Consider the following 72,089-nt stretch of genomic DNA (forward strand, 5'->3'; position numbering starts at 1 on the left):
ATCCGCACTTATAAACCCAGGGTCTTTACAGTATATTTTGCGCTGACATAGCAGGTTTTTACATTTTCATATAGAACGTCACCAAAACGATTATGATTTTTCTTAATAAAAAATATAACGATTTTCAATCATCTCTGATAACTTTATTGGCAATATAAATGTATTTCAATTGTGTTTTTCGAAAAGAAAGTGGAGCAATTGCGTGCTGAATCCAGTAGATGGCGAAAATAGTCCATGAATAGTTGCCATTTTATTATTAATTCCTGTGATGAGATCATAGTCTGTAAATGTATTATAAGGTCAGAAAGAAAAAAATGATAGAATTTTTTTTTATAAACAAAGACTATGAACATTTTTAGATTGATCGATTAGATTGATTGATCGCAAAACTAAAAACGTGGACCTAAGTGCAAGTAGGCTACAAGTCTCAGCGTAGACCTTCTACATGCATTCACAGCCACATCGCAAAAAGTGTGTGTTGTTAGACCATAGTCTAAGATACACAATGAATGTTTAAGAACTGACTTGATACGTCTTAGAATTATGCGAAATTTTGATTGTGTGAACAATTGTATTTTATTCACCCAATCATGCCAAATTCCCTCTTTGCTTTGGCTAAATGTTACATTATGAAAACAAATTCGCGTAATTGTAAATGTGTGGTCACGTATTCAAGCAGACCCATGCCCACCCATAGACTTTAAGGGGCAGTTTCCCGAACACAGAAGCCTAGCCCTGGAATAAAAGGCACTTTTAATGGAGATTGAGAATGATTTGTTGTCTTTTTCTGGGCAAACCTACCCTAAATGTAATGCCCGTCGTCTAAATCTAGGTGATATGATATTATTACAATATACTTCAAATGTGGCCCAAGGCCTAACATTTCAACAGTAACAAAAACATATCAGAGATGTATATACAATTTAAACATACAAATATATGATTTAACATAAACAATAGACAGTGACTCAACCGATCAATTAGCAGGTATTACAACACATTAATATAAATATTTACCAAAATAACTAATAGCTGAGACAATAATGATAATTTACTCGACGATTTTGAAACCTTATTGTTGACTTGTCTCTCAGAAAGGTTGGTGGAAGAAGCGATCCGTAGTTTTTTCTCTTTGGTAATAAACTCTCGTAGTTCCTTGAGCTGTAGTTTCGTGAAGGGCACCCGTTATTTCTCCAACGTCTGTATCAAGTGCTGACATCTGACTGGTTCATAATGTTTTCCTCTACACAAGTATGGAACGAGAAGAACGTACATGTTTCGAGAAGAGGAAAATCATTTTGACATGATATTACCACAAACGTAAATGGCAGTTAGTAGTGTGGTCTTGAGTGTTTTCAGGCTAAAAGACTGTGTTTATTCATTCTTCTGGAACCCTCGGGTAGGCTAACTACTTTTAAAAAATAAAGTACTAAAGCCATTGTAAGTGGGTGAAATAATAGGTCAAAATAGGTCAAAGAAGATATAACCGACCTGTGTGTGAGAGATGACTTGCGAGCCCTTGGTCTATTCTCTGGTATAATGGAGTGGACTGCACCATGAGCCCAGATCCATTGATGATAGTCCTCGATAGGTAAATCCCGCTCGTGCCTCGGATCTCCAGGACCAGCCCTGGTTACAACAGATACATCATGATATCCAGCGATTCTTGGGTAGCCTTGGGAAAACATCACCAACATCTTTCAATCTGGACTGCATTTTTACTGCAGTGTAGGAACTTTTTTTTTTAAACACACCAACAAAAAAAACAAGGAATAAATGCATTGGTTTATCTGTGGAGTATCCAGACAGAGGATGGAGACTCCGGGGACGTTGATTTCATTACACCCTGTTGTAATATATTACTGTCAGGGAATTTGCATCCAAAGTAACTACTCCCGAAATGACAGCCAAAAGTGAGTGATGGATTTGCAGTTGCTGTAGACAGAGTTGCATATGGTCGAAGAGATTCTGAGCCAAGAGAGTTCGGTTTGACTTAAATTGTGTATACCCTTACTCCTGAAGCAGACCTGCTTGGGTGAGAGCCACGAGCAGATTAAGACAAACTACGATTAACAGAGGAGATGTTATCTCCCAAGACCTTCATTTCAGTTTTGAAGAACAGCCACCGCCATTTCTCTCCATGGAAAACCTCACATAGTCCTCTCAGATCCACTAGGTACTGCATTGCAGCGCGTGAAACCAGACCAAGGATGAAGACAAATAAGCCATTATATATGTTTCGCCTGACTAATGACAAAACACTGACAACTAAATGTGGTTGGTCGGTTGCTTTCACGTGACATGCTATTGTGGTTTTGTTTTTTGGAAAGAATAATAGTAAAATAAGGAAAATGTGAATTATATAGTACTCAGGTTTCCAAAACTATAAAAACGTAAAACTGCAAGACATTTGAATATTAAATAGGCCTATGCTTAGGCATATATAAAATCATAAAGTGACTTCATAAGTGACTTCATAACAATGGTTTTGTATTGTCAACAAATGTATCAAAAGCCTATTTTATTCATCAATGACAGCTTTTATTAAACCGGATATATACAGGTTAACTTAGGCTATAACGTTTTCGTTGCCAACTTCGCCAAGACTTTCTCACGGCTGAACCTATCGGAACTGCAATCAACTACTGAAACAGCCTATTCATTTGCAAGGGTAAAAATACATCCCGAACTGAACAAACAAACAAAAAATCAGAACAGAAAAAAAGAAGGTTATTGTCTGAAAATGGGAGAAAAAAAACATGAACACTTGTTAAACATGGGAAGCAGCTAATAGCCCATTTTAAAAAATGTGCATGCTTTGTGTCGACTTCATTAGTTATTCTTAAAATATTTATATCAAACTAGTTATGCAATTGTAATGAGAAAAGTCACAATGGTATATACAAAATAATTCCATGATATAACAATACAGGAATCAACATATTTTTATCTTCGTGTTAAAAACAATGAATGCATCACATTCACATATACACATTTTTTTACCGAAAATAATATTTTTCAAGCGGCTGTTGGGATCGTTTTTTTTCGTTGGGGAATACACAAACCACTGTGCTAGCTATGGTTGGAATAGGAGTCTACCACTATTCAAATATTTTAGTCCTTGAAAAAAACATTTTAAACTATTATTCAAGCCTTATACGTCCATTGGCATAGATGTCACTATAGAATCAATAACTCCAAACATTGTTCAAAGTCTTAGAATTGAATTTAGGCAATATGCAATTTCAGTAGGATCTCTTGTGAGGGTTTGCTCTGCTCAAGGTTACGCCATATACTAATCAGTCAACTCCAATAAAAACAGACAACTGAGGTTGCTTTGCGTGATGTATTGCTACCTTCTTGCCCTTTGTGCTGTTTGTTGTCCGTGCCATGTTTTGTGCTGTTACCATGTTGTGTTGCTATCATGTTGTTGTCATGTTGTGTTGCTACCATGCTGTGTTGTCATGTGTTGCTGCCTTGCTATGTTGGTGTCTTAGGTCGCTCTTTATGTAGTGTTGTGTTGTCTCTCTTGTCATGATGTGTGTTTTGTCCTATATTTATATATTTTATTTTGTATTTTTAATCCCAGCCCCCATCCCCGCAGGAAGCCTTTTGTCTCTTGGTAGGCCGTAATTGTAAAACAATATTTATTTCTTAAAAACTTCTTATGGCTGCAGGGGCAGTATTGAGTAGCATGGATGAAAGGTGCCCAGAGGTGCCCATAGTAAACGGCCTACTCCTCAGTGCCAGTTGCTAATATATGCATATTATTATTATTATTGGATAGAAAACACTATTAAGTTTCTAAAGCTGTTTTAATGATGCCTGTGAGTATAACAGAACTCATATGGCAGGCAAAAACCTGAGAAGAAATCCAAACAGGAAGTGGGAAATCTGAGGTTGGTCGATTTTCAACCCAGCCCCTATTGAATACACAGTGGGATATTGGTTATGTTGCACTTCATATGGCTTCCACTAGATGTCAACGTTCTTTAGAAACTTGTTTGAGGATTCTACTGTGAAGTGGGGGATCAAAAGGGCTGTTTGAGCCAGCGGTCTGGCAGAGTGCCACAGGCTCTGAGGCGCGGTCACGAGAGAGTTAGCTCTCGTTCCATTGCTTTTCTACAGATACAGGAATTCTCCGGTTGGAATATTATTGAAGTTTTATGTTAAAAATATCCTAAAGATTGATTCCATACATCGTTTGACATGTTGCTACGGACAGTAACGGAACTTTTTGACATTTCGTCTGCAACTAGGGAACGCGCTTCATGACTTTGGATTTGTTTACCAAATGTGCTAACAAAAGAAGCCCTTTGGACATAAATGGTGGACATTATCGAACTAAATCAAACATTTAATGTGGAACTGGGATTCCTGGGAGTGCATTCTGATGAAGATCATCAAAGGTAAGTGAATATTTATAATGCTATTCATGACTAATGTTGACGACCCAATATGGCGGATATCTTTTTGGCTGCTTTGTTGTCTGAAAGCTGTACTCAGATTATTGCATGGTTTGCTTTTTTTTCCTTTAAAAAAAATCTGACACAGCAGTTGCATTGAAGGAGAAGTGTATCTATATTTCCATGTCTAACAATTGTATTTTCATAGAAATGTATAATGAGTATTTCTGTAAAATGATGTGGCTCTCTGCAATATCACCGGATGTTTTTGGAACTAGTGAACATAATGCGCAAATGTATGCTGAGATTTTTTTTATATAAATATGCACATTATCGAACAAAACATATATGTATTGTGTAACATGAAGTCCTATGAGTGTCATCTGATGAAGATCATCAAAGGTTAGTGATTAATTTTATCTCTATTTGTGCTTTTGTGACTCCTCTCTTTGGCTGGAAAAATAGCATAAAATAGCATAATCATTTGTGGTGCTTTCGCTGTAAAGCCTCTTTGAAATCTGACACTTTGGTGGGATTAACAACAAGATTACCTTTAAAATGGTATATGTTTGTGGAATTTTAATTACGAAATTTCTGTTGTTTGAATTTGGTGCTCTGCACTTTCACTGGCTGTTGTCATATCGATCCCGTTAACGGGATTGCAGCCCTACGAAGTTTTAACTGACTTAGATAAATAAAGGTTAAAATTCAAAGTAGCACGAAATGGAAACACTATCACACTTGAACATCACACCTAAACTTGCTGTCTGTACTTAACGATATAATAGACCCCCCCCCCCCCCCCCCAAATAAAGGCATGTTGTCAATAGCAAGTTGTGTTCTTCAAATCAAATCAAATAAAGATCGAAAACAGGGAGCATACAACACAACGCGTAGCTGCACATCAAATCTGATGAAAGCTACAGTGTATTCAGAAAGTATTCAGACCCCTTGACTTTTTACACATTTTGTAACATTACAGCCTTAATCTAAAATTGATTCAATTGTGCCACCCCCCAATCAAGCTACATACATTACCCCATAATCACGAAGCAAAAACTGGTGTTCAGAAATGTTTGCAAATTTATAAAATAAAAAAAATGGAAATATCACATTTACATAAGTATTCAGACCCTTTACTCTGTACTTTGTTGAAGCACCTTTAGCAGCGATTACAGCCTCGAGTCTTCTTGGGTATTATGCCACAAGCTTAGCACACCTATATTTGGGCAGTGTCTCCCATTCTTCTCTGCAGATCCTCTCAAGCTCTGTCAGGTTGGATGGGGAGCGTTGCTGCACAGCTATTTTCAGGTCTCTCCAGAGATGTTTGATCGGATTCAATTCCGGGCTCTGGCCACTCTAGGAGATTCAGGGACTTGTCCCGAAGCCACTCCTGTGTTGTCTTGGCTGTGTTCTTAGGGTCATTGTCCTGTTGGAAGGTGAACCTTCTCATCAGTCTGAGGTCCTGAGCGCTCTGGAGCAGGTTTTTCATCGAGGATCTCTCTGTACTTTGCTCCGTTCATCTTTCCCTTGATCCTGACTAGTCTCCCAGTTCCTGCCACTGAAGAACATCCCCACAGCATGATGCCGCCACCACCATGCTTCACCATAGGGATGGGGACAGGTTTCCTCCAGACGTGACACTTGGCATTCAGGCCAAAGAGTTGAATCTTGGTTTCGCCAGACCAGGGAATCTTGTTTCTCATGGTCTGAGTCTTTAGGTGCCTTTTGGCAAACTCCAAGTAGCCTGTCATGTGCCTTTTATTGAGGAGTGGCTTCCGTTATTGACTGTATGCTTGTTTATTCCATGTGTAACACTGTGTTGTTGTTTGTGTCGCACTGCTTTGCTTTATCTTGGCCAGGTCGCAGTTGTAAATGAGAACTTGTTCTCAACTAGCCTACCTGGTTACATAAAAGTGAAATAAAAATAAATAAAATAAAAATAAATATCTCAAGGATGATCAATGGAAACCGAATGCATCCAAGTCTCATAGCAAAGGGTCTGAATATTTATGTAAATAATGTTTGTTTTTGTTTTTTATAAATTTTAAAACATTTCTAACAACCTGTTTTTGCTTTTTCGTTAGGGGGTACTATGATGTCATTATGGGGTATTGTGATGTCATGATGGGTTATTGTGTGTAGATTGCTTAGGATTTTAATGTCTGTCATCTATTTTAGAATAAGGCTGTAACATAACAAAATGTGGAAAAAGTCAAGGGGTCTGAATACTTTCCGAAGGCACTGTATATTTCCTTTATAGTTTCTGTATTTCTAACGGCCATAACAGTGGCACACACAGACTAGACGTTCTAACACGTTCATAACTAGTTGAATTCCTAAGGTCGAATCAGTCGGTGTACAGCGAGTGTAACCTTTCGCTGTGAGTACAGTTTGGGGCATAATACTTGCATTTGAAGATTCTGTTGTTGCTAATGAATAGAGTATACCTTCTAGCACAAATCTATGGTCTTAAAGGGTGGCAGCCTGCAATGGTAGAAGGTTATCACTAGATGGCTCTATCAGTTTACATTGAGAATGGATTCATCAATTGTGGAGATTGCAGTAGCTGAATATCCATCACAGTCCAAAGCAAGTTCTACACCTGTGGGTTTAAATTACTTCCTAACAAGCACAATTTGAGAAGTCGAAAAACAAAACCAGACAATTGATTTGTGCTCTACAACCTGCTGTTTTGTCTTTGACTTCTACTCAAACGAGTGTCTTAAAAGGTTGTTGACAGACTGCACACTGTTGTAAAACAGTGTCCACCTTTAGCCCACTAACATCAAAGACCTCATCAGTGAGTCACAAGTGCAACAATTAAACTTGATGAAGAGCTTTGGGCATAGGTTCTTAATTAAAGTTAACTTATTAGTGATCCCTTCGCACGCCAATCCCGTTAACGAGATCGATTTGACAACACCCAGTGAAAAAGTAGCGCGCCAAATTCAAAAACAGAAATACTCATAATAATAATTCATAAATCATACAAGTGTTATACATGGGTTTAAACATGAACTTCTTGTTAATCCAGCCACAGTGTCAGATTTCAAAAAGGCTTTTGACACAAAAGTCAAAAATAACGATATAATTCATGCCTTACCTTTGAAGATCTTCTGTTGGCACTCCAATATGTCCATTAAATGGTCCTTTTGTCCGATAAATTCTGTTGTTATATCCCCAAAATGTCTATTTATTTTAGTCAGAAAATACACAGGTTCCAACTCGCGCAACATGACTACAAAGTATCTAATAAATTACCTGTAAACTTAATCCAAACATTTCAAACAACTTTACTAATCCAACTTTAGGTATTTTTAAACGTAAATAATCAATACAATTTTTAAATAAACTGTGTTCAATACTGGACGAAAAGTGGAGCAAGCTTTCAGGTCTCGCGCCCCAACCACAACAGTACATTTGGCCCAGTGTTTCCCAGTTTCCCACTCCACCCAGATAGGAAATGGCGACTTCTTCATATCTCAAAGGAATAACGTCAACCAATTTCAAAAGACTGTTGACATCTAGTGGAAGCGATAGGAACTGCAAGCAAGTTCCTTAGAAATCTAGATCCACATAGAAAACCCATTGAAAAGAGAGTGACCTCAAAAAATGTTTTTCCTGGATTGTTTGTCCTTGTGGTTTTGCCTGCCAAATAAGTTCTGTTATACTCACAGACATAATTTCAACAGTTGTAGAAACTTTCAAGTGTTTTCTATCCAAATCTAGCAACTATATGCATATCCTAGCTTCTGGGCCTGAGTAGCAGGTAGTTTATTTTGGGCACACTTTTCATCCGGAGGTGAAAATTGTGCTCCCTAGCCTTAAGAAGTTTTTAACTAAATGATTCTAAAATGAAATAGAAATAAAATAACACTGAACTATTCCAATGATAGAACCTAAGTATCATGGCTAATTTAAACCATCTACAATTAATCATACACAGAGTATGCCTATTTATTTACATATAAATATGAATTCAAACACTACATAATACGAATCAACCAATAATGATACTATTTGTTTCATGTATTTCATTAATACATAGTTTTTTTATTGAAGTTTTGTTGGCCCTTTTCGGGAATAGCCTACAAAAGCTGACTAGTTTTACTGACAAACGACAGCTATAGTAACCTATATCACGTGACATAATAGTCTATTCATGCATCATAAGGGGAAAACACATGGCTAGACCTACATGTTTTGTTTACTGACAAAATGACAGCTATCCTATATATCAGGTGACATTATAGTCTATACATGCATCACAAGGAGCCAATTCCCCAAATAATTAACATTTTTGTGCTAATATCCCATTGTAATATCCCATTATTACAATGAAGGCCTACCAAAAGGCAAAAGGCCTCCTGCAGGGATGGGGGCTGGGATTAAAAATGTAAAATAAAATACAAATATAGGACAAAACACACATCACGACAAGAGAGACACCACAACACTACAGAAAGAGATCCCTAAGACAACAACATAGCATGGCAGCAACACATGAAAACACAGCATGGTAGCAACACAACATGGCAGCAGCACAACATGATCGCAGCACAAAACATGATACAAACATTATTGGGCACAGACAAGAGCACAAAGAGCAAGAAGGTAGAGACAACAATACATCACGAGAAGCAGCCACAACTGTCACTAAGAGTGTCCATGATTGAGTCTTTGAATGAAGAGATGGAGATAAAACGGTCCAGTTTGTGTGTTTTTTGCAGCTTGTTCCAATCGCTAGCCTCTGAAAAGAGAAGCGACTCAGGGATGTGTGTGCTTTGGGGACCTTTAACAGAATGTGACTGGCAGAACGGGTGTTGTATGTGGAGGATGAGGGCTGCACTTGCGAAGGGTATACAGAGATGGCCAGTTTACAGAGGAGTATAGAGTGCAGTGATGTGTCCTATAAGGTGCATTGATGGCAAATCTGATGGCCGAATGGTAAAGAACATCTAGCCTCTCGTGAGCACCCTTACCTGCCGATCTATAAATGACGTCTCCGTAGTCTAGCATGGGTAGGATGGTCATCTGAATCGGGGTTATTTTGGCAGCTGGGTTGAAAGAAGAGCGATTACGATAGAGGAAACAGAGTCTAGATTGAACTTTAGTCTGCAGCTTTGATATGTGCTGAGAGAAGGACAGTGTACCATATAGCCATACTCCCAAGTACTTGTATGAGGTGACTACCTCAAGCTCTAAACCATCAGAGGTAGTAATCACACCTGTGGGGAGAGGGGCGTTCTTCTTACCAAACCACATGACCTTTGTTTTGTAGGTGTTCAGAACAATGTTAAGGGCAGAGAAAGATTGTTGGACACTAAGAAAGCTTTGTTGTGGAGTGTTTAACACAAAATCCGGCGAGGTGCCAGCTGAGTATAAGACTATATCATCTGCATATAAATGGATGAGAGAGCTTCCTACTGCTTGAGCTATGTTGTTGATGTAAATTGAGAAGAGCATGGGACCTAGGATCAAGCATGGCAGTGAAATAGGAATCCTAACTTAATGAAGTGGTGATTAAAGAGTACAGCCATGTGCTCCTTGTCAGTAACAACCACATCATCAAGGGACATGGGCCGCTGTGAGGAGGAGGGTTTATTCTCCAGGTCTTTAACCGTTTTCCAGAACGTCTTGGGGTTAGACCCACAGAGAGAGAACTGCTCCTTAAAGGCTAGGGGTTCCGCTAGACAACAACCGCTGAAATGGCAGAGAGCGAAATTCAAAAATATTTTAAATAAATATTTAACTTTCATACATTCACAAGTGCAATACACCAAATTAAACCTTAATTTCTTGTTAATCTACCCATCATGTCCGATTTCAAAAAGGATTTACAGCAAAAGCACACCATACAATTATGTTAGGTAAGTGCCTAGTCACAGAAAAACACAGCCATTTTCCAGCCAAAGAGAGGAGTCACAAAAAGCAGAAATATAAATAAAATGATTCACTAACCTTTGATGATCTTTATCAGATGGCACTCATAGGACTTCATGTTACACAATTCATGTATGTTTTGTTCGATAAAGTTCATATTTAAATCCAAAAATCTCAGTTTACATTGACGCGTTATGCTCAGTAATGTTGTGCCTCGAAAACATCCGGCGAATTTGCAGAGAGCCACATCAATTTACAGAAATACTCATCATAAACATTGATAAAAGATACAAGTGTGATGCACAAAATTAAAGATATACTTCTCCTTAACTTCTCTAGGGTAGGGGGCAGCATTCTGAATTTTGGATGAAAAGCATGCCCAAATTAAACGGCCTGCTACTCGGGCCCAGAAGATATGATATGCATATAACTGGTAGATTTGGATAGAAAACAGTAGTGTCTGTGAGTATAACAGAACTGATTGGGCAGGCGAAATCCTGAGAATTTTTTTTGTGGTTTTGTAGTTTTCTATTCAATGCCATTACAGTATCCATTGACTTAGGACTCAAATTGCAGTTCCTATGCCTTCCACTAGATGTCAACAGTCTTTAGACATTATTTCAGGCTTGTATTCTGATAAATGAGGGAGTAAGACCAGTCTGAATGAGTAGACCCAGACGTGTCGTAGAGCTTTTTCATGCACAATCCCGAGAGAGTGCCTATCTCTTTTACCTTTTATATTGACGACGTTATTGTCCGGTTGAAATATTAGAGATCATTTAGGCTAAAAATAACCTGAGGATTGAATATAAACATCGTTCGACATGTTTCTATGAACTTTATGGATACACTTTTGATTTTTTGTCTGCCTGTTTTGATTGCATTTGAGCCTGTAGATTACTGAAGAAAACACGCAAACAAAACTGAGGTTTTTTGGACATAAAGAGACTTTATCGAACAAAAGGAAAATTTATTGAGTCAATGAATGTCTTCTGAGTGCAACCATATGAAGATCATTAAAGGTAAGGGATTAATTTTATCTCTCCCAGGAAACCCAGTTCCACAATAAATGTTTGCGTTGTTAGATAAAGTTCATCTTTATGTCCAAATATCTCCTTTTTGTTAGCGTGTTTAGTTCACCAATCGAAATTCACAAGGCGCGGGCATGTCCAGACGAAAGTCCAGACGAAAAGTCCAAAAAGTTATATTACAGTTCGTAGAAACATGTCAAACGATGTATAGAATCAATCTTTATGATGTTTTTATCATAAATCTTCAACAATGTTTCAACCGGACAAATCCTTTGTCTTTAGGTATGAAAAGGAACTCGCTCGCTCTCATGGCCGCGCGCATGACTTAGCTCATGGCCTTCTGTTGACATCTAGTGGAAGCCTTAGGGAGTACAATATGACCCCATTTACACTGTATATTGGAAAGGCAATGAGTTGAAAAACTACAAACCTCATATTTTCCACTTCCTGGTTGGATTTTTCTCAGGTTTTCGCCTGCCATATGAGTTCTGTTATACTCACAGACATCATACAAACAGTTTTAGAAACTTCAGAGTGTTTTCTATCCAAATATACTAATAATATACATATATTCGCTTCTGGGCCTGAGTAGCAGGCAGTTTACTCTGGGCACGCTTTTCACCCGAACGCGAAAATACTGCCCCCTATCCCAAACAGGTTAAAGTAACTAACTTAGGCCTTGCGGATAGCCTGAGTGCACTTAGTATGCTTCTGCAGAGCTATTTGCCAAATGGAGTTCTTGAGGTGGAGTAACTCTGCTAGACCACAGTCAAACCAGAGGCTGAACCTGTGTCTTTTTCTTTATGGTTGCGTATTTGTTAACAATACCACTGAAAATGAATACCACTGAAAATGGATACCACTGAATACCACTCAATACCACTGAAAATGAATACCACTGAATACCACTGAAAAAAAGAAGGTCCAAGCGTCTTCGAAATAGCGGACCAAGCTGATACTATACCAATTTACAGAGGCCAGGTCATAAAGGAAGTCTTGCTCATTAAAGTTTTTTAGCAAGTGTCCATGACAACTCAGAACAGGTCGTTTCACTGAGCAGCCGTTAGGAACACAGGCTGTAAAACAGTGAACACTAAGGTCATTACAGAAAACACCAGACTGATACCTATCAGGATTATTTGTAAGGATAATCATCAAGGAGAGTAGCCTTTTCTGGGTGTTTTGGAGTCATATCTTGTGGGATTTGTAATAATCTTAGAAAGCTTTAGGGAGTCCCATTGCTTTAGGACTTGGTCAGGCGGATTAAGCATGCCCCAGTTCAGGTCACCTAGCAGGACAAATTCAGACTTAGTGTAAGGGGCCAGGAGAGAGCTTATGGCATTTAGGGTACAGGCCGGTGCTGATGGTGGCCGATAATAACACCCAGCAACAGTCAATAAAGAGTTATTTGAAAGTTCAATGTGTAAAATCAGCTAATTGAATTGTTTAGGGACAGACTTGGTGGAGACAACTGAGCACTGAGGGTATTTCTTGGTAAAGATTGCCACTCCACCACCGTTGGATGATCTGTCTTGCCGAAAAAAGTTATAACCAGGAAGGTTCAAAACACTATTCCTTAACCACATCTCAGTAATGACCAACATACCTGGTGGACTGTCATTACAATTGATTCACGGAAACCTGGTCAAATTCTGTTTGTAGCACAGCTAGCTAGCCTGCCACTGAATGGCTTTGAATTCACTGTCAGTATGCAGTCAAAGCTATAACCACTTGATTTTTAAACCTCTCTCAAAACGTATCCTGATGTCGACAGCAGATGGGAGATGTATTCATAATATTGCTAACTTAGTTAGCTAACATGTTAAGAAGACAAGTTATATTAAGTGGCTTTAGCGAGCGTTAATGAGAGACTTAGAGCTAGCTAACCAGCTGAGCTAGCAAACAATGTAACAAAAGTATAATTTTGGATTCGAAAAATACTCCATCTTTCTGCATTTCAGAAATCACAGTAGCAAGTACTCCTGGTAGACTGTGAAATTATTTAGCCCTTTAAATGTGATTTTTTTTTAAAGAAAACTCTATTTATGACATAGCCCTCACTGGCTATCATGTGACCTGAGCTTGTCCTAGGTGTTGGACTCAAGGACAGTTGCTGCTATCCATTGGAGCGCTGCAATTGGATTCCCAGAATTCTGGGGAGGGGTTTCGTGAAGGGTCAACCCACGCTTTCTCATATTAGAATTCGCCCATTGTTCATTGTTTAGCCCACAAAACAGAATTCTAATTCCAAAGGCTCAGCTAGTCCACTTTATCTTTCTCAAGACATCCCTAAAAAAATCCCTAATGTTTATGTTTTTTTTTAACGAATGCAGTAATTCCCATTCCACTTTGTAAAAACACTCGGAAAATCAGCTCCAAGTGATTTTAATTTTCCAAACTATTCCCACGCATGATAGAGATGGTGCTGGAGGAGATGGCTGCCGTTTTATGGGCTCCTAACCAATTGTGCTATTGTGTGTATTTTTTCACGGTATTTGTAACTTACTTTGTACATAATGTTTCTGCCACTGTCTCTTATGACCGAAAAGAGCTTCTGGTGCTGGCACTAAGACGACACTCAACGAGCTGTATAAGGCCATAAGCAAACAAGAAAATGCTCATCCAGAGGCGTTGCCGATGACTTTAATGCAGGGAAACTTATATCCGTTTTACTTAATTTCTATCAGCATGCTAAATGTGCAACCAGAGGGAAAACAACTCTAGACCTTTACTCCACACAGAGAGCCAAGTACAAACCTCTAGACCATCTTTACTCCACACAGAGAGCCAAGTACAAACCTCTAGACCATCTTTACTCCACACACAGAGACACGTACAAACCTCTAGACCATCTTTACTCCACACACAGAGACACGTACAAACCTCTAGACCATCTTTACTCCACACACAGAGACACGTACAAACCTCTAGACCATCTTTACTCCACACACAGAGACACGTACAAACCTCTAGACCACCTTTACTCCACACACAGAGACACGTACAAACCTCTAGACCATCTTTACTCCACACACAGAGACACGTACAAACCTCTAGACCACCCTAACTCCACACACAGAGACATGTACAAACCTCTAGACCACCCTAACTCCACACACAGAGACATGTACAAACCTCTAGACCACCCTAACTCCACACACAGAGACATGTACAAACCTCTAGACCATCGTTACTCCACACACAGAGACACGTACAAACTTCTAGACCATCTTTACTCCACACACAGAGACACGTACAAACCTCTAGACCATCTTTACTCCACACACAGAGACATGTACAAACCTCTAGACCATCTTTACTCCACACAAAGAGACATGTACAAACCTCTAGACCACCCTAACTCCACACACAGAGACACGTACAAACCTCTAGACCATCTTTACTCCACACACAGAGACACGTACAAACTTCTAGACCATCTTTACTCCACACACAGAGACACGTACAAACCTCTAGACCATCTTTACTCCACACAAAGAGACATGTACAAACCTCTAGACCACCCTAACTCCACACACAGAGACACGTACAAACCTCTAGACCATCTTTACTCCACACACAGAGACACGTACAAACTTCTAGACCATCTTTACTCCACACACAGAGACACGTACAAACCTCTAGACCATCTTTACTCCACACACAGAGACACGTACAAACCTCTAGACCACCTTTACTCCACACACAGAGACATGTACAAACCTCTAGACCATCTTTACTCCACACACAGAGACATGTACAAAGCTTTCCCTTGGCCTCTATTTGGCAAATCTGACCATAACTCTATCCTCTTGATTCCTGTTTACAAAAAAAAACTAAAGCAGGAAGTACCAGCGACTCACTCAATAAGGACGTGGTCAGATGATGCAGATGCTAAGCTACAGGACTGTTTTGCTAGCACAGACTGGAACACGTTCCGGGATTCTTCTGATGGCCTTGAGGAGTACACCACATCAGTCACTGGCTCAATCAATAAGTGCATTGATGACGTTGTCACCACAGTGGACCGTACGTACAGTTGAAGTCGGAAGTTTACATACACTTAACCACTCCACAAATTTCTTGTTGTTAAACCATTGTTTTGGCAAGGCGGTTATGACATCTACTTTGTGCATGACACAAGTCATTTTTCCAACAATTATTTACAGACAGATTATTTCACTTATAATTCACTGTATCACAATTCCAGTGGGTCAGAAGTTTACATACACTAAGCTGACCGCTTTCCTTCCAGTTCTCTGCTGCCAATGACTGGAACAAATTGCAAAAATCGCTGAAGCTGGTGACTTATATTTCCCTCACTAACTTTAAACATCAGCTATGTGAGCAGCTAACCGATCGCTGCAGCTATACATATCCCATCTGTAAATAGCCCACCCAATCTACCTACCTCATCCCCATATTGTTTTTATTTACTTTTCTGCTCTTTTGCACACCAGTATTTCTACTTGCACATCATCATCTGCTCATCTCTCAGTCCAGTGTTAATTTGCTAAATTGTAATTACTTCGTTACTGTGGCCTATTTATTGCCTTACCTCCTCACTCCATTTGTACACAGTGTATATAGACTTTTTTCTTCTTCTATCGTGTTATTGACTGTACACTTGTTTATTCCATGTGAAACTCTGTGTTGTTGTTTGTGTCGCACTGCTTTGCTTTATCTTGGCCAGGTCGCAGATGTAAATGAGAACTTGTTCTCAACTGGCCTACCTGGTTAAATAAAGGTGAAAATAAAATGGGGGTAAAAACTGTGCCTTTAAACAACTTGGAAAATTACAGACGTTTTTGTTATGGCTTTAGAAGCTTCTGATAGGCGAAATTACATAATTTGAGTCAATTGGAGGTGTACCTGTAGATGTATTTCAAGGCCTACCTTCAAACTCAGTGCCTCTTTGCTTGACATCATGGGGAAATCAAAAGAAATCAGCCAACACCTCAGATAAAAATTGCAGACCTCCACAAGTCTGGTTCATCCTTGGGAGGAATTTCCAAATGCCTGAAGGTACCACATTCATCTGTACAAACAATAGTATGTATGGATAAACATCATGGGACCACGCAGCCGTCATACCGTTCAGGAAGGAGACGCGTTCTGTCTCTTAGAGATTAATGTACTTTGGTGCGAAAAGTGCAAAAAGATCGTACTTTTTGGAGAAATGTCCTTTGGTCTGATTAAATAAAAATAGAAATGTTTGGCCATAATGACCGTCCTTATGTTTGGAGGAAAAAGGGGAGGCTTGCAAGCCGAAGAACACCATCCCAACCATGAAGCACAGGGATGGCAGCATCATGTTGTGGGGGTGCTTTACTGCATGAGGGACTGGTGCACTTCACAAAATAGATGGCAACATGATGACGGAAAATTAAGTGAATATATTGAAGCAACATCTCAAGACATCAGTCTTGGCTGATGTTAAAGCTTGGTGGCAAATGGGTCTTCCAAATGGACAATGACCCCAAGCTTACTTCCAAAGTTGTGGCAAAATGGCTTAAGGATAACATTGTCAAGGTATTGGATTGGCCGTCATATAGCATATAGCATATAGAACTGAAAAAGCGTGTGCGAGCAAGGAGGCCTACAAACCTGACTCCGTTACACCAGCTCTGTCAGGAGGAATGGGCCAAAATTCACCCAACTTATTGTGGGAAGCTTGTGGAAGGCTGCCCGAAACATTTGAACGAAAATAAACAATTTAAATGCAATGCTAGCAAATACTAATTGAGTGTATGTAAACTTCTGACCCACTGGGAATGTGATGAAATAAATTAAAGCTGAAATAAATAATTGTATAAACTATTATTCTGACATTTCACATTCTTAAAATAAAGTGGTGATCCTAACTGACCTAAAACAGGATTTTTTTACTGGGATTAAATGTCAGGAATTGTGAAAAACTGAGTTTAAATGTTTTTGGCTAAGGTGTATGTAAACTTAAACTGTAGATATTGTCTTGTTCATCACAGGATGGCCTTACTACTCACAGAAAATGGAACACCTCAACGCTCAGGCATTGTGATAATCCAGGGAAACACTGGGGGGCGCCAAAGGATGCATACACGACGTTCCTTCCTGCTTTGTTACATTCCGTCACCGTATACACGATGCATTCACCTTACCGTTAGGAGCCATTCTCCCTCTGAATCTGACACCATTTAGGAGACAGAGCATTACCTGGATGTATTCTGTTCCAAACAATATTACAATATACCTTATAGTTCATGATGCCTAAAAGATCTAGAAGCAACACATCGGGAGACATGCTACTAACTCATCACAATATTAATACCACAATACTTGATAACAGAAGAAACTTGTGATTGCAACCTGTGTAACCTACACATTTTGAGATACCGGTAGCAACCTGTGTAACCTATGCATTTTGAGATACCGGTAGTTACCTGTGTAACCTATACATTTTGAGATACCGGTAGTAACCTGTGTAACCTATACATTTTGAGATACCGGTAGTTACCTGTGTAACCTATGCATTTTGAGATACCGGTAGTTACCTGTGTAACCTATACATTTTGAGATACCGGTAGTAACTTGTGTAACCTATATATTTTGAGATACTGGTAGTATAGTTCTAAAATATGCACGACACCAAATCATATACAACACAGGTCTGATTATAATACAATTTCAAACCTGTGTAAAAAAAAAGGTAATATTTCATGAGGAGTTTGATTGAACTCAATAAAACATAATTATTCCAGGCTTGAAAATTACAAAAAGAAAGAAGAAATTAGTTTTCGTTAGGTCCAATTTCTTATTAATTGTAATTCATTCTAAATCACAGTATATTGTTCGAGAAGTAAGGGAGACAATAGGCTACTAATAAAAACCGAAACTGCCAATATCACAAGCATTGTGGCATTGGTTACACCATACTGTATCTGACATAGATTGTTTAAATTATAGACATATTATAATGATGCTCTCAAAATGTGTTTTACGGGTGTGCAGTGTAGAACACAAACATGACAAAAACGCAAAAGACAACTTCAAATCATGATAAAAAAGTGAAACAGTTATATTCACAATCATAACTCGCATTTAAACGCTGTTAAATGGATCTCACAAAATAAATATTTAAGTAATAATGTATCATTCAAAAAATGCCTCAGTGAAATGATCGATGGAGAAAGAGAAGCTGACTGAGGGGCAGAGAGAAGAGAAGGGAGAAACAACAGTGAATCAAAGCATAATGATATTCCTGAAAGAAGAGGGAGATGTTGCCGCGCTCATTTTATTAATCAGGCTGTCAATTTCAGGCGAGGCCAAACCCACGAGCAATCTAAAGCAGACTCGGATCAATCCAGGAACACACACTCACTCCACTCCTCACTTCTTCTCCTCTTCCGCTCCGTGTGTTTATCCATTCGTCTGACCGCAGGCCGCATCCATCATCAAATGAACGCCATATCGTATTTATTTGCTTATAAACCTGTTACAATATACGATAATTCGAGCAGCTTCACGCGTACCTTTACATTTTGGGCTAAAAATGATTCACGGGTCATTTTGAACGGTCATTCGTTGCTCGCATTGGTATTCTATTTATTTTTACGTCTCTCTCTCTCTCTCTCTCTCATAAAAAAAGGTGTTATATTGTTTAGAGACAGTTGCTGATTCTACAAGGCTTATTGATGGAGAGGAGAAAAAAAGAGATGATTCTGATGGAGAGAGGTCTACACAGTCCCGTGTCTGGCAAAAGGCTCTCAAACCTGTCAGACTCGGCTGGAAATTCAGTGTTGGAGGCCCTTGAAAATGCTCAGCACAGTGATCGACTAAACCCGACAATAACTTCCGCCTCGCTTCATGGAAGTCTCGGGGATATTCCAAACAAAGGCAAGTTCGAAACGGACAGACTTTTCGGTGCCCACCACAACAGCGAGAATAACTCCTCAGCGGAGATTTCCTTGTCAGAAAGCAGAAAAAAAATCCGCTTGTACCCTGAAGTTTCTCAAGACTCAGACATGAACAGTGATGTGGAAGTGGGATGCCCATCGTATCGTTCCCCGAGCCAACACAAGGAAAACAACAACAAAGGTAATATTCACTTGGACCTCAAATGTAATGATCGAAATAAATCATGAAAGATAAATAAATGTATTTGATATTTTAAAACAGATAATGGATAACAATACCAATATTATAATAATATAACAATATTATAGATAATAATAATAACTAATAAAGAATAAAAGTGTGTTTCATTTTCAAATATTTCACAACAAATGCTACAAAAAAATTATGTATTTTTTAGCGTATAGTTATTATCTCATGTGATTTCATAAGAATATATAATAGTCAGTATACACAACAACATTACCTATAAAGCTTAGATGAGATTATTTAATAATAATTGCATATTTCTTTCCTAAAGGTTTTTCTGACAATAATTCTGGAGGCTCCAACACAAATTCATCCTCCCTTTCCAATCTTAACGGCAATGGAATGTGTTCAAACATGTCAAATGCGGATCAGGTGAGAAGGTACCGGACTGCATTTACCAGAGAACAAATAGGAAGACTGGAGAAAGAGTTTTACAGGGAAAATTACGTCTCAAGACCAAGAAGATGTGAACTTGCCGCATCACTCAATCTACCTGAAACTACAATAAAGGTAGGCCTGTGTTCTGTTATATGCATTACAGGGTGGTGCAACGGTCTAAGGCACTCAGTGCTAGAGGTGTCACTACAGACCCTGGTTTGATTCCAGGCATTTACATTTACATTTAAAAATGTAAAATACATGACATAATAATGTAGGTTACATCACAAATAGTTAGGAATATATATGCTACAATTATATTACACACTCCACTACAACACACGATGGTCAACATGCATACATCGGAACACACACACACACACACACACACACACACACACACACACACACACACACACACACACACACACACACACACACACACACACACACAGAGAGAGAGAGATAGAGAGAGAAAACACACACACACACAGAGCAAACCTATAAACGAATCCGTTTTGTATAATTCACATTGTGAGCAAGACAATGGTCTACTCGAATCTATTCCAGAAATGAATCTGAAATGAAGAAATGAAAAAAAGAAACTACAAAAAAAGTCAACACATTTCTTCAACTTGCTGATTTGTTTAAGGGTCCCTATAAATAACTATTCACAAATATATGTATTCGTTTTAAACTCCGAATTTGATCAAACTTGCATTAGCAATGTTTACGCAGTAAATATTGATATAGGCACACGCATGTCCTGAACATTGGGAAAATGCATGCGAGTCGACCCGATATTTTGTAATACTACAATGCTACAGTTCGGGTTGGATTTAATAGGGTCCTAAAGTAAACATGGATGATGATTCTCTGTCTGTAGGTATGGTTCCAGAACAGGCGGATGAAGGACAAGAGGCAACGTTTGGCAATGTCTTGGCCCCATCCAGCAGATCCAAGCTTTTACACCTACATGATGACGCACGCGGCAGCCACCGGAAGTCTACCGTACCCTTTCCATTCCCACATACCTCTGCACTATTACCCGCATGTGGGTGTCACAGCAGCTGCCGCTGCCGCTGCCGCAGCTGCGTCTGGTGCTGCAGCGTCACCTTTCACTACCTCCATTCGCCCTCTCGATACTTTCCGTGCACTCTCCCATCCTTATTCACGCCCAGAGCTTCTCTGTGGCTTCAGGCACCCAGGACTTTATCAGTCACCCTCAGGCCTCAATAGCTCTGCGGCAGCATCAGCAGCAGCGGCTGCAGCATGTGCAGCTGCGGTCAGCGCACCATCGGTCACTGGGCCATGCTCGTGCCTCAGTTGTCACAGCAGCCAGGCGGCCAGCGCGCTAGGCTCCAGAAGTACCAACACTGACTTCAACTGCACCGCATCCGGGCAAAGGTCCGAAAGTGGATTTTTTCCGTATTCTGCCGCTGTCCTGAGCAAAACGTCGGCTCCATCACCAGATCAGAGAGAGGAATCTTCACTAAACAGATAACTTCATCGTGTGGAAGATCTAAATCAAGTGCAGTTGGTTCTGTTTTCTGCTTTGCTATTAGTTTATACATAGGCCTACATCTACGACTCCAATATTTGGAGGACAAATAAAGGTAATTTCAAAACAATTAGCATAATTCGCTTTTTTTTTTTAAAGAAGCCAAAAGGTGTTAACATTGGTAAGTGCTAAATTGACAGTAATTTAACGGACTATTTTGTTCGTGCGTCGGTGATGAAGCTTTATTCCTGTGCCTTAAAACCTAGAAATAACTATCTAATTTAGTGATAGGCCCACGGTACTCGTGATTTATCCACTTATATCAAATATATTTTCTATCAATTATCTTATTTTCGAATTTCCCAGTTATATTTTGGTCTTAATTTAAGGCACTGTAAAAGTAAGCATTTTTATGTATTTATTATTGTTCTCTGCATTTATCAAATCAATGCTGGGCATTGCTTTTCTCTATGAAATATTGGTACGTGTAGATTCGTTATTAATGTAGGTTATGGTGAGAATCATATTTACATTATGTGCCACAACAACTACTACTGAATAATAACCGGTACAGTTCAAGGGATATTCCTAATCTTCAAGTAAGGTGCATAGAATTTTGCACCGCTTCGAACTTGTCAGTAATGATGTTGAGAATAGAGGATTATGGCGAAAATTGCCAATCTTGTACTTTCACTCCTCGTTCTGAGACCCGCTGTCGGGTGCTAATAACCCCCTGAGGGAAGTCATTAGACATGACAGATAAAAGACTTGGAACATACAACATTGTTCTTGGTGCTTAGATTGTACCGTAAAATGTGACATTCCTTACATGTGAAGGTTTAAAAAAAAAAGTGTACTCGGTAGAGCCAATGTTCGTTTCAGTTAGAAGTTGGATCCAGCAACTGCCCTTTACACTTTTCCTGTTATATTTCCGTTACATGTTATATGGAGCAACCTTGTTCAATTAAAAACGGTATTTCCATTCTTTCCCAATCTGGCCCCCTTCACTCAACAGACAGTACATATCGTTCAAATAGTTTTCAACCAAAATATTTACCGCTGTGGATTGGAAAACGACCCATGACGTGTAAATTACATTTCTTATATATAGATATTAATAATTTATCTGACTTGTTGAATGTTTATTCAATTTAAATCCGTATACACTGGAGATCATACACGCCTATTTCACCATAACTTTTGACTATTATATTGTAAGGTAAACATGCTTCTATGGCAACAAACAAACCAAATAAGTCGTATGCAAAATACACGTTATAAGTCCATACATGTAAAAGGCGAGAGTACATGTTGTACTACATTGAAACAAGGCCTCCAAGGGCTGATAAAAGGATAAGTGAAAGCTGTTTAAAAAGGTTGAAATAATGAAATACTAGTGTATTGCCCTATGTCCCCAGGGTCTCTGAGATACATGGATCTGTATATTATATCTCTGTGTTTAAAATATTACCAACTGTATGAATTTACACATTTTAACTTGAGAAAAAAATGTGTAAATATCTTTATGTAAATCATGTCATTTATTGATGATGTTTGTTCTTGGGAAATAAATCTTTTTTTTTAAATCGTCAAACATTTTCCTATCTTTGTTTGAGATATTGAAAACACACTATATGAATACATGTCGATATTTTTGTCAAAATCACAGGTTTGTAGAGGTATGATAAAAGTGAGATAAAAGTGAGATCATCTTTGGTTATGGATATTATGTGTTTACATTTCGTGCAATATGTTTATTATGCACTTTATGTATTTACATCAATAGGTTCTTATTAATTAACTGATTTGCCTAGATAAATACAGGTGAAATATAATATAATCAATAGGGAAGCTGTATCTGTAGCATATAAGAAGCCATACTGGCAGGCTACTTGGGCCTATATTCTCTCCGGAAAGTCTGTCTGGCATTAATTAACACGACGCCGAAAACTATTGGCAATATAAAGACTGCTATCACGGGTCATTCCGAATCTAAAATGTACCATTCTTTTTGACATTACCTCTAAATTATACAAGCTGATACTGTCGTTAATTGCAGTTGGTTAAATATATACCAGAGTGCCTTCAAGGGACTTTGAGATAAGTTACATTTTTTGAACGTCCCCATTAAAGAAATAGGATTAGGTCAGCAGCAGACCTGGGCGTGATATATCGCCATGTTTCCCTGCGGAAGGTTCCAACCCCTACAACAAAGGCACTGAGTTAGATAAAAATATACATAGGAAAAGACAGCGGAAAAACACTGCCCACAATAACACGATCAGTTTTGTATCCAATGTGCAGACTGAAAAAATAATTCATCATAACATACAACAAAAAAACTGTCACCTTTTTGCCGAATTGCTTTTGACAAGAAAAATCATATTTGGGTTGTATAATATATTGTATACTTTCTTTATTACGGTGCTAATAGAAAACAACGAATTAAATGTCCACCAGAGAATGAAATACAAAGATCGATGATTCTGCCCCTACTGTCCAACCACCCCTACTTAATTGACTGTATTTTATGGGTAATTGAACTGCTTGTTGTAAATTGAAGATGTTATAGAAACGACACGAACACTACATTTACTGACATTCAGCGCATTATTTTTTTGACATTGACTATCTGATCAGCCCGTCATGCCAACCTCCAATTCTTCATTACATACTGTTTATGCTCTGTTACAGAACAACGTGCTTGTTCCAGAGTGATTGATTGCCTTATTAACGCGTGTTCTTGTAAGTGTGACCGAACTGATTACGATGCATATGTTTAGAATAATGTTTCATTGAGCTGACTGCGAGTAATGTAGGGTGACAGCTGCTGCGGGAGGACAAAAACCCTAAACTACAGGGAGCAAGTGGGGCCAAAACACTCCACCGTTAATTATTAAGGTGGAAATACAAAATAAGAAACTGACCCGACTGCTCCATCTATGGATTTGGAAATTGTTATTGAATAATGCGTTATGTTGCCTTCTGTATCAGTACTGAGACTTCTGATAGTCATTTGGTTATAGTTGCGTGGTAAAATATACCTATATCACCATAGTAATATAGACCTATCTAAATAACAGCAAATCTACTTTTTTTTGTTGCATTTTTTTGCATTTCGGCGTCCAACTAATTTACAAACATGACCTCACATAAACAGACACACGTCAACTTGATTTAATCAGATTTGGAGAGCCTTCTCTGGCATCATGTTAGGAACATATTGTATTTGTTTCAGTCTGATGCTGTAAACAGTCTAATGACATGCCAGATGTTGCCATATTTGTCGTGCAGGCTAAATGTATAATTGTAGGCTTATCACGGCTCTCAAAAAGGGAGATTTATGCTGTTATTAGCCTACTGAAGTGAAATCATCTCCACCGCTGTTTGTCTCAAATGAATGCTTCTTTTCAAATGTTACTTTCATATATTACATGACATGAATGTAGCTATAACCCATTTAGACAGAATTAAATTGTTAAATTAACTTATCAGCCTCTAATGATGATGAATGAGATATTAATTCAGATTCAAGCCTGACAATTTGCAATTTGACGCATTTTGATAGTTTTCAAATAACATTTAGAATAGCAGGTCATCACCTCAATCAATAAAAGCATATAATTCGGTCTCTCGTAAAATAAATATATATATTTTCATGAATATGTATTGAAACATGTTCGCAATTATCTTTGGAAAGGACCTTCACTGGATTAAACATAACATATTGCACGGTCTTTCTTGCAGGAGACGATTAAAGTGGTATGTTCCACAAAGCATTGTTTTTATTAACGCGACTTTGTTCTTCTACCGCCTGCACCAAACGCCCGTTTGCCAATATATTATTTTATTTTCGTAAAGGATATGCCTACATTAGCATACATCTCAGGTTTGCGTTTTAACTCTGTTCATGCAATCAACACTACACATTTTTCTCCATAAATGCATTTAGAAATCCATTTGATTGAAATAAAGAACTATTCTTGTGTTTGAATGTTTGTAGTGTATCATATACGGTATGGCCTAATGAACTTCACACAGCTTATTGGATACACCTGTGTTCCGGATTCACATATACAGTTGAAGTCGGAAGTTTACATACACATTAGCCTCAAACATTTAAACTCAGTTTTTCACAATTCCTGACATTTAATCCTAGTAAAAATTCCCTGTCCTAGGTCAGTTAGGATCACCACTTTATTTTAAGAATGTGAAATGTCAGAATAATAGTAGAGAGAATTATTTATTTCAGCTTTTATTTCTTTCATCACATTCCCAGTGGTTCAGAAGTTTACATACACTCAACTAGTATTTGGTAGCATTGCCTTGAAATGGTTTAACTTGGGTCAAACGTTTTGGGTAGCCTTCCACAAGCTTCTCATATGGGTTGGGTGAATTTTGGCCCATTACCCCTGACAGAGCTGGTGTAACTGAGTCAGGTTTGTAGGCCTCCTTGCTCACAGGCTTTTTCAGTCCTGCCCACAAATATTCTATAGGATTGAGTTCAGGGCTTTGTGATGGCCACTCCAATACCTTGACTTTGTTGTCCTTAAGCCATTGTGCCAAAACTTTGGAAGTATTTGGAAGACCCATTTGGAAGATCCATTTGCGACCAAGCTTTAACTTCCTGCTGTCTTGAGATGTTGCATTCAATATATACACATAATTTTCCTTCCCTATGATGCCATCTATTTTGTGAAGTGCACCAGTCCCTCATGCAGCAAAGCACCCCCACAACATGATGCTGCCACCCCTGTGCTTCACGGTTGGGATGTGTTCTTCGGCTTGCAAGCCTCCCCCTTTTTCCTCCAAACATAACGATGGTCATTATGGCCAAACAGTTCTATTTTTGTTTCATCAGACCAAAGGACATTTCTCCAAAAAGTACGATCTTTGTCCCCATGTGCAGTTTCAAACCGTAGTCTGGCTTTTTTATGGCGGTTTTTGAGCAGTGGCTTCTTCCTTGCTGAGTGGCCTTTCAGGTTATGTCGATATAGGGCTCATTTTACTGTGGATATAGATACATTTGTACCTGTTTCCTCCAGTATCTTCACAAGGTCCTTTGCTGTTGTTCTGGGATTGATTTGCATTTTTCGCACCAAAGTATGTTCATCTCTAAGACGTGTCTCCTTCCTGAGAGGCATGACGCCTGCGTGGTCTCATGGTGTTAATACTTGCGTACTATTGTTTGTACAGATTAACGTGGTACCTTCAGGTGTTTGGAAATTGCTCCCAAGGATGAACCATACTTGTGGAGGTCTACAATTATTTATCTGAGGTCTTGGCTGATTTCTTTAGATTTTCCCATGATGTCAAGCAAAGAGGCACTGAGTTTGAAGGTAGGCCTTGAAATACATCCACAGGTACACCTCCAATTGACTCAAATTGCCACGTTCTGACCTTAGTTCTTTTGTTATGTCTTTGTTTTAGTATGGTCAGGGCGTGAGTTGGGTGGGTTGTCTATGTTATTTTTTCTATAATTTGGTATCTCTGTGTTTGGCCTGGTATGGTTCTCAATCAGAGGCAGCTGTCAATCGTTGTCCCTGATTGAGAACCATACAGCAGCCTGTTTTCAGCAGCCTGTTTTCACCCTTGAGTTGTGGGTGATTATTTTCTGTTATGTGTCTGTCACCTTACAGAACTGTTTCGTTTCGTTCTCCTTTGTTATTTTGTTTAGTGTTCTCTGTTAAATAAATATATGATGAACACTTACCACGCTGCGCTTTGGTCCTCACATCATTCCAACGACGAGCGTTACACAAATTATATCAATTAGCCTATCAGAAGCTTCTAAAGCCATGACATAATTTTCTGGAAATTTCCAAGCTGTTTAAAGACACAGTCAACTTAGTGTATGTAAACTTCTGACCCACTGGAATTGTGATACAGTGAATTATACGTGAAATAATCTGTCTGTAAATAATTGTTTCAAAAATGACTTGTGACATGCAGAAAGTAGACGTCCTAACCGACTTGCCAAAACTATAGTTTGTTAACAAGAAGTTTCGTTGAGTGGTTGAAAAATGAGTTTTAATGACTCCAACCTAAGTGTGTGTAAACTTCTGACTTAAACTGTAGTCTGTGAGCCTCTCAGTCCAGGATAGTTGCCACAGAATAATACAAAGCACATAAGAACTAGGCAATAAAAAAAGTACTCTGTGTCCTAAGAAAACTCATAGTGCAATTAACTTGTGACATGCACGATTATAGTGACAATACCAGGAACATACCTATTGGAAATATGCATTACATTCACTATTGCTTGAACATAACTATCTGCAATGAGGCAGGAAAAGGAGCTGACCATTGCTGAAATGGACTGGTTTCTACTGTATCCCATCAATATATACAAGGGGTGAAAGTTGTGACTATTGTCAATCACATAATGTAATTGTACAGTGCCATATACTTAAGTAATGAGGCCAAAGGGTGTGTGGTTACGGTGTATTGGTCATATAGCATAAACCGAGGTGTTTTGTTGCTATTATAAACTGGTTACCAACATAATTAGAAACAGTAAACAAGTATTTTTGCGTTATTCCATGGAATATTGTCCGATATACACAGTGGTGTAAAGTACTTGAGTAAAAATACATTTAAGTACTACTTAAGTAGTTTTTTTGGGTATCTGTACTTAACTTTACTATTTTGGACAACTTTTACTATTACTCCAGTACATTCCTAAAGAAATTTCTGAACTTTTTACTGCTTACATTTTCCATGACGCCCAAAAGTAGTCGTTACATTTTGAATGCTTTGCAGAACATTGTCTAATTCACGCACTTATCAAGAGAACATCCCTGGTCATCCCTACCTCCTCTGATCTGGTGGACTCACTAAACACAAATGCTTCGTTTGTAAATGATATCTGAGTGTTGAACTGTGCCCCTGGCTATACGTAAATGAAAATATCAAGAACATCATGTCATCTGGTTTTCTTAAATCCTCTTAGAGCTACTTTTTTAAATTTCCGCCTGAAGACATACCCAAATCTAACTGCCTGTAGCTCAGGCACAGAACCAAGGATATGCATATTATTGGTACCATTTGAAAGAAAACACTCTGAAGTTTGTGTAAATGTGAATTGAATGTAGGAGAATATAACACAATAGATCTGGTTTAGATAATACAATGAAAAAAAACATACGTTTAATATTTTTATTGTTGTATCATCTTTAAAATGAACAAAATAAAACAAACATTCAGATAGGATGACGGGTACAATTTCAGTGAAAAACATAAGAGGGCAACAGTACTTGTGCAAAGTTTCAGAATGATAACTTCCAAAACGAGTGTGCTACATGACATTTATCATGAAGTCACCCAAGTGTTCCACACAAGTAGCCCAAATGTACCCAAGTGGCCAAATTGGTGAGTTATGCATTTTGAATGGATTAACTATATACAAAATACCAAAATGGTATTCTAACACACACCCCCCCCCCCCCCCTCAAAATAAATGGAGAAAAAACATGAAAAAAAAATATACATTTACAAAATAACACTTTCAATATTTGGAAGACCCTCAGTCCTCTACACAATATTGTGCTGCTGATGTCACCAAGCATGTGGTGCAGGCGATGGGGGACTTCATTTTGCAAAGAACACAGCGACGCCTCCATGCTGTGCCCTTTTGGCCCTGAGGCACATCCATGCCTGCAGAAATTTGAGCAGATGAACAGCACTTGTGGCAGGAGCTGGATGAACCAGCTTCAGTGGGGGATGGTCACTTTGGCACTGGGGGCTCCCATTCGGAGTCAGTGTCACTGTGAAAGAAAATGTTCAGTTAGAATAGTTTCACATATGAGCCCTGCATTAACAGGTATAATAAACATATTATATATATATATATATATATATATATATATATAGAGTACAGGGAACATAAGGTTGAATATATTATTATAGACCTGCTAGATCTACTGTCTCATTTATATTATGACATTTCAGCTAGATCTACTGTCTCTATTATATTATGACAGACCAGCTGTATCTACTGTCTCCATTTCACTTTGGCCGTTGTTGTGGGCCTGCCCTCCCCTCAACAGCCTCAAATAGGCTATTTCATTTCACAAATAATATTTTATATTATTAATTTCAAACAACGGCATTAGCACGAGAAGAACTTACCAGTCCAAAACGATGTCCTCTCCGTTCAAAAAATATTCCTCCATTTGGGAATCGCTAAATGAATCGTCCTCGATCAATTTCTTCTAAAATTGTGTGTTCATCTGTATACTGTTTCTAGATTTAGATTTAGCTTTCCCTGACTTAGTCGCCATACTGATTGATATATAAACAGCTGAATATACGCTTTACCAAAACAATGCTGTGCTCAACATGCGTGGCTCCTTCCGGTATGAATCGTCAACGGGGAATGAACCTCTTTACATGGGTTGGTCTTCCAACACATAAACATTACATATTGCCGTTTACCTCAGCTCATTGGCTATCTACCCAGCTAGATTTCAAGACGATAAGTGGTCATTGGGTTAAAATACAGTCAATCAACGAAACAGGGGTCATATCATTGGTGCACAATGATGTCATTACTTGTTGTCTTCAAATCGGTTTCTTTCAGTCAATACGTCCTGCGAAATGACCCATCAGGTTTGGTTGTGTTACAAACAAACCAGTTGATTGCAATGAAACCAAACATGACTGGAAAAGTCACATTTTGTGTGTGTATTTACCTCGAATGTGTCGTTGAAAATGGAATGAGACGGAATTCACAACACAAGCGGTTCACAAAATGTTTTGTGTTAGACTATAAAAATGTATTTTATCAAACAAAAGACCATTCATTGTGTAACAATGAGCATTGGGATTGCAAACAGAGGAAGATCGTCAAAGGTAAACAATTAATTTTTTTGCAGTTTGTTACGCCTGTTTGTGTCACGTTCTGACCTTTATTTCCTTTGTTTTGTCTTTATTTAGTATGGTCAGGGCGTGAGTTGGGGTGGGCAGTCTGTGTGTGTTTTTCTATGTTGGGGTTTTGAGTTCAGCTTTGTATGGTTCTCAATCAGAGGCAGGTGTCGTTAGTTGTCTCTGATAGAGAATCATACTTAGGTAGCCTGGGTTTCACTTTTGGTTTGGGGGTGTTTGTTTCTGTGTGAGTGTTTGTTGCCACACGGTACTGTTTCGGTTTTCGTTCATGTTCACGTTTATTGTTTTGTATTTCATAGTGTTCTGTTTATATCTTTAAATAAACGTTATGGACACTTACTCCGTTGCGCATTGGTACTCCAATCCTTCTCGCTTCTCCTCCTCAGAGGAGGAGGAATGCCGTTACAGAAACACCCACCACCAGAGGACAAAGCAGTGTGGTAACAGGCAGCAGCAGCAACAGGAGAGGCAGCGATACCTGGAGAACTGGACTTGGGAGGAGATTTTGGATAGTAAAGGACCCTGGGAACAGCCAGGGGAATATCGACGCCCCAAAGCAGAGCTGGAGGCAGCGAAAGCAGAGAGGCGACATTATGAGGAGCTAGCACGGCAGGGTGGCTGGAAGCCCGAGAGGCAGCCCCAAAAATGTATTGGGGGGGCACACAGGGAGTGTGGCGAAGCCAGGTAGGAGACCTGCGCCAACTTCCCTTGCTTACCGGGACCGGGCCCCGTGTTATGTGGTGGAGTGCACAGTGTCCCCAGTGCGTGTGCATAGCCCAGTGCGGTACATTCCAGCTCCTCGTATCGGCCGGGCTAGAGTGGGCATCGAGCCAGGTGCCATGAAGCCGGCTCTACGCATCTGGTCTCCAGTGCGTCTCCTCGGGCCGGCGTACATGGCACCAGCCTTAAGCATGGTGTCCCCGGTTCGCCAGCACAGCCCAGTGCGTGCTATTCCACCTCGCCGCACTGGCCTGGCTGCAGGGAGCATTCAACCAGGTAAGGTTGGGCAGGCTCGGTGCTCAAGAGCTCCAGTGCGCCTGCAAGGTCCGGTCTACCCAGTGCCACCTCCACGCACCAGCCCTCCGGTGGCAGCCTGCAAGGTCCGGTCTACCCAGTGCCACCTCCACGCACCAGCCCTCCGGTGGCAGCCCCCCGCACCAGGTTGTCTTTCCATCTTCTGCCTACAGGTGTTCCCGTCTGCCCTGAGCCGCCAGAGTCTCCCGTCTGCTCTGAGCCGCCGGAGTCTCCCGCCTGCCTGGCGCCGACGGAGTCTCCCGCCTGTCCGGCGCTGCCGGAATCTCCCGTTCATTCGGGACCCATAGCGTGGGTCCCCAGTCCAAGGTTTGCGGCGAGGGTCGCCGCTCGTAAGAGGCCACAAAGGCGGACAATGAGGCGAGAAAAACTGTGTTGAAGTGGGGTCCACGTCCCGCGCCAGAGCCGCCACCGCGGACAGACGCCCACCCAGACCCTCCCCTATAGGTTCAGGTTTTGCGGCCAGAGTCGCACCTTTGTTTTGTATTATATGTGTTTATATGTGTTTTTGTTGTGTTTTGTTTATATCTTAAAATAAACGTTATGGACACTTACCACTCTGCGCATTGGTCCTCCGATCCTTCTCGCTTCTCCTCCTCAGAAGAGGAGAAGGAATGCCGTTACAGTTTGTTACGCCTGTGCTGGTTGAAATAGTTGTTTTTTTATGGGGCTCTATCCTCAGATAATCACATTGTATTCTTTCGCAGTAAATCCTTTTTTAAATCTGACAACGCAGTTGGATTAGCAAGATTCTAGGCTTTTGACCCATGTGAGACACTTGTATTTTCATGAATGTTTAATATGACTATTTATGTAGCGATCAACGTATGTTGTCAAATTTAATCCCGCTAACGGGTTCGGTGCGCAGAGAGGTTAATATAAGACATTTTAAATTATTTATACTTTTACTTTTGATACTTAAGTACATTTAAAACCAAATACTTGTAGAATTTTACTTAAGTAGTATTTTACTGGGTGACTCACTTTAACTTGAGTCCTTTTTTAAAAAGTAATCTTTACTTTTACTCAAGTATGAAAGTTTGGTATTTTTTCCACCACTGGATATACAAGCGGCTGAAATGCTGTTTCAGCCAATCAGCAACCAGGACCCAAACTACCCGGTTTATATTTAAGCAATAAGGCACGAGAGGGTGTGGTGTATAGCCAATATACCACGGCTAAGGGCTGTTCTTATGCACGACGCAAAGCAGATACAGTCCTTAGCCGTGATATATTGGCCATATACCACAAACCCCCGAGGTGCCTTACTGCTATTATAAACTGGTTACCAACATAATTAGAGCAGTAAAAATAAACGTTTTGTCATACCTGTGGTATACTGGTCTGACATACCACGGCTGTCAGCCAATCAGCATTCAGGGTTCAAACCACCCAGTTTATAGTATTCAATATACCATTAAGAAGCTTAGTTTAGGGTTTTCCTGAGAAGGCAGTTTTCATTTAAAATTGACTATTTTTCTGTGTGATCAATCCAAGCTGACAATATTGGAGAGGTTAAACTACTTGATTTTCTTATAAACAGAGAACATCTTTCGGACTTTGCAGCAATGTGACGAGGCTACTATAGAAGTAATATGCTTTTCTTTGGAATAACCCATTACTTCATGTATCTACACATTTCTCTGCAGTGTTGAAAAATACATGCCGCTGATTGAAAATTGCTTTAGAATGCTAGTAATGCAATGCAGCAAATGTTAAAGACTATGGAGCCACATAGCATGAACTGTGTCAATTGTATGGGCTATGTGAAACGGCTAGCTAGTTAGCGGTGGTGCGCGCTAAATAGCGTTTCAATCAGTGACTTCACTTGCTCTGAGACCTTGAAGTAGTGGTTCCCCTTGCTCTGCAAGGGCCGCGGCTTTTGTGGGTAACGATGCTTCGTGGGTGACTGTAGTTGATGTGTGCAGACGGTCCCTGGTTCACGCCCGGGTATGGGCGAGGGGACGGTCTAAAGTTATACTGTTACATATGGGTTCATAGTGTTAGCTGAGGGTTACAGTTTTTACTGTATGAAGGTCTACACATGTGTGACTAAGGCCAAGCTGCTTGCTTAGCAAGTAGGCCTATTGCTTATTCCTGTAAGACGTACTGTAAGTCCCTCCTGATAAGAGCATCTGCTAACTGACTAAACTGTAGGAGAATGATTTACATACTATTTCTCTATGCGTTCACATGTAATAGCGATCCTAGTATTGGGCCTAAGCTTTCATGGTTAGCCATCTAGCAATTTGTGTTTGGTGAGGCCAATGTAGGTAAAGTAATTAGTGTAATGTTACAATTGGTTATAAAAGAGATTTAATACAACGACAAAAAAAAAAAAAACTTGGGATGCATCAGATCACCTATCCCGTTGTGTGATGTTTGTGTAGAGTTTGCGCATTGATAAGGGATATAGATCAAACTTTATTTGGTTTAGCACTTGCCCTTTGTAATTCTAGTAATCAATTAATTATTAAACAAACGTGTATAATGTTTAGAATCGAACATATTTGTAATTTACTTTAAGACTTGTTGTACTAGCACAATTTATTTTTGAACTCGGTGGTAATTTATTTGGCGGCGGTGCATTTCAGGAAGTGGCTTGATCAAGACCGCGCTGTATTCAACAGCTTTCCAAGCAGGAGTGAGTAGCCTGGCAAAAGGTGAGCATCTCCTTTAATAAAACAATACAACCACTAGCATGTTATTTACCTACTTGGTAACCTACACAGTATACATTTTTAGTCGGTAAATTAACAAGTGCCCTTTATAAAAAAAGAATGATAACTTTTCAGCACAAGAATAGCAAGGACATTAGCCACTATGTTACATGCTAGCTAGCTGGTTAGCACCGCACACAATGTTAAAATGGCAATTTAGTTAAATTAAGAAAATCAGATATTTGGTTATGTTTGGCAAATGGTATTTTACTATCAGTTTAAAATCGGATTACTTGTGCAATTCTGCTACGTGTACTGTAGTATAATTGTAGCTAAGCTTGATGTCATCATGCTGTTAAATAGTACCCCTCTAGCCAGCAGCTATACATGGTGCCAACTTGCAGACATGCTGACTCACTTGTTGTAACGGTCGTCGGTGGAAGACGGTGAGGACCAATGTGCAGCGTGGTACTTGTTCATGTTATTTATTTAAACTAAACAAAACGCACAACCGAAACATGTGCAAACCACACTAAACAGAAAGTATAATCACCCACAACTCAAGGGTGAAAACAGGCTGCCTAAGTATGGTTCTCAATCAGGGACAACGATTGACAGCTGCCTCTGATTAAGAACCATACCAGGCCAAACACAGAGATACCAAATCATAGAAAAAAAGAACATAGACCACTCAAGAAGCATTTGACTCAACACAGAATAAATGTTCATGACTCAGTTACTGCTTGTATAAAATGTGACCTCTGTAATTTTTTCTGAGCCCTGTAATGTTAAGCAGTACTTTTCTCATTTGAAAAGTCATTTCAACAATAAGGATTATATGCAAGAAGAGATTCAGAAAAGAAGACTAGGGTAACTGTTGATACAGCAATGATGACTGCTTTCTCATTAAGAAGAAAGGAGATTGTGGAAGATGAGCCCCTTGTGATTGACGTCAAATCTAGATGGCCCGCGCTGTTCACAGACAGACAAGTAAGTGCTTTTATATAATTTGCAAAAAAATCCAACAAGATTTTCTGTGCTTGTTGAAATTAATATACACAGTTTCTCATACCTCAAGAGCTTGTCTCCCTTCAGACCTTTGTGCATTTTGAGATGAAGGTGATTAGAGGACACAAGGAACTACACAAGTTATTAATGAATGTAATATGCTTTCCAAAAATGTGGTGCTCTTAGGCTGGGTGTAAAAATCATAACTCTCTGACTGTTTATAGGTCCCACAAATGCAGGGCTCTACAGTGTAAGCGTTTCACTCACATTTTCTGAAGTCAATTATGGTTATAAACCATTGTCGTTTTCAAAGTATTTCTGTCATTTAGTTTCATAGCTTGACTCTGAATTCCTTAAACTATATTTAACAATGAGCACAGTGGGAGTCACAGGCTGTCATAGATGCATTTTAAATGATCCCAACTGAGACTTAGCTAGTTTTCATGTTTCCTAGCTATGTATATATTTTAATAGCATGCTTCTGGGTTTTTCAGTGTTTCAGTTTAAACTGCTAAATCAAGTTATTTCCCCCAAATCAGTATAAGTACTGTAGGTCCATTACCATGGTAACCCTTTGTTTTGAAAGTGGCAGTGCATCATTTTAATCACTTTTCTACATTAAATTCTTTATAGGATTTTTTAACAAATGTTTTTTTTATTTAAAAAAAAAGTTTTGTAGCAATGTAATTAGCTATTTTGCTTGGTGGCCTCAGTGCTCTGGCTGATTGTTTTGGTGCACTGGTAGATTAGGCGCCCACTTAAGGCATAGTGGCCTTGTCCCTAAAATTCCTTCCCTGGTATGTTACAGTATGCTCTTCAAACAGGTTGCTCTGGAGTTCATGAGACTGGTATCTGTTGACCTCAAGAAGACATTTTATGAAGGCCTGGACAGGCATCTTTCCAAGCTCCTTGAATTCTACTGGGCCAAGAGTGGTGGAGGGATGGAACTAAAACACCTTATGGACAGTCTTGACAAAGACGAATGTTCCATTATATTGACGTGAAAGTCTTCTGTACAGTTATTACCTACATTTTGGAGTATTTATAATTGCTACTTTTTAAAACACACATTGGGGATGAGACCTTAACATTGACAACCACATTAACAATGTAGGAAAACAGTAAATTGTGCAGGTAGCCTAGCTGTTAGAGTGTTGGACTTGTAAACGAAAGGTTGCAAAATCAAATTCCCGAGCTGACAAGGTAAAAAAATGAAATAATTGTCGTTCTGCCCCTGAACAAGGCAGTTAACCCACTGTTCCTAGACCAGTTAACCCACTGTTCCTAGACCAGTTAACCCACTGTTCCTAGGCCAGTTAACCCACTGTTCCTAGGCCAGTTAACCCACTGTTCCTAGACCAGTTAACCCACTGTTCCTAGACCAGTTAACCCACTGTTCCTAGACCAGTTAACCCACTGTTCCTAGGCCAGTTAACCCACTGTTCCTAGGCCAGTTAACCCACTGTTCCTAGGCCAGTTAACCCACTGTTCCTAGACCAGTTAACCCACTGTTCCTAGACCAGTTAACCCACTGTTCCTAGACCAGTTAACCCACTGTTCCTAGGCCAGTTAACCCACTGTTCCTATACCAGTTAACCCACTGTTCCTAGACCAGTTAACCCACTGTTCCTAGACCAGTTAACCCACTGTTCCTAGACCAGTTAACCCACTGTTCCTAGACCAGTTAACCCACTGTTCCTAGGCCAGTTAACCCACTGTTCCTAGACCAGTTAACCCACTGTTCCTAGGCCAGTTAACCCACTGTTCCTAGACCAGTTAACCCACTGTTCCTAGGCTGTCATTGAAAATAAGTTGTTTTTTTTCTTAACTGATTTGCCTAGTTTTAGACCCTACACATTTTTTGAAGACGTGAGGTAAACAACCCTAGAACATAACCTTGTGCTTTCACCCAGGAGTGAAATGTCCTATGAATCCTGATGCACTGTAACATTCAATGGAGTCAAGTTGAATGTCTGTCCCCATCTGAAGTGATTATTATAACACACAGGCCAAATCAAATGTGAGCCAACTACAGTACAGTCGTGGCCAAAAGTTTTGAGAATGACACAAATATACATTTTCACAAAGTCTGCTGCCTCAGTTTGTATGATGGGAATTTGCATATACTCCAGAATGTTATGAAGAGTGATCAGATTAATTGCAATGTCCCTCTTTGCCATGCAAATGAACTGAATCCCCCAAAAACATTTCCACTGCATTTCAGCACTGCCACAAAAGGACCAGCTGATCAGTGATTCTCTGGTTAACACAGGTGTGTGTGTTGACGAGGACAAGGCTGGAGATCACTCTGTCATGCTGATTGAGTTTGAATAACAGACTAGAAGCTTCAAAAGGAGGGTGGTGCTTGGAATCATTGTTCTTCCTCTGTCGACCATGGTTACCTGCAAGGAAACAAGTGCCGTCATCATTGCTTTGCACAAAAAGGGCTTCACAGGCAAGGATATTGCTGCCAGTAAGATTGCACCTAAATCAACCATTATCGGATCATCAAGAACTTCAAGGAGAGTGGTTCAATTGTTGTGAAGAAGGCTTCAGGGCGCCCAAGAAAGTCCAGCAAGCGACAGGACCATCTCCTAAAGTTGATTCAGTTGTGGGATCTGGGCACCACCAGTACAGAGTTTGCTCAGGAATGGCAGCAGGCAGGTGTGAATGCATCTGCACGCACAGTGAGGCAAAGTCTTTTGGAGGATGGCCTGTTGTCAAGAAGGGCAGCAAAGAAGCCACTTCTCTCCAGGAAAAACATCAGGGACAGACTGATATTCTGCAAAAGGTACTGTGATTGGACTGTTGAGGACTGGGGTAAAGTCATTTTCTCTGATGAATCCCCTTTCCGATTGTTTGGAGCATCTGGAAAAAAGCTTGTCCGGAGAAGACAAGGTGAGCGCTACCTTCAGTCCTGTGTCATGCCAACAGTAAATTATCCTGAGACCATTAATGTGTGAGGTTGCTTCTCAGCCAAGGGAGTGGGCTCACTCACAATTTTGCCTAAGAACACAGCCATGAATAAAGAATGGTACCAACACATCCTCCGAGAGCAACTTCTCCCAACCATCCAGGAACAGTTTGGTGATGAACAATGCCTTTTCCAGCATGATGGAGCACCTTGCCATTAGGCAAAAATGATAACTAAGTGGCTCGGGGAACATCGATATTTTGGGTCCATGGCCAGGAAACTCCCCAGACCTTAATCCCTAGTAGAACCTGTGGTCAATCCTCAAGAGGCGGGTGGACAAACAAAAACCCACAAATTCGGACAAACTCCAAGCATTGATTTTGCAAGAATGTGCTGCCATCAGTCAGGATGTGGCCCAGAAGTTAATTGATAGCATGCCAGGGTGGATTGCAGAGGTCTTGAAAAAGAAGGATCAACACTGCAAATATTGACTCTTTGCATCAACTTAATATAATTGTCAATAAAAACCTTTGACACTTATGAAATGCTTGTAATTATACTTCAGTATTCCATAGTAACATCTGACAAAAATATCTGAAGACACTGAGGCAGCAGACTTTGTGTTACGGTTTTCTTCGGGTGAAGGAGAGTCGGACCACAATGCAGCGTGGTATTCTTGATACATGTTTAATAAAGAATAAACACGAACAGTACAAAAACAACAACCGTAACGTGAAAACCTAACAGCCTCTCTGGTGCAAACAGAGACAGGAACAATCACCCACAAAACACTCAAAGAATATGGCTGCCTAAATATGGTTCCCAATCAGAGACAACGATAAACACCTGCCTCTGATTGCGAACCACTCCAGACAGCCATAGACTTTGCTAGAGAACCCCACTAAGCCACAATCCCGATACCTACGAAAACCCCAAGACAAAACAGACCACATAAATAAACCCATGTCACACCCTGGCCCGACCAAAATAATAAAGAAAACACAAAATACTAAGACCAGGGCGTGACACTTTGTGAAAATTAATATTTGTGTCATTCTCAAAACTTTTGGCCACGGCTGTATATAAGGACTTCACTTTTAGAAATGTTTTATTTTTACTCAACATTTCTCCCTTGCTAGACATTCAGTTGAGAATCGTGATTTAGCATGCTTTTTGTCCAGAAGAAACTAAATCTTTATCTCGGATAACTTTATCTTGGACTGCAAAGCAAAACATCTCGGACCATACATTAAACACAATACTAGGTTTGGCCGATAATACCTAACTACCATGTAAACAACTATTGAAAGCTGTTGTCGACCGTTGTGAAATGTATGTATGCTCAAGTTTTAGCATATTTGAACGTATCACACATTCCTGGTGTATGGCAGCACACAATACTGCAGTGCCCTTAGTGATATGTCAAATTCCATATTGTTAGACTAATAGCAGAATTAAAGTGGTGCTGTGAGGAATTCCAAATTCAGTACAAAAGCTGTAAAAACAATTGATTTTGATTTTGATAGGACAATTAATCACTACACCATGCATGCAGTGCTGATTTTTGCCATTTGAACAGGAATTTCAATCAGTTTTGTTTCCAACATTGGTTGTTAGTGGGCTCGCGCCCGTTCCTGTCTTCAATATAAACTTTGCATTTTAGCCTGTGCTTTTGTGTAACAAATTTAATTGCTTCTTGTAGGGAATCAATGTCCTATCTAAGCTTTTTTTAATATCTAGAAATATAGTTTTTGCAGCTTTTGTAAGCTGGTCATTTACAAAGAAAGTAGTAGAGGTGGATTTCTACACAGTGCACCTTTAATATAATGAATGTTGTAGAAAGAGCTCATTGCCAAAACAGCACTGAATGATGGATGAGGCTTTACATGGTTTCCCCCCTCATTGTCAGTGTTGGATGACCATGAGCCTTTGCGGGTGCTATAGCAGACAATCGCGCGTTCTACCTAGACCTGGGAGCAATCCTGGTTGACTGACGTGCTTAAGGACCCTGCTTGTTTACTGACACAACACACCTGACCACGAGGCTACCTGACACCCCACTTGCCTGCATCAATATGCAACAATACATCTGTAGACAGATTCACAGAAAAATTGTATTGGAGGATGTTTTGTAGGGCAATGCCTCTAATCTTTGCATATTTTTATTTTATTTTATGTTTTTCAGAAGACAACTGATTCTGAGAAAGTCAACCGATGGAGTGAAAATCGGTATCCTTGACGATGTGGACGTTGCCCTTCCTTGTCGTTGTGGATGGAGCTGCAGCAGATGACCCAATGCCAGCTGACGATGTGGGCGTTGCCCTTCCTTGTAGTTGTGGATGGAGCTGCAGCAGATGACCCAATGCCAGCTGACGATGTGGGCGTTGCCCTTCCTTGTAGTTGTGGATGGAGCTGCAGCAGATGACCCAATGCCAGCTGACGATGTGGGCGTTGCCCTTCCTTGTAGTTGTGGATGGAGCTGCAGCAGATGACCCAACGCCACCTGACGATATGGACGTTGCCCTTGTGATAGAAGAGCATGAGCTTCACAATGTCCCAAATGCGTTTGCCATTTTGATTGGACTTGTTGTCCGAACATGGATTACCCAAAAGGTTTGAGGTTGTTCAGAAAATATTCTTGAAGATTGGTGCAGAAAACTGTACCGCAAAAGTGCGTGGTCTGAAGAACCGTCTTCTTCATTAAAGCTTCTCCATTTTAAAAATGACTTTATATTTGACAATGATTGATTTACTAACAAGAGTACATTGATCAATTCAACAACTTACATTGATATCAATTAATTCCATCCAGCTTGTAATGACAACAAAATAGTCCTTTTGTGTATTTCAAAACATTTATTACACTATGTATTAACAAACAAATACATTTGCAACAATGTATTGTTCCCTAGAATGTATTTTGATTGTCATTAAAATACATTTTTAACAATGCATATTTTTAGATTCATGTATTTGGGTGCATTTAAACGGGCAGCCAAATTCTGCTGTCACTAATGGGTATTTTTAACCAATATCAGCCGAGAACATTTTTTTTTCTAAAGATAAACGATTTGTCAAACAATTCCACCATTTGTAAATGGCACCATTGAAACATGGTTTTATGGCACACTAAATAAAAATTCAAACACTGAGCAAAGACAACAGTCAGAATGGTTTCTAAGACAAGTTGGTGTTGAGTGTGAAAAAAAAATTCTTAACATGCTGTAAACATTTTCAGAATGCACTGTAGTTAATGGGAAGAGATGATAGCAAATCAATGGTCTCTAACAAAAGACGATTGTAGTTTGTAGACTGAAAGTCACAATAGGGTAACTTAAGTCTTCCCAAAACTGAGATTCGTAAAATGAAGGCAAATAACAGCATCGCTGTCCGAGGAATTAACTCAACTACTGCGAGTAAAACAAAAAACACACCGTCTTAATAAAACTGAACAACTGTACACAACTGTACACAATGGGTTAAATTAAGTTTACATGTTGTTGAGTTAGAACAGTGGTTCTCAACAAGCTTGTCTGTTATGTCATTAATAGTATAGTTATTTATGTGTGGCCTGCTTGACTTGCTCGTCGCCACGGTATAGCATCACCGACCAAACAGGTTGAGAACTCTGTGTTACAATAACTCAATATGAAATAGGTTTGACTTAAGTGCATGTTGATTGAACAAGGATTGTAAATGGTTAACTCTTTGGGTTAACTGCCTGTTTATGGGCAGAATGACAGATTTGTACATTGTCAGCTCGGGGATTTGAACTGGCAAACTTTCAGTTACGAGTCCAACGCTCTAACACTAGTCTACCCTGCCACCCCATTATAATGGCAAATGGTTAACTATTTTATAAATTAAGTCACTGGCTTTAGTTCAGATAACTTCTAGCTTTAATGTTGTTTCAACTTGTTATTTCCAGTCATCTAGTTGCGTGGCCTTTTTCAAGTTCAGAGCACTTAACATGTCACGTAATCCTTGCATAGACCATTTTGAAATGTAAACTTGAAATGTAGTTATGATAACTGTTTTACTTGTTACAATAATTTAATTGAAAGTTGACTTAACAAAATGTGAAATTAATTCGACAAAAAGCTTTGATAATTCAACATTTAATTCAACATTTATTGTAATACAGGTTTAAGTTTATTCAAATGAGAATAGTAAGTTGCACTGAAAATGAAGCAGTGGACTTAACTCTCTTATTTGTCAACAATAGTGTAGCTTTAGTTATTAGAAATCCACATTTATTGTTAACATAAAGGTTTAAGTTGATTAAAGTAATATCAAATTAACAAACATCAAATTAACCGTTAATTGTTAGTCAAAATACATTTTTAAAAAAAAAGCAAGGATAACATGAAATGCAAAGTACTCTGAGCTTGAAAAGGGCCACGCAACTAGATCACTGGAGAAAATAAGTTGAAACAACATATTTTTTACAGTGTGGACTCTATTCACATATACTACACTGACAATACAACATACACACACACAGACTACAAATGACTACATACGCTCACACACACACAAAACACACACACATGCATATTGACACCACACACTCACACATAGAGACCCTTTCACACTCTTCTACTCTGTTTATCTATCCTGATTGCCTCGTCACTTTTACCCCTACCCACATGTGCATACTGTATTACCTTGTACCTCGTACCGCTGCACATTGACTCGGTACTGGGGCTCCCGACTGGCGCAGTGGTCTAAGGCACCACAGACCCAGGTTTGATGCCAGGCTGTATCACAACCGGCTGTGATTGGGAGTCCCATAGGGCAGCCCAGCGTTGTCCGGGTTTAGCCGGGGTATGTGTCATTGTAAATAAGAGTTTGTTCTTACCTGACTTGCCTAGTTAAATAAAGGTACAAATAAATAAATTGTCTCGTTATTCTGTTGTTACTATTTCCTCTTTTTTTTGTGCAAATTTGACATACTTTTAAACTCTGCATTGTTGGGAAAGGGCTCATAAGTAAGCATATCACGGTAACGTCTACACCTGTTGTATTCAGCGCATAGAACAAATACAAATTGTTTAGATTTTCATGGTCAGTGGCCACTTTAAAATGGAATTGAATAAACAATAGGCCTGCACGACTCTTGCAGATAGATGTTAATTATTTAGGCTACCAATATGGGAAATTAAAATAAAGTCAAACCTCAGTCTCAAATAAAGTCTCAAATAAAGTCAAAACTGTCAGTCATTCCATCAGATTTGCCACCAATGCTCCTTATAGGACACATCACTGCCCTCTATACTCCTCCGTAAACTGGTCATCTCTGTATACACGTCACAATACCCACTGGTTGATGCTTATTTATAAAACCCTCTTAGGGGGGGAGTGAGGCCTATCAGAGATTTACTGCAGCCCTCATCCTCCACATACAACACCCGTTCTGCCAGTCACATTCTGTTAAAGGTCCCCAAAGCACACACATCCCTGGGTCTCTCGTCTTCTCAGTTCGCTGCAGCTAGTGACTGAAACGAGCTGCAACAAACATTCAAACTGGACAGTTTTATCTCTTCATCCAAAGACTCAATCATGGACACTCTTACTGACAGTTGTGGCTGCTTCGCGTGAAGTATTGTTGTCTCTATCTTCTACCCTTTGTGCTGTTTTCTGTGCCCAATAATGTTTGTACCATGTTTTGTGCTGCTATCATGTTGTGCTGCTACAATGTTTTGCTGCTGCCATGCTATGTTGTCTTAGAGTGCCTTGCAAAAGTTTTTTTCTATTTTGTTGCATTACAACCTGTAATTTAAATGGACTTTTATTTGGATTTGATGTAATGGACATACACAAAATAGTCCAAATTGGTGAAGTGAAAAAAAAAAAATTACTTACTTTTTTTTTCTTCTAAAAACGGAAAAGTGGTGGGTGAATATGTATTCACCCCCTTTGCTATGAAGCCCCTAAATAAGATCTAGTGCAACCAATTACTTTCAGAAGTCACATAATGACTTAAATAAAGTCCACCTATGTGCAATCTAAGTCACATGATCTGTCACATATTCCCAGAATATATACACCTGTTCTGAAAGGCCCCAGAGTCTACAACACCACTAAGCAAGGGGCACCACCAAGCAAGTGGCACCATAAATACCAAGCAGCTCTCCAAACAGGTCAGGGACAGAGTTGTGGTGAAGTACAGATCAGGGTTGGGCTATAAAAAAATATCAGAAACTTTGAACATCCCACGGAGCCCCATTAAATCCGTTATTAAAAAATGGAAAGAATATGGCACCACAACAAACCTGCCAAGTGAGGGCCCCCCACCAAAATAAAACACGTTTGGTGTTCGCCAAAAGGCATGTGGGAGACTCCCGAAACATATGGAAGAAGGTACTCTGGTTAGATGAGACTAAAATTGAATAGTTGTGCACGCTCAAGTTTTCCGTTTTTTTGTCTTATTTGTTGTCTGTTTCACAATGGAAAATATTTTGCATCTTCAAAGTGGTTGGCATGTGGTGTAAATCAAATGATTACAACCCCCCCCAAAATATATTTTAATTCCAGGTTGTAAAGCAACAAAATATGAAAAATGCAAAGGGGGTTGAATACTTTCGCAAGCCACTGTCGGTCTCTCTTTATGTAGTGTTGTGTGTTTTGTCCTATATTATTATTATATATATATATATTTTTTTTTTATCCCAGCTCCCGTCCTCGCAGGAGGCCTTTTGCCTTTTGGTAGGCCGTCATTGTAAATAATAATTTGTTCTTAACTGACTTGGCTAGTTAAATAAAAGTAAAACAAATCAAATGAAAATACCCATCCATTTCAGGTTCAGATTAATGAAGAACATCCTGAAGCAGCCGAGGGGCAAACGCTCCACGTATGTGCGGCGTCTGACGTCAAAAAGCGGGTTGCTGTTTCGTAAAAAAAATAATTTAAACTTTTTGGTCTTCATTTAAGGTTAGTGTTATGCATAAGGTTAGCCATGTGGTTAAGGTTTGGTTTAAAATCATATTTTAAGAAAATAAATTGTAAAAAATAATCGGGGTATATGACTTTGTGTCTGTGGTAACTCGTTGCCACGCCTCTTCGCCTCCTAATATAACCAACATAGAGGAAATGTTGTTTCTGTATGAGAGAGGATCTTCGGACTAAAATACTGTCCAGGTAAATTGCAAAAAAAAGAGAAGAGTTGTAAACGCTAATGCTAGCAGATTTGTTGTGTTTTCTTCACGCTAGAACTGCAGCCACTTCATCCGAAACGCGATTCAATATCAATATGCAGGAAGTTGAATAAAGTTGTCTGTCTAGCCTAGCACGATGCAACTTGGCAGATAACTGTTTGGTTGGTAAATTTAGTCGTTAGGCTGCTCCTTTTTTCTCTGCAAAAATTGTGAAATTGGTTTGCAAGTTTACAGTCGCTTGACGTTGAACACGTTTCTAGCCTTCCTGTTATAAGCCCTAGTTAGTTAAATAACTAAGTTGGTTTGCTAGCCAGCTAAAACTATAAGCTACTTCATGCACACGTTTGGTAGATAGTGGCACAGTGTGCATTTGCTTGTTTCTTTGCAGAATGTGAATGGTACCATAATACCAATTTAGTCTGTATGATAATATTAAACAAGTATTAACGTTCTTCAGCAACACGCAATTGAACTTATTGGAGGCTTGGCGTTAGCTAACAAGCCTAGACGGTCCATAATAGCAGTGTTATTAAACTGTGAATTTGTGTACACGCATCAAACTGTTGCTTGCTCCTTTTCACATCATAAACTACACAAGTTTTGATAGCTAAATCATTGCCAGGTCAATTGGTAAACATGCATCAGGGTACCCACTTTGGGTTTAGCTAGCTAATGTAGCTATGTCATGTGTCAATCAATAATGCTTTTGCCGCATCTACCATTTTGGTCTTCGAGTCCCACACTCATTTAGTGTCAGTAGTTGTACATGCAGTGTCATCATAACTAACTTCCTTGCACAAGAATGGTTTGGTAATCCTTTTGTTTTAATAGATCATCCCAGTATGCGTTATTAAAACAACCGTTTTTGTCAACAGGTGGCGAGATCTTCCACTGAGGCACTTGACAAATCAGAGGGGTGTAAAAATACCCACTTTATTCGGACCTCAATATGGGGGTATTAATATCCCGGTTTAGGGTATGTATTGCATAACTTGTTCATTTTAGTGGTCCTGTATGGTTGTTGGTAGAGCATGGTGGGTTTTATTCCTGGGGCCACCCATACCTAAACTGTATGCACCAGTGTTTCCCCTAGAAAAACATTTATGCAGCATTAGCAAAGTTAGGGTGTGGACAATGGCATGGTTTTTAAATGGAACAAAATATAAATGAGCTGTTTCATGAGCTGAAATAAAAGATGCCCAAAAATTTGCAAATGCACAAATAGCTTATTTCTAAATTTTCTGAGAATTTGGCAATATGTCCAACCGGCCTCACAACCGCAGACCATCTGTATGGCGTTTGTGTGGTTGAGCAATTTGCTGATGTAATTGTTGTGAACAGTGCCCCATGGTGGAGGTATGGGCAAGCATAAGCTATGGACAACGAACAACTGCATTTTAAGGATGGCAATTTGAATGCACCGAGATACCGTGACGAGATCCTGAGGCTCATTGTGGTGCCATTCATTTGCCGCCATCACATTGTGTTTTAGCATGATAATGCACTGCCCCATGTCGCAAGGACCTGAACACAATTCCTGGATGATGAAAATGACCCAGTTCTTCCATGGCCTGCATACTCACCAGACATGGCACCCATTGAGCATGTTTGTGATGCTGTGGATCAATGCATTTGACAGCGTGTTCCAGTTCCCGCCAATATCCAGCAACTTCGCAAAGCTATTGAAGAACAACATTCCACAGGCCACAATCAACGGCCTGCTCAACTCTATGTGAAGGAGATGTCGCTCTGCATAAGGCAAATGGTGGTCACACCAGATGCTGACTGGTTTTCTGCAATCTGTGATCAACAGATGGGTTTCTGTACTCCCAGTCATGTGAATTCCATAGAATAGTGTCTCATTTATTTCAATTGACTTATTTCCTTATGAACTATGACTTTGAAATGGTTCCATGTTGTATTTAATTATTTATACACACACACACACACATTCGCAAAGTATTCAGACCCCTTTCCGGGGAAGTACAAAACTAAAACGTTTTTTTTTTTTTTTTTTTTCATCGATACACTACCCCGTAATGACAAAGCGAAAACAGGTTTTTAGAAATGTTTGCAAAAAACAGATACCTTATTTACATAAGTATTCAGACCCTTTTACTATGATACTCGAAATTGAGTTAAGGTGCATCCTGTTTCCATTGATGCTACAACTATATTGGAGTCCACCTGTGGTAGATTAATTGATTGGACATGATTCGGAAATGGCACACCTGTCTAAGGTCCCACAGTTGACAGTGCATGTCAGAGCAAAAACCAAGCCATGAGGTTGACTGAATTGTCCGTAGAGCCCCGAAACAGGATTGTATCTAGGGAAAGGTAACAAAAAAATGTCTGCAGAGTTGAAGGTCCCCAAGAACAATGGCCTCCATCATTCTTAAACGGAAGAAATTTGGAACCACCAAGACTTCCTAGAGCTGGCCACCTGGCCAAACTGAGCAATCAGGGAGGTGACTAAGAATCTTATGGTCACTCTGACAGAGCTCCAGAGTTCCTCTGTGGAGATGGTTGTCCTTCTGGAAGGTACTCCCATCTCTGCAGCACTCCACCAATCAGGCTTTTATGGTAGTGCCCAGACGGCCACTCAGTAAAAGGCACATGCCAGCCTGTTTGGAGTTTGCAAAAATGCACCTAAAGGACTGTCAGACTGAGAAAAGATTCTCTGGTCTGATGAAACCTAGATATAACTCTTTGGCCTGAATGCCAAGTATTACGTCTGGAGGAAACCTGGCACCATCCCTACGGTGAAGCATGGTAGTGGCTGTATCATGCTGTGGGGATGTTTTTCAAAGATGAACGGAGCAAAGTACAGAGATCTTTGATGAAAACCTGCTCCAGAGCGCTCAGGACCTCAGACTGGGGCGAAGGTTCACCTTCCAATAGGAAAACAACCCCATGCACACAGCCAAGACAATGCAGGAGTGGCTTCAGGACAAGTCTCCGAATGCCCTTGAGTGGCCCAGCCAGAGCCCAGAACCTGATCAAACATCTCTGGAGCAACGCTCCCCATCCAACCTGACAGCTTGAGAGGATCTGCAGAGAAGAATGGTAGAAACTCCCACAAATACAGGTGTGTCAAGCTTGTATCGTCATAGCCAATAAGACTCCAGGCTGTAATTGCTGCCAAAGGTGTTTTTTTTTTCTTTTTCCCACACCTTTTATTTAACCAGGTAAGCTAGTTCAGAACAAGTTCTCATTTACAATTGCCACCTGGACAAGATAAAGCAAAGCAGTGTGACAGAGTTACACATGCAATAAACAAGCGTACAGTCAGTAACACAATAGAAAAAGTCTATATACAGTGTGTGCAAATGGCATGAGTTGGTAAGGAAATAAATAGGCCATAGTAGCAAAGTAATTACAATTTAGCAGATTAACACAGGAGTGATAGATGATGATCAGATGATGGTGTGTAAGTAGTGATACTGTTGTGCAAAAGAGCAACAAAGTGAATAAAAACAATATGGGGAAGAGGTAGGTAGATTGGGTGGGCTAATTACAGATGGACTATGTACAGCTACAGTGATCGGTTAGCTGCTATCTGATGTTTAAAGTTAGTGAGGGAAATGTAAGGCTTCAGGGTTAATTTTTTATTTTTTTAAATTGCAATTTGTTCCAGTCACTGGCAGCAGAGAACTGGAAGGAAAGGTGGCCAAAAGAGGTGTTGGCTTTGGGGATGACCAGTGAGATATACCCGCTGGAGCACGTGCTATGGGTGGGTGTTATCGTGAACCGCGAGCTGAGAAGGCGGAGCTTTACCTAGCATAGACTTATAGATGACCTGGAGCCAGTGGGCCTGGCAACAAATATGTAGCTAGAGCCAGCTGACTAGAGCATACAGGTCACAGTGGTGGGTGGTATAAGGGGCTTTGGTAACCAAACGGATGGCACTGTGATAGACTGCATCCAGTTTGCTGAGTAGAGTATTGTAAGCTATTTTGTAGATGACATCGCCGTAGTCGAGGATCGGTAGGATAGTCAGTTTTACTAGGGTAAGTTTGGCAGCGTGAGTGAAGGAGGCTTTGTTGTGAAATAGGAAGCCAATTCTAGATTTGATTTTTGATTGGAGATGTTTGATGTGAGTCTGGAAGGAGAGTTTACATTCTAGCCAGACACCTTGGTATTTGTAGTTGTCCACGTGTTCTAGGTCATCTGTGATTTGGGTGAAGGAGAAGCTGGGGAGGCTCGGGCAAGTAGCTGCAAGGGGTGCAGAGCTGTTGGTTGGGGTAGCCCGGAGGAAAGCAAGGCCAGCTGTAGAGATGCTTATTGAAATGTTCAATTAACATGGTCACCACTGATAAATCCATGACATCTAGCCTCAGTGCAGTGGGCAGCTGGGAGGAGGTGCTCTTGTTCTCCATGGACTTCAGTGTCCCAGAACTTTTTGGAGTTAGAGCTACAAGATGCATATTTCTGTTTGAAAAAGCTAGCCTTTGCTTTCCTGACTGACTGTATTGGTTCCAGTTGCATATCACGGGGAACAGTTGCATATCACGGGGACTATTCGATGCTATTGCAGTCCGCCACAGGATATTTTTGTGCTGGTCAAGGGCAGTCAGTTCTGGAGTGTACCAAGGGCTATATCTGTTCTTAGTTCTACATTTTTTTTGTAAGGGGCATGCTTATTTAAGATGGTGAGGAAATTACTTTTTAAAGAACGATCAGGCATCCTCGACTGACGGGATGAGGTCAATATCCTTCCAGGATCCCTGGGCCAGGTCGTTTAGAAAGGCCTGCCCGCAGAAGTGTTTTAGGGAGCGTTTGACAGTGATGCGGGGTGGTCGTTTGACCGCGGATGCAGGCAATGAGGCGGTAACCGCTGAGATCCTGATTGAAAACAGCAGAGGTATATTTGGAGGGCAAGTTGGTCAGGATAATATCGGAGGGTGCCCATGTTTACAGATTTAGCGTTGTACCTGGTGGTTTCCTTGATCATTTGTGAGATTGAGGGCATCTAGCTTAGATTGTAGTAGGACTGCTGGGGTGTGAAGCATATCCCAGTTTAAGTCACCTAACAGAACAAACTCTGAAGATGGATGGGGGGCAATCAATTCATATATGTTGTCCAGGGCTCAGCTGGGAGCTGATGGGGTCTATAACAGGCGGCAACAGTGAGACTTATTTCTGGAGAGAATAATTTTTAAAATTAGAAGCTCGACCTGTTTGGGCATAGACCTGGAAAGTATGACAGAACTTTGCAAGCAATCTCTGCGGTCGATTGCAACTGCTTCAACAAAGTACTGAGTAAAGGGTCTGAACACTTAAAAAAAAAAATGTTTTTATACATTTGCAAAAATGTCTTACTCTTTTTGCTTTGTCATTATGGTGTATTGTGTGTTGATTGGGGGGGGGGGGGGTTTACTACCTGGCCTACACACAATACCGTATAATGTCAAATTGGAATTGTTTTGAGATTTGTATTAATTCAATTAAAAGCTGAAATGTCTCACTCACAGCTGTAATCCCTACCAAAGGTGATTCTTCTTGTATTGACTATTGACTATATTTCATTTTCAATAAATTAGCAAAACATTTCTAAACGTGTTTACACTGTCATTATGGGGTTGTGTGTGTGGGAGGTGGGGGGGGGGGATATATTTAATCCGTTTTGGATTCAGGCTGTAACACAACAAAATGTGGGATAAGTCGAGGGGTGTGAATAATTTTTGAAAGCTGTGTGTGTGTATATTTGTCATGGGTGGCAGACGTTTGCAGCAACCCTCTAAATTCCAGAGAATAGTCCTGTGCTCTGCTAGTCCTAGTCCTATTGATAGTACCCAGCTTACTGAACTCAAAGCAAGTCTTCCGTCTCTGATACTTTTAACTTGTTCTCTTGACAGACAAAGCCCTCCACTGTAGAGGTTTTGGAAGGAATTGATAAGGTATGTTATTTTTTTTGGGGGGGGGGGTGGTGTGTCAAGATGGTATTGATCAGGACTATTTTTTTTGGGGGGGGGATGTCGCTCTAGAGATTGACCTTGTTACACTATACAGCCCATCTCGAGCTTGAGGTCACTCTAGGCGATGTCCAGCAGAGTGACGGACGCGTGTTTCCTAGCACCAGCGGAAGATGGGTCACTACACTGTCCACCAACTGATATTTTTGGGGTGTGGCTAATCGCACGAAGAACCAAAGGGTGTTTTCTAATCCCTCTTAATAGAAAAAGGATAGATAAGTTGGTAATGCACCCGGACATTGAGTAAATAGGCTTTTGTCAAGATTACCAGAGGGAGGCATGGAGAAGTCATATGATGTGTCTGGGATTGAACACGGCTGTTGAATTGATGTGTGGTCTTTGCTGGTTGTTTATTCATTATACACAAGGAACAGTACTATTACATATCTATAGTGTTAACTTAGTTACATTATTAGTAAGAAAATTGTGGAATATGAAACTTATTTTGTCATTATAGAGAGGAAGTTTTTAGTCATGGAAAATGTTTTATTTACAGGATATACAGACTGGTGAGGAATGTAGAGAACTGTATCAAAGACAGTTGAAGCAATGGCTATGGAGACTACTGCTGTACTCATCTCTTCTCTACCTGATGGCCAGCATAATTGTGTATCTCTGGTACCTCCCTGAACAGATGATTGGGAAGGTCATATTGGCCCTTCCGTATGTGATATTTCCACTATTGTAAGTATATCTATATAGAGAGAGAGAGATCGCTATGTCTATTTGCATTTTGTTGCTTACCTGTCTGTTCTAATTGTTCATTCCGCAGTGTATGGCTCCTTCGAAAGGGGCTGATTGCTCTTTTTAACAGAAGAACGGAAAAAAACAGTATGTGCTTTAGCCTGCCTTTAGTCTGCATCATGACATGCTGCTTTCATTTGGTGTAATCAGTAAAATGTTTTTTTTTTTGTTTTTTTTTTAGATGAAAAATTGGACGATCTCAAATCACAAAAACGAAAAATTGTAAGTTAACTTTTTCTGTGGATGTCTTTTTGATTGGGTGAACATCGACTGGACTGATATTAGAATCTGTCATAGCCGTTAGAATCCGGAATAGCTGCCCCCTCATACCTGGATAAGGGTGAACATAATGTGGATCCCCTAATCATTCATGAAGGGGTCAAATGAAAGAGCTGAGATGTCAGCACTTTATATACTATCCTTGTACTTCTTTACACCCCGTAACTAATTTGTAAGTGGATTTAATCTGCCATTTTGAGACATTTACCACCTCGAGATTAACACTTTTACAAGGTGCCGTACCGACGATATAGGAGTCTTCATGCCCTGTTCTGCTGTTATCGAGCTTTTACAGCACTTTGCTTAGATAATTGCTACTCCTAATAAATCATCTAAACATCTATGCAGACAGCTGTTAATTGGCCTAAAGACTTCACTTGGTAAAGCACTCTGCTAACGTCTCTTAAACTAATAGCGTTTAGTGCTAGAAGGAAATAAATCTTGAGTAATTGCTTGTCATGTCTACTAACGTTCAATAATTATGGCTGATGGATTTTCACACTCCATTATCGAAGTAGTGCATGTAATTATTATTCTCATTATGTCTGAACAATAAGCTATTTGGTATTTCCCTTTTTAAATGAAGTTTCTACAAAAACAACTCATTGAATGATGTGTAGACCTACTACAACCGCTTTTATTCTGAAAACCTTTTAATATCTCATTGATGGTTAGAATGTGGGTCTGGCTGTCAGTTGACTTTTTGTCGGTAGCTGGTCTTTATAGTGTTTCATTAGACCAGATAAGAAACATCTAGTTGAGAATATCAGTCTTGACTTCAAACACCAACCATAGGAGTTCACAATTCTGTTTCTGTGCAGTTTTATTGAGTAGTTGTATCATATTGATGTGGTGTTGGAAGACTTTTCCCACGTATTGTAAAGATCTGATCGTCTGTACAGATACAAGAAAGTATATGCGGTCGTAGGACCCCCCCCCCTGTTAAAGCAGTTAATTATTCCAGTCACTTAATGAATTGCTTGTTCACTTGCTCTTTTTTAATTTGATTAATTACAATGTGAAAGATACGACATTGGTTATCATTGTCTCATTACGGTCATTGTATTTTAACAGAATTAATTGTGTGGAATGGTAACGTGTCATATCAACATCATTAGTCAATTAACAGATCGATCAAACATACGCTATTAGAACAGAAACCTGCATACTCAACAGGGTTTTCTGGAAGACCAACACGATGGCACTTGACTGATGAAATGACTCGTACTGAATCAACCTCACTTTCAATGTGTCCTTTTCAATTCCTTAACATTTAAAAATATGAACTGCTCTTGTCCAACAGCTGTTAGAGGTGATGGAAACTGAAACCTATAAAACTGCAAAAATGATTCTGGAGAGATTTGATCCTGACTCAAAAGCGAAGGTGAGAATTTTTTTATTTGAACTTATATTTAACTAGGCAAGTCAGTTAGAACAAATTCTTATTTTCAATGAAGGCCTAGGAACAGTGGGTTAACTGCCTTGTTCAGGGGCAGAACGACAGATTTTTACCTTGTCAGCTCGGGGATGTGATCTTGCAACCTTTCGGTTACTATTCACTAGGCTACCCTGCCGCCCCAATTACATCTGCCTATGAGCCCACTAATTCTGTGAATTAACCTTGAAAGTACATCTTGTTTTCAATTTGAAGGTGCCAGAATCCCTTCCAAATGAAATGCCTATGACTCCAAAACCTCACCAGGGTAATGTATTCCAAAACCTCACCAGGGTAATGTAGTTGCCTAGGCATCTTTAAAAAAAAAAAAAAAATGTATTTAAGGCCTTTCATGTGCTTGCATGGCTTACCGTTGGTGAACATCCCTGCATGGTGTCCTCCTCTAGAACTCCGTCAGCGTCATGTCACTCCTCGTCCCCCGGTGGCGGTGACTCCTGCCGCAGCCCGTCCTCCTCGTCCCCCGGTGGCGGTGACTCCTGCCGCAGCCAGTCTTCTTCTGGCCCCAGGGGCCACCCATGCAGGGCCACCCCTCCACTCTGCTCCTGGAGGACCCCCAGAGAGGATCCTGTCTGAGGCTGCTCAGCAGAGCTTGACGAAGAGGCCCATGACCCCTGGCACCCTTGTTCCAGGAGTGGGTGAGTGGCTGCACACGGGGACCATATCATAATGTGCTCGACTTAAGGTGATTAAAAAAGGTATACTACTTTTTTTACAACCATCCTTTTCTCCTAGTCCTTCAGGGATGGGACTTTTCTATACATTTAATTTACAACCATCCTTTTCTCCTAGTCCTTCAGGGATGGGACTTTTCTATACATTTTAATTTTACTAAATATTTTTTACAGGAATGATATTTTGTTTTACAGGTGGTAGTTCTGGCCAATTTGAGTGTAGTATTTGAATCCATTATGGTAGGGGGTGCCTTAAAACAAACTCAAGGTCAAGTTTGCTCCAGAGAAGATACCCAGGCAACTACATTATGTCAATAGTCTGGCCTAAGTCGATCGATGTGAATTTTGAAAATAGAAGTTCGTGAATTTGGTGGATTTTTTTTTTTTTTTTTTTTTTTTTTTTTTTTTTTCTTCCCACCAAGATTTCTCACCATACAACCTTTGACCAAGACTGTTAAAAATATGACGCTTATACTGTCAGTGAGTAGTGTATGTTTACTCTTATGTCAATAGTCTGGCCTTGGACACATCCATAAGAATTGCAAATGGTTAGACATTCTCCCAGCGAAAGCAACATGGTGTAATTACCATGTGAGGTATACAACAACCAGGATAACTTGAACCATGATTAATCAGGGAAGGCCTGCATCTGTTCTTTGGCATTGGTACTGGAAACTTAATAAATGCCTTTCTAATGCCAGGAAACATTTGTCATGGGCATACCTTGCAAATGTTTCATATAGCTTGATACTATCATGCGCTTTTGTAAAAAAAATACATTTTGATAGTCACTACAGTTTCCATATGTTGGTATATGAATAAGCAGTAGGAAACTATTGGTTAGTGTATATTAATTACCGCTCAGTAACACAGCAGGGATTCTTGTATACGTGCTGTGCTGTGCAAGTGAGATCCATTTCCAAGTCATTATTAAAATGTGTCAAACATGTTATAGTGGACCTCTGCAGCAAACTGTAGATTTGGGTCTTGCTGTTTTTTATGAAGCTTCTGGGCCTCCGTGTGATCAGTTTTCGAGACCTGTATGTGCAGCTAATGTTCATGTGTTTTTTGCACCCCCCCCCCAGGCCCTCCCCTGGCCAGACCTGTCCTCCCCAGGGATCGCGGCGCCATGGACAGGGTTATTGAGTACCTTGTCGGCGATGGCCCTCAGAATAGGTAGAGCAGCTTCTTGGCGGTGTTGTCTTGTCACCTAAAGATGTGTGATTTGGACAGATGTCAGCGTCTATCGTTTTTAACACTGGCAATGTATTGCTGTTATGATCATTTTTCAATCCTCAGCAAAAAAATAATCTTCTGATTTCATTGCATGTATGCAACATCTATTTTTCTCCCTCCAGATATGCCCTCATATGTCAGCAGTGTCTCACCCATAACGGCATGGCATTAAAAGAGGAATTTGAATATATTGGTAAGATTTTGAGAAACATATCTGTCACTCTCCATCAAACACTATGCCCTTAATTTGCCCTCTAGCATTTGGCAGCACTGTGTATCCTCAGGCTCTTAAAAGCCTCTGCCACTACTGGCTTCTGAAAGCATCTAGATTGAATATACAAATAAGGGCAACCCATTGATCTGATGCATTTATGATGCAATTATTTTTTGGGGGAATATCATTGGTTTTTATCTTCACATTAATCTGTTTTACATGGAAATAAATGCCAATCATACAGTTGACAGTGCACTTCGACCATAGTGGGTTTTGTCTCGTTTCAGCCTTTAGATGTGCATATTGTTGTTTCCTGAACCCTGCGAGAAAGGCCAGACCCCAAGCCCCCCGACTCCCTGAGATCAGTGCCGAGACGAAGATCCTCACCGACGCAACACCACCTGAAGCCGATGAGAGCCCCGTTGCTGCAGGTATGTCTCTGCTAACCCAAGTTGTTTTTGTTTTTGTCAACAAGCAGTGGAAGAATCACATTGTCCTAATTGCTTGCTTGCTTACTTGAATGCCTGTTAAACATGATGATATATTGATCCTGTCAATGTTCAGTTGAGGAGAAATGGCCTTCTCCCCCAGCTGTAGAGGAGATCCAGGAGTTGACAGTTACTCCAACAGAGAGTGCCCCTGAAACAAAAGGGTCAGAAACCCCAGGCTGTCTGCGAGCCACCACAGAGAAGTCCGATGGAGAACTAGATATGTCCGATATGGAGGTTCAATAGAATGTTGTTTCAACATCATTTTAGGCTGGAGCTATATTCTTTTTTTAGTTATTTTTCTTAGTTTTTAAAAGATAACTTAATAACATCAATGCTGTGAGTAAGAATCGTAGAATGACAGGCTAAGGTTTTGGTATGAACTTAAATAAATACCTTTTTTTTCCCTGTCTGTTATAGTGATAGCATATAAACTGAATCCTGATGGTAGGGGATAATGGACAGGCAATACTCTTGGGATTTGACGCGATGTCAATACTTTCATTCACTGTTCCAGCACTTCCATCCATGAAGCAAAGAGTAGGTCTGCTAGCTAAGCGTTTGCCGTTGATGCACAGCTGTAGAATGTTTATATATATTATTTCTTTTCCTTTTTAGTGTTTTAAATATTAAGCGGCTAAGCAATTTGCCACATGACTATATTGTCTGTTTTGTGTGACGATGTCTGTCCATGTTGTCTACAGACAGGTAAACATGCTAATGCATGCTAGTACTACTTAATAATAATAATAATAATAATAATGCAGAGGCCAAATGTAGCTAAGCAGTTGGTTTGTAGAATGACGTTTTCTTCCGTTTGTTTTGCGCGAGTTATTTGCTGCATTGTCACTGTATTTTTGTTAGTTTTTTTTTGTTTGTTGAGAATGTCTGGCCATGTTTACAGAAATGCAAAAAAATATCCTGTCCGGTGTTCTATGAAATCTGTATATTTATAGGTGATGATATTTCTAGATACTACAGTATTGGGATACAGTGCCCTTTTGATCAGTATTGAATAGGTTTTTGGATACTTCAAGCACCATGTGGCTAACCACATGTTTACACAGTAATGGTACTATCAGGAGTGCTTAGTTACATATGTATTGCTTAATAGGAGAAAGATGTTCTGCTCTACTCTGCATCCGAGTGCATTTATACTTTGAAATAAATAAAGTCAATTTCAGTAAGCTGCATGTGTTTGCTTAGCATTATGAATTTTCCAGTTTCACAATGTGACTGAGTTGTGTTTTGACGTTCTCCTCAGCAGCTATACCAACTAGAGGTCGACCGATTTTATGATTTTTAACGCCGATTTATTGGAGAACAAAAAAAAAGCTGATACCGATTAATCAGTTTTATAAATCTATTTGTAATAATGACAATTACACCAATACTGAATGAACAATTAACACCTATTTTAACTTTATATAATCAATTTAGTCTCAAATAATGAAACATGTTCAAATAATGCCAAAACAGTGTTGGAGGAGAAAGTGAAAGTGCAATATGTGCCATGTAAAAAAAGCTCATGTTTTAAGTTTCTTGCTCAGAACATGAACATATGAAAGCTGGTGGTTTATTATTCCCAGTTCTTCAGTATTCCCAGTTAAGAAGTTTTAGGTTGTAGTTATTATAGGAATGATGACTTTCTCTCTATACCATTTGTATTTCATATACCTTTTGACTATTGGATGTTCTTATAGGCACTATAGTATTGCTAGCCTAATCTCAGGAGTTAGGCTTGAAGTCATAAACAGCGCAATGCTTGAAGCACAGCTGGCAAACGCAGGAAAGTGCTGTTTGAATGAATGCTTATGAGCCTGCTCGATCAAATCAGACTTAATTATAATAAACACACAGAAATACGCGCCTTAGGTCATTAACATGGTCAAATCCGGAAACTATCATTTCGAAAACCAAACATTTATTATTTCGGTGAGATACGGAACAGTTCTGTATTTAACGGGGGGCATCCTTAAGTCTAAATATTGCTGTTACATTGCACAACCTTCAATGGTATGTCATACTTATGTAAAATTCTCGCAAATGAATTACGGTTTTTGTTAGAAAGAAATGGTCTTCACACAGTTCGCAACGAGCCAGGTGGCCCAAACTGCTGCATATACCCTGACTCTGCTTGCACAGAACGTAAGAGAAGTGACACAATTTCCCTAGTTAAAAGAAATTCACGTTAGCAGGCAATATTAACTAAATATGCAGGTTTAAAAATATATACTTTGATTTTAAGAAAGGCATTGATGATTATTGTTAAGTACACTGGTGCAACTGTTTTTCAACTTTTTTCGCGAATGCGCTTGTTAAATCATCACCCATTTGGCGAAGTAGGCTGTGATTCGATAAATTATCAGACAGTGTATTGATTATATGCAACGCAGGACAAGCTAGTTAACTACACATGGTTGATGATATTACTAGGTTAACTAGTGATTGTTAAGATTGCTTGAGTTTAATTCTAGCTAGCAACTTACCTTGGCTCCTTGCTGCACTTGCGTAACAAGTGGTCAGCCTGCCACGCAGTCTCCTTGTGGAGTGCAATGTAATGGGCATCCAAAAATACAGATTATGAAAACTTAAAATCGGCCCTAATTAGTCGGCCGACCTCTAATACCAACCCTATCTCCCGCTGATGCAGACAATGCTGCTACGGGTATGTCTTTGCTCAGTCAGTTCAAACTTCAAGGTACAGAAACGACAGTTGTAGAGCAAGTATTTATTTGACTATAACTTTTATGTCGATCATGGCGAGCCAAAGGGAGAATCACTGGCTGCCTTGTAAAAACTGGGGATAAAGAATTTATTTGAGACCAAGCAGCCTGCTTCCCGCAGCTAAAGGGTAGAACCAGGACCCCCCCCCCCCCCCCCCCCCCCCCCCAGAGAATTCAAATGGTGTGCTGGATGTCCCTGTTTTTATAAATGTTCCTGCGAAAACGGCAAGCTTCTGCACTGTCCTTAAGATCTGGCAAGGATCCTAATTATGGGCAAGAACCTGGCTACAAATGGTGTCCTCTTGTCAGATATACTTTTCAGGAATCAAATCCTAGTGAAATGTGGTGATTCTAGATCCTACGCAGACATTACATCGGTAAAGCTTCCGAACCAGGATACTACTTATACCGTACATAGGATTTTAAAAGTTGAATAGAATATGTTTTCAACACGTGAATACATGTTGGAGCTGTGTATTGTTTTAAAATGTAATGGTTAATGTGCTCAAGTTGTCAGAATCATTTTATTTAACTTGGCAAGTCGGTTAAGAACAAATTCTTATTTACAATGACGGCCTACCCCGGGCAAACCCTAACCTGACGACGCTGGTCCAATTGCGCGATGCCCTATGGGACTCCTAATCACGGCCAGTTGTGATACAGCCTGGAATCGAACCAGGGGCGGCCGATTTTTCTAAGTAATTCTCCACATTGTCAATGTTGTATACCAGTATTGAACAGGTTTTCCAAGCACAATATGGAGTTAACCACATGTTTGCATAGTAAAGGTACAATGAGTGCTTACTTATCTATGCATTGCTTAACACGAGAAAACAGATGTACTCTGCACCCGAGTGTCTTAAAGTGCTTGTGAAAATGCTAATTTCATAATTTGACCTTGATTTTGATTAAAGGTTCAAAACAATGTTTAACTGGTGGAGTTTTTGATTAGGACTTTTTGTTTTATGCTTCTATTGATTCGTATGGTTCTTAAAGGTTGAGTGATTGCTCTTACTGTCACTTACACATGTAAGATCTTAAATTGGGTGCTCTTACTGTCACTTACACATGTAAGATCTTGAAGAGTGGGAGAATTTCATTAATGAATCTGTAGAAATGTGTATTGCATGTCACTACATCTTAGACCAAAACAGGTAAAACCATAGTCTCCATTTTGTTGAACTGAGCTATTATGAGCTGTTAGTTTGCTGGTTTGTCAACCACCTTGCCCCTGTTCCAATTCACCTGTCACCATTGAACGTTTTAGAAGAACATTAAAACAGTCAATGTTCATTAGGAAGCTTATTTTAGCTCGTTGGTCATTTCAGACAGCGTAAGAGTGGTGTTGACAACCCCAGCCATTCTTGATGGCTTGAGTCATCACTGCAACGAAGTTGCCCACTGCCTTTTCGTGACCCCCCCCAGCGCCAACTGTTGGTGGGGGTCAACATCACACTTTTTTTCTTTGGGTTTTGATCATGTACGTTAACAGAGACGTGACCTTCCGTGTTTAGTAATTCATCAATGTGACACACAGTAACGCCTGATTCCACCACAAGCTGCTTGACCTCTGACAGGAGCAATAGGTCATCAATAGAACAGTGTTTGAACCTCTTTTTTTTTTTCACTATATAAACTGAATAAAATAGAAACGCCACATGTCTAGTGTTGGTCCTGTTTCACGAGGGAGGGAAAAAAAAGATCCCAGAACTGTGTCATACGCACACATGTTTCCATCCCTATTAGTGAGCATTTCTCTTTTGCCAAGATAATCCATCCAGCTGATGGGTGTGGCATATCAAGAATCTGATTAAACAGCATGATCATTACACAGGTACACCTTGTACTTGGGACAAAAGGCCACTTTAAAATGTGCAGTTTTGACACACAACACAATGCAGAGATGTCTCAAGTTGAGGGAATGTGCAATTGCCAGAATTGTATTCACTTTTTTCTACCATAAACTGCCTCCAACATATTTTTAGAGAATTTGGCAGTATGTCCAAACGGCCTTACAACCGCAGGCCACGAGTAACCATGCCAGCCCAGGACTTCCACATCTAGCTTCTTCACCTGCTGGATCGTCTGAGACCAGCCACCAGGACAGCTGATGACAGTGAGGATTATTTCTGTCTGTGATAAACCCTTTTGTGCTCAAAAACCCATTCTGATTGGCACAGCCTTGCTCCCCAGTGGGTGATCCTTGCTCCCAAGTGGATGGGCTTATGTCCTCCCAGGCCAACCCATTGCTGCACCCCTGCCCAGTCATGTGAAGTGAAATCCATAGATTAGACTCTCTTCGGAGTGTGCCAGAGTGCAAAATAAGAAAGCACAACACCCAATGAATATGATCGGTGTTAACGTTGGCCAAAAAACATAATTGTTACCAGCAGCACAGTTACAGTGCATTCAGAAAGTATTGAGACCCCCTGACTTTGTATCCACTTTGTTACATTACAGGCTTATTGTAAAATATATATTTTTTTTAAATTCCCCATCAATCCATACAATATCCTGTAATGAAAAAGCAAAAATAGTATTCAGACCATTTACTCAGTACTTTGTTGAAGCACATTTGACAGTGATTACAGCCCTGAGTCTTCTTGGGTATGACGCTACAAGCTTGACACACCTGTATTTGTGGGAGTTTCTACCATTCTTCTCTGCAGATCCTCTCCAGCTCTGTCAGTTTGGATGGGGAGCGTCGCTGGAAGGTGAACCTTCGCCCAGTCTGAGGTCCTGAGTGCTCTGGAGCTGGTTATCATCAAGGATCTCTCTGTACTTTGCTCCGCTCACCTTTCCCTCGATCCTGACTAGTCTCCCAGTCCCTGCTGCTGAAAAACATCCCCACAGCATGATGCTGCCACCATGCTTCACCATAGGCATGGTGCAAGGTTTCCTCCAGACGTGACACTTGGGAACCTTCAATGCTGAAGAAATGTTTTGGTACTTTTCCCAAGATCTGTGCCTCTACACAATCGTGTCTCTGAGCTCTATGGACAATTCCTTTGACCTAATGGCTTGGTTTTTGCTCTGACATAGAGACAGGTGTGTGCATTTCCAAATCATGTCCAATCAATTGAATTTACCACAGGTGGACTCCAAGTTGTAGAAACAGCTCAAGAATGATCCATGGAAACAGGATGCACCTGAGCTCAATTTCGAGTCTCATAGCAAAGGGGCTGAATACTTATGTACATAAGGTATTTACGATTTAAAAAAAAAAAATATATATATATATATATATACACATTTGCTAAAATTGCTAAAATCCTGTTTTCACTTGATCATTATGGGGTATTGTGTGTAGATTGGTGTGAGAGAATTTTATTTAATCAATTTTAGAATACGGCTGTAAAGTAACAATATGGAAGAATCCATGGGGTCTGAATACTTTCCGAATGCCTTGTATGCTGTGTTTAGATGGTACAAGGTAAATAGGAAACGGCAAACCGGATGTCATTGTTTTCAATGAGAGCACAACGGTAAATGCCATTGAGTCTGGCGGTGAATGCAGTCAGCCGCCACAATAGAAGAGACTTTCTGCCAGTTCAAATATTTAAACTTTGGCCATCTGCCCTAGCGTTGTTATCTACTGAATGTTGATTTACACTGATTGCTTACTGAAATCACCAAGGCAACGCATACTTTCATGCTGGCTTGATTTAGTGATCACCTTTTTTTGCTTTCTTGTCCCGCTATTCCAATTGGTATGGTAGTTTTAGCGTGCCTTGTCTAAACGTAGCAATACAGTCACCAACACTCTAGATAACATTAAAATAGCCTAACCAGCTCTGCAAGGGAGAGTAAAATGGTCAGAGTGAGATGTTCTCTCAACTGGTGCTTGACTTCCGTTGTGAAAGCAGAATTCTTGGTTAAACCCTACTCCACGGCCAGAGCGTCCGGTGTGTGCTCTGATCGCTCCAAGAACGAAACGCACTGAGTTTATGAACCGACAATCTGACAAAGCCCTGAATTTATGAACGCCTAGCCTCTGGCACTCCAGAGTGAATTTAAGAAACACACCCTAAGGTTCCAGAGAGAGTACCATGTTGAATACCGTAACTCTACATTTCATATTCAGTGAGCGTGGCATGTTAAATAATGTAAATCGACATTTCACATTCAGAGTAGAACACTGAACATTAATTTTGTGTTTCTACCTGCTGCATTGTTTTATATACATCACTGTCACTTCTGACTGCACAGTCAGTAAAATTAGTATTTGTGTAGAGCGTTTTGAATGCGCATCAGTTTCAGTTTCTCCTTTATGGAAGGATTCACCCCGGGAACAGATGAAGTGAGTAAAAACACCGTTAAGGTTATACATCTTTATTTAACTAGGCAAGTCAGTTAACAACAAATTCTTATTTTCAATGACAGCCTAGGAACAGTGGGCTAACTGCCTGTTCAGGGGCAGAACGAGGAGTTTTGAACTTGCAACCTTCCGGTTACTAGTCCAACGCCTTAACCGCTAGATCACCTGTCAGAGAACAGATAGAGTTTTGAACAAATCCACCCCGACCACTATTTCAAAACACATTAAATAATAAAACATAACCTTGCTTATGACAATAATGTGTAAACAACCTTAAATAGAGAAAATATATTAATGAGTTTCTCTTATCACTTACAGTAGAATTGATTGATGCTCCTGATGGGCATTCTCTGCAAGGTAAATGAACGACTCGGATCACCATACAAGTCACAGCCTATCAGCGGGTTGAAAATAATAATTGTCTGCAACTGACCTCAAGGGCAACCTCTTTCACATGTTATGTAAGCCACTCCAAGCAATATATATACATAGTGGGATACAACGTATGGAGGCTTTGTGTCTCCGTTTGTCCACAGCTCTGTGATATCAGTGAGCCACTAATTGATTTTCAAGGATGACAAATGACATACAAGACCCCAGTGCCAAGGTTAATTCTGTGCTGCGAAACTAAATGTAGCCCTGTAGCAGGCTGTCCCAAGGTCTATCGCTCTTTTCATACTCTTCGCTCACACGGGCATTCCGATCCACTGGACTCAAATTTATACTGATCTTTTATTTATACCCTGAAAAAAAATGGCAGATAAGAAACATACGTTTTCTTGATATTGCGTTTTGTCATATCTAGCAGCCAGAGATTGAAATCCTGGGGAACAATTTTCGGACGAAATGAAAGAGCGTGGCCTCCTGAACCCCGGAGGAAAATAACCTCGCAATTTGATGTAGAATATGAAACAGAGGCACAGAACAAGTCACTAGACACACGCATCATGGCTTGTCCCTTTTCCATTGCTGCACCTGAATGTGAGCAATTCATAATGTTCCTCAAAATACCTTTATCGTTATCCATCTACCCACTGTATTGAACACAAAAAATACCATACTGTGTCACAAAATGATAATACAAAATTGACTTTAAACATACACTATGTTTCTGTCCATCATAACGTAGATCATACAAATACATACATTTACTTATGAATGATTCAACAAAAATAATAATCCAAGAGTGTATGTGAGACAATGTGAAAAAGAAATGGGAAGACGAGTGTCACAAAAGCAATTAACATGCCCGGAATATTACAGATCGACATTGGGTTGTTGACAACAGCATCATTACACCGTAATATCAGCGCCATCTCCTTCAGAGAAGCATTAAAATCAAATTAGAATATTATACAAGAGCTTGATGGTTTATAATATGAGATTGTTTCTGAACAGTTGATTTCTGGCCATTCGTTCTTGGCTACTTGGACTTTAAATGCTACTTGACAAATACATTTGACAAAAGGTAATCACCATCTAATAAATACAATTATCATTTGAAACCACACAATACAATTAGGTAACCACACTTCTATTTTTTCTCTCCATATTTCATTTATTAATGAATGCATCTCATATGGTGCATTGCATAAGCAATAAACTACTGGCAACTCATTTATACAAAGAATTACTTTCAGGGATAAGGTTTTTTAGAAACGGAGTCTCTCCATTCTAAATTCTACCCCCAACAACTCATGTGGAACCTTAGACTGCCTAGTCAGTAACGTTATGAAGGTTAAATGCTAGAGTTAAGGGCTTCCATTCAAATACATGATAACGGTTTCCTTAACAGAAGTTTTCCTGCATGTTCAACACCAGTGACGGTCGGTGCCATTTTAAGATGAGGGAGGACAAAAACTTTTTTTTCATAAACATGGCCTTATTTCTATTACATCATATTGGATGACTGTCATTCATATTCCACTCACCCAGCTCAATGTAACATCGATAGATTTGGGCTACTACATGATACATGTTTCCCTATACCCATCAAGAGGTTGCTATGACCTAGCCTATGAATGAAAGTTTACAATGTAGGTGCAGACAGGTCGAGAGAATGTTTTGAGGTGACAGACACATTCAATACCGCCTTGCACACTTGCCGGCATCTAGCTGATCTAGGGTGTAATCATTAGTCCAACAGTTGCAAATGAGAGTTTCTATTGGACAAAGTCAGGTATGTTTATCCCTGTTTCATTCTGTTTGCTTCCGTTTATGAAACTCTTTTCAACAGAATCTGCGGAATGATTAGACCCCTGATCACACGTAAACACGGTTCATTTTCATAGCAGCCACGTTGTATTCCTTCTCGCCTCTATGCACTATCCTCCTCTCACCTTTTTCCCTTTGCTTGTGGACTTCAATGCACAACACATCAGCTGTATGTGACCAGGCGGAAAAACCTTTCCAAGCCAAACCATGTCATAACCGCTACACACAGCCCACATCGTTATCACCATATTAGCTAAAGTAACGTCATAGTCAACATAGCTAATAGAACTAATGCTCTAGTAAACCCTCTACAATAAATTAGTAAAAAAAAAAGCTTACCTTGACTTGTGTAAGAGGTGCGTAACTTGCTGCAGGGAAGTCAGGCGCAGGAGAGCAGAAATGGGTAACAACCGGAGCAGTTTAATGCAGCAAAACAAACTGCACCCAGAACAACAAAATACGGGTTGGAATCACTCGTCGCAAACCAGTCTGAAGTGCACAAACACATTACAACAAACACTTCCACACACATGGCGGGGAACAGAGGGTTATATGCACGTCAAGTAATGAGGGAATGTAAACCAGGTGTGCGGGAAAACATGACAAAACAAATGGAAAAATGAAAGGTGGATCGGCGATGGCTATAAGACCGGTGACGTCGACCGCCGAATGCCGCCCGAACAAGGAGAGGAACCGACTTCGGCGGAAGTTGTGACAACTTGGAAGAGTTCCAGAGTTCGTTCACACACACCACGGAGTGGGTTTCTATCCAATACTTATACTGTAGCTAGAAAAGTGGGCAAAAAACACACACAACTATGATGCCCTGATAAAATAAAGGATAAATCAACAAAAATACCCTATTGTAAGCAGAGGCCAACAAACGGAATAGATCTATATCCCTTAACAAGGGATGAAGTAGCATTTAGCATCATACTGCAAACAAACGTCTACTCTTGAACTTCAATGACTCCTACAATTCTTAGAAAACCTATTTAACTATATTTGTTCTTGCAAAATACCCAAAATGCTGCCACCAACGCACACCCTGGCAGCAACAACAACAAAGTAATATAACAACAACAACAAAGTAATATAACAACAACAACAAAGTAATATAACAACAACAACAAAGTAATATAACAACAACAACAAAGTAATATAACAACAACAACAGATGATTCAGTTGGAACTTGGTAAACATGTGTTGGATAGTCATAGCCAGCGAGCTAACATAGCATCCCTCTGTTTGAGCTGGGTGTTTTGAGTAGGCTAAACTAGCTGCATTTGCTAAACCAGGACGTATTGGGTTTAAGGTAAGTGGTACGCTGTCCATCTAAAATAGTGTACAAATCTTTAATCGAGGACAATATGATTACATTTAACATGATCACTTAGTTCTGACTTTTCAATGTGACCTCACCTGGGATTTGAACTCACAACCTTTGGATTTGGGGTATGCTGATATATGAGATGCCAAAGTGCCTTCATGTGCTCTATAATTGTAATAATTATAGCACATATATAAAAAATTCTAATTTCCAGACTTTTCTACCCAAGACACTTTTTTTATGGACAAATCTCCTGTTGTGCTCCAGAATCAGGCAGCACAGATCTCAAGGTTCTGGATGGGAATGGAGAATGGTTGGCCTGGACTAACACACAGCGCTGACACGACTTCCTGTGAAAATCATACAAAGCATCTTTCAGGCAGCAAGTTCATTTTATGGCTTCATCTATTACCACACTGTCATTGTTAATTGTCTTATTTTTTTTATATACCTCTGCAGGATTCTCCAAAATGGCCCTATCGAATGTGACAGGAGGAAGAGCATTAAGCATCTAACAAGATGATATCTAAGTTCAATGTCCTACTCCTCTTCTGATTTATCCCTGCAGCAGATCATTTTCCTTTCTGTCATAAAGACCTCTATTAATCAGTGATGCTTATAGAAGCAGTACATAACAGGCTCCTTGGATTTGTGTCCCCTGTGTTGGCTATTAGGAAGCCAATACTGCCACATGTTCTTCCTAACAAAAAAAAAAAAAAGATCAAATCTAATACCAGCAAGATTAAGTAGACTATGAGAAAAAGAATTAGCAACTATTCAACATGAGCCCCTATCTAAACAATATATGGTAAACTAAATACCAACCATAATCTATTGCTGTATCATTGATATGAAATCTGTGATACATGCGACCTTTCTTCTAAAGTAAAAGGGAACAGTAACTGCTCTCTCTCCTAAAGGCCCTGGGACTAGCTTGCTATAAACTCACTCAAGTGTGACGGCGGTTATACTGTGTTTTACCAGACCTTTGCTCCTCTCCCCTTAGAAGACAAACTGCCATGGCTTGAGCTGAAATGATTTCAAATAGATATTCCAAAATGTCTGTCACTAGATTGCTTCCATACATTATTTCTCTTGAATGGGTAGAAAAATAGAGGGTGTAAATCAACAAATGAATCACAACAGCCGCTTTACCAGATGGAAACAGTGTGTGTGTGTGTGTGATGTGGTGGGTGTGTGTGTTATAGCTTTATAAATCATCAGAGACCGTTATGGGGTTTAGAGGGTCCTGTCTATTCTATTTGTACATGTCTCACTCACCTTGGGACACAGTTGAGCTAGGATAGCTGCTTGCCATGGGTAAGTGCTCCTTTGCAATACTGTACTTAACAGTGGCATACTGTAATGTGCACTGTACTGTATTTCTGTCATTAGATGTGAACAACATGTACAATCCATTTATTAAGGAATAATCATTCCAATCCGATGAGCCTTTATTTCACATTTAGGATGGAAACAATGAATTGTATTTTTCCGCAATTCGCAATTTGATTATTTGACAAAGTGGTTTGCGTACAATATTTTTCAGGAACTTGAGTTTAAATCAGGACAGGTGAGAAATGTTACATTTCAAACAACAGCTTTATAATTTCAGTCCCAGACACGGTCCCAGACACGGTCCCAGACACGGTCCCAGACACGGTGGCTACAAAGTCTTGATGTGGTGTTCCGTTAAAGAGAGCAGCTGTACAGATTAACCCACTGTGCTGCAATCCAGCATGATAGTCATGCACATGTGCCACATTTATCTGGATGACTCAGCCAGCCATGCATGACTCAATCCATCTCCGTTTGTTGCATATAGATTTTATGAGATAAAGATATAGAAAAAAAAGGGCCACAAATGTGCAGAAACTGTGCCGAATTGTAACAACAGATAAATGAAAGAGCTGCTTCCCTGATTTTCATTTCCCAAATGAAATATTTAAAGCTTTTTATTGTTCTTTATCACCACAGTGTCATTTAGGGCAGCAGGTAGCCTAGTGGTTAAGAGCATTGGTCTCGTAACTGAAAGAACGCTGGTTGAAATCCCCAAGCCGACTACGGGAAAATCCTGTAGATGTGCACTTGTATAAGAGCGCCTGCTAAAATGTAAACATACAAGGACACATTTCAGGTAATCAGGAACCAATATAATTGAGTCCATTGCTTGTGTCCTTGACCTTTGGTTGAACTGCTTCAAGCCTAATGTCTACTGTAAAAAATATGCTACAGTATTGATTGAACTTGTTAAACATTTAAACGGTGGTCTGTAATGTGACTTTGCTTCTACCTGCACATACTGTGCTGAACAGTACTGCTCTGAACATGTAAACACTGTTGTATTTATTACTACAGTGTGATGGACCCAAGACAATATTCATGAATGTAATTATGTCAATAAAGCTTCAATGGGAAAACAGTTTAATGTTGTTGTCTTCATGGACATGAACTCTGTGCTGCCTTGCTACTAATTGCTATGAATACTTGCCAGGTAGTCCTTTACAGACAATGCCAACCATAATTAATAACTTAACAGTCTTTGAGGCCATAATGCTCATCAGTTATTAATCAGAAATGCATTTAGCTGAATAAATAAAGCTTATGATTAATGATGGAATTTGAAATTGGGCTGTGAGAGTAATACTCTGGGGAGAGCCTTCACTTGAAGGTATATTCAACAAATACCTCACTGAAACAGGAACTACTGGAACTCTTGTCACGATAGTCAAGGAACTACTGGAACTCTTGTCACGATAGTCAAGGAACTACTGGAACTCTTGTCACGATAGTCAATTCATAGCCAGCCTACTGCTCTACAAAGGCAAAGCGCAGTAACAACACTTTTGGTCAACGTTTTTTGATCTGTTGTAATGGCCCGGTGTAAAATCTGACAAATGTGGTATTTCATTTTCCTAAATATAGTATATCATGAACCACCAAAATATACTTGGAAGTCAGATTTTGCAGTTAATTATTTTATGTAGATACTGCATTGAAACGGAACTAACATTACTCACAGTGTGTTGACACAAGTAGCTAGCTAGCTGGCTAGCTATCGTTAACATGCTGGGTGTCTCACGTAATACTCTTGGCTAACGGATACCTTGAGACAAAGGTTCAAGGAAGATACGATCATCAAAGCCCAGCTAACGTTAACTAGCTAGCAAGCGAGTGGCGACCATAGCATATTTGCCAGCTTTAGCTAGCTAGCTAGTCAAGGTTAGAAAACTAGCAAGCTAGCGTGATAGTTTACCCCCCAAAATCTAAACAGATTGCATGGACCCAACAAAATGCCAGCTAACGTTTGCTATGCTAACACTAGCTAACTACCTATGCTAAATCATCAAGAATTCATGTACCCCAAAAAAGCTAAACAAGTTGAATGGAAAACTCTCTCTCTCATGTGTTTATATTTTTGATCTACAACACTTTGTTTCTTATGCAGCAATCTTTCATGTTTGTATTTTGCACACTGACATTCTTCACGACTTTAATTGCGCACTGTTACATGTCAGGTAGATGTTATTTCAAACGTGTTGTGCAGATGGTCAGATCTTGATTCCTGGGATAAATAAATAATTGCACCAATGCATCCCACCCTAAATTAGGAATGTTCCTCAACAGTGAAAGCCTTGCAAGGTTGTATGATGGAATAAGGGTTTGTTTTATGACCATTTTAAGTGGATTTATAAACCATTATTCAACCACGCTTAATAGGCTTACAATTTGACAAGCCCGAATGACTCACAATTTCAACCATAACGTTTTATTAATGTGTCTAAAAAAAATACGAATCGATTGTTAAACTAATTGACATTGTCAAATGCATCGTTAAAATATTTAACAATTTAAAGTATTTATTGATGTGAACCGTTTTTGCCATTGGGCCTGAGCATCAGACTCCAGACCCCTTTATTGCAGAGTTGTGTCAATGAGGTGGTCGTTTTTCAATTGGATAACAATTATGTGGTTTGTGCAGACTGAAATATGGTGTGTTGGGATGCTATCAGAAACGTTGTAACAAAGCATGGCAACAAGCAATCGTTGTTACACCCCATTACCACCAATTAATTACATGTTGTTATTACAGTGTAGCTATGAATTATTACAATGAATTACAGTTCTTGTTACAGTAATATCGACCCCTTAAAATGAAGTGTTACCCTTTTTTTGCCCTTCACTTTGTTCACAGAAGCTCTCCGCTAAAACAGAATCAATAAGTTCTGTCTGACCTTCACTACCGACCGTTTCAGAACGAAGTTAACCGCAAATACATAAGTTGCAAAAGTACTTTGCAATTGTTACAAACAAGGGAAGAATACAATTATGCTTCAAATGAAAACCGAGATTACTTCATTAAAATATACGTAGGGCCTATTTAGGCTATTTCAATCATATTTCATGTTCAATCAATTGAGTTCCATTTTGCGACTATAGTCTACTTACTGTCTGTCATTTTTTTGTCTCAATGTGTTTCATGATGTGTGACAACACGTGCGTAATGATGTGTCAATTCTGTGATTTAGTGCATTATTATTGGGTAAAGCGTAAACTAATAAGCCACATCAAACGCCTATTTGCATTCATAGGTGGTAATATCTCGTTAGGAGCTGATCCGTCGTCAGTATTGTGGAATAATTATAATGTTAAAGTGAGATATGAATGGAGAAAGCTGGTCCGAGAGCAGCGCTGCGTTTCTTTAGATAGCCTACGCTCAGTATCGATACGTGGCTTAACAACGCACTTAGCGAGAGTTCTCTCCACATGCTTGTTTGGGAAACACGTAAAAAGTTGTCTGGTAAATAAAGATACACCTGGTAAGATCATCGTAATGCTTTAAGTTACATCGCTGCTGGGAAACGAGGCCCTGAACATGTATTATTAAAACTGTGGAAATGCATTCCAGTAGTCCAGGGCCGGTTTCCCGATAGGGATGGAATAGGCTTTCCTACAACCACCGAATAAGTAACATGCGTTCGCCAAAACACCAGGCAGAGAGAATCGATGCGTCGTGTTTCGATACTGATACGATCGTAAAAAGGGTGTGCTGCTCTCGGATCAGTGTTGTCCATTCAAATCTTACCTTAACATTACAATTATTTCACAATACTGACGAAGGATCAGCTCCCAGAGATATTGCTACCTTTGCCTGAAAATAGGCCTGAACTTTGATGAACTTCGCCTTAAGAAGCTTTTGGAAAACCAAGCCCTGGGATATGCAACTCTAGTCATTGGGGGCCGGAGTGGTGTCACACTTTTCCCCCATCCCTAGCAAACACAGCTGATTAAGATACGATTTATGCTCGATCCGAAAATATGGTTGGAGGCGCGGTATAGATGGTGGGAAGAAATTGCTACGCCTCGGACAGCACGCCGAGGCCAAATTGAGATCAGTTACACATGGCCATGCGCCTCTCAAATGTTGTGACAGT

General features: G+C 39.8%; 2 protein-coding genes and 1 pseudogene across 3 annotated transcripts; 2 read left to right on the forward strand and 1 right to left on the reverse strand.

The window, feature by feature from the left end:
• Positions 1 to 721: 721 nt before the first annotated feature.
• Positions 722 to 2,220, reverse strand: LOC118943612 (annotated as a pseudogene).
• A 16,776-nt stretch (positions 2,221 to 18,996) lies between these two features.
• LOC110502137 (homeobox even-skipped homolog protein 2) lies at positions 18,997 to 22,930 on the forward strand. Its single transcript, XM_021580002.2, has 3 exons — positions 18,997 to 19,399; positions 19,737 to 19,975; positions 20,730 to 22,930. The coding sequence occupies exons 1-3, from the start codon at positions 18,997 to 18,999 to the stop codon at positions 21,345 to 21,347; spliced, it is 1,260 nt and encodes a 419-aa protein (XP_021435677.2). The 3' UTR covers positions 21,348 to 22,930.
• Positions 22,931 to 44,832: 21,902 nt separating this feature from the next.
• Positions 44,833 to 57,256, forward strand: LOC110501931 (endoplasmic reticulum junction formation protein lunapark-A). Of its 2 annotated transcripts, none has more exons than XM_036959408.1 (13): positions 44,833 to 44,985; positions 45,878 to 45,978; positions 50,861 to 50,902; positions 51,474 to 51,661; positions 51,750 to 51,808; positions 51,903 to 51,943; positions 53,304 to 53,384; positions 53,652 to 53,703; positions 53,843 to 54,091; positions 55,213 to 55,303; positions 55,486 to 55,556; positions 55,865 to 56,008; positions 56,142 to 57,256. In XM_036959408.1, exons 2-13 carry the CDS (start codon positions 45,952 to 45,954, stop codon positions 56,309 to 56,311), a joined length of 1,215 nt encoding a protein of 404 aa, XP_036815303.1. In that variant the 5' UTR covers positions 44,833 to 44,985; positions 45,878 to 45,951; the 3' UTR covers positions 56,312 to 57,256. The 2 variants fall into 2 exon arrangements, with proteins under 2 accessions (XP_036815303.1, XP_036815304.1); XM_036959409.1 differs by having other exon boundaries at positions 56,169 to 57,256.
• Positions 57,257 to 72,089: the final 14,833 nt, after the last annotated feature.

This window comes from Oncorhynchus mykiss, chromosome 22, assembly GCF_013265735.2.
Source record: "Oncorhynchus mykiss isolate Arlee chromosome 22, USDA_OmykA_1.1, whole genome shotgun sequence".
In the NCBI taxonomy this organism is placed as follows: domain Eukaryota; kingdom Metazoa; phylum Chordata; class Actinopteri; order Salmoniformes; family Salmonidae; genus Oncorhynchus; species Oncorhynchus mykiss.

Excerpts from the sequence above, each read along its gene's own strand:
- LOC110501931 (XM_036959408.1), top strand. The coding sequence starts at position 45,952 with ATGGGGGTATTAATATCCCGGTTTAGG. Across the intron at positions 51,662-51,749 it reads TATGTGATATTTCCACTATT|TGTATGGCTCCTTCGAAAGG; the intron begins GTAAGTATATCT and ends TTCATTCCGCAG. Across the intron at positions 55,557-55,864 it reads AGAGGAATTTGAATATATTG|CCTTTAGATGTGCATATTGT; the intron begins GTAAGATTTTGA and ends GTCTCGTTTCAG.
- LOC110502137 (XM_021580002.2), top strand. The coding sequence starts at position 18,997 with ATGGAGAGGAGAAAAAAAGAGATGATTCTGATGGAGAGAGGTCTACAC. Across the intron at positions 19,400-19,736 it reads CAAGGAAAACAACAACAAAG|GTTTTTCTGACAATAATTCT; the intron begins GTAATATTCACT and ends TCTTTCCTAAAG. Across the intron at positions 19,976-20,729 it reads TACCTGAAACTACAATAAAG|GTATGGTTCCAGAACAGGCG; the intron begins GTAGGCCTGTGT and ends CTCTGTCTGTAG.